At 40.5% G+C, this 65705-nt stretch overlaps 1 protein-coding gene and 1 long non-coding RNA gene across 2 annotated transcripts; both read left to right on the forward strand.

The window, feature by feature from the left end:
* The first annotated feature begins 9045 nt into the window (after nucleotides 1-9045).
* Nucleotides 9046-48639, forward strand: LOC149437844 (uromodulin-like). Its single transcript, XM_089660545.1, has 13 exons — nucleotides 9046-9114; nucleotides 9193-9318; nucleotides 15867-16044; nucleotides 18003-18200; nucleotides 23647-23661; nucleotides 24927-25760; nucleotides 25910-26023; nucleotides 30170-30372; nucleotides 31518-31672; nucleotides 34247-34492; nucleotides 37044-37206; nucleotides 46600-46678; nucleotides 48392-48639. Exons 1-13 carry the CDS (start codon nucleotides 9046-9048, stop codon nucleotides 48637-48639), a joined length of 2628 nt encoding a protein of 875 aa, XP_089516671.1.
* A 1367-nt stretch (nucleotides 48640-50006) lies between these two features.
* On the forward strand, nucleotides 50007-55706 carry LOC149437845 (uncharacterized). Its single transcript, XR_016307995.1, has 3 exons — nucleotides 50007-50020; nucleotides 51348-51368; nucleotides 55101-55706. It is a non-coding gene; the product is annotated as an uncharacterized LOC149437845 (long non-coding RNA).
* Nucleotides 55707-65705: the final 9999 nt, after the last annotated feature.

Raw genomic sequence — 65705 nt, forward strand, 5'->3', positions numbered from 1 at the left:
TGTCTGTCCCTGAGTATGAATTCTGTGGCCCTGAGTAACAATTCTGTGTCTGTGCGAGTAACAATTCTGTGTCTGTGCAAGTAACAATTTTGTGTCTGTGCGAGTAACAAATCTCTGGCACTCAGTAACAATTCTGTCTGTCCCTGAGTAACAATTCTCTGGCACTCAGTAACAATTCTGTCTGTCCCTGAGTAACAATTCTCTGGCACTCAGTAACAATTCTGTCTGTCCCTGAGTATGAATTCTGTGGCCCTGAGTAACAATTCTGTGTCTGTGCGAGTAACAATTCTGTGTCTGTGCAAGTAACAATTTTGTGTCTGTGCGAGTAACAATTCTCTGGCACTCAGTAACAATTCTGTCTGTCCCTGAGTAACAATTCTCTGGCACTCTAACAATTCTGTCTGTCCCTGAGTAACAATTCTCTGGCACTCAGTAACAATTCTGTCTGTCCCTGAGTAACAATTCTCTGGCACTCAGTAACAATTCTGTCTGTCCCTGAGTAACAATTCTCTGGCACTCAGTAACAATTCTGTCTGTCCCTGAGTAACAATTCTCTGGCACTCAGTAACAATTCTGTCTGTCCCTGAGTATGAATTCTGTGGCCCTGAGTAACAATTCTGTGTCTGTGCGAGTAACAATTCTGTGTCTGTGCAAGTAACAATTTTGTGTCTGTGCGAGTAACAATTCTCTGGCACTCAGTAACAATTCTGTCTGTCCCTGAGTAACAATTCTCTGGCACTCAGTAACAATTCTGTCTGTCCCTGAGTAACAATTCTCTGGCACTCAGTAACAATTCTGTCTGTCCCTGAGTATGAATTCTGTGGCCCTGAGTAACAATTCTGTGTCTGTGCGAGTAACAATTCTGTGTCTGTGCAAGTAACAATTTTGTGTCTGTGCGAGTAACAATTCTCTGGCACTCAGTAACAATTCTGTCTGTCCCTGAGTAACAATTCTCTGGCACTCAGTAACAATTCTGTCTGTCCCTGAGTAACAATTCTCTGGCACTCAGTAACAATTCTGTCTGTCCCTGAGTAACAATTCTCTGGCACTCAGTAACAATTCTGTCTGTCCCTGAGTAACAATTCTCTGGCACTCAGTAACAATTCTGTCTGTCCCTGAGTATGAATTCTGTGGCCCTGAGTAACAATTCTGTGTCTGTGCGAGTAACAATTCTGTGTCTGTGCAAGTAACAATTTTGTGTCTGTGCGAGTAACAAATCTCTGGCACTCAGTAACAATTCTGTCTGTCCCTGAGTATCAATTCTCTGGCACTCAGTAACAATTCTGTCTGTCCCTGAGTAACAATTCTCTGGCACTCAGTAACAATTCTGTCTGTCCCTGAGTATGAATTCTGTGGCCCTGAGTAACAATTCTGTGTCTGTGCGAGTAACAATTCTGTGTCTGTGCAAGTAACAATTTTGTGTCTGTGCGAGTAACAATTCTCTGGCACTCAGTAACAATTCTGTCTGTCCCTGAGTAACAATTCTCTGGCACTCTAACAATTCTGTCTGTCCCTGAGTAACAATTCTCTGGCACTCAGTAACAATTCTGTCTGTCCCTGAGTAACAATTCTCTGGCACTCAGTAACAATTCTGTCTGTCCCTGAGTAACAATTCTCTGGCACTCAGTAACAATTCTGTCTGTCCCTGAGTATGAATTCTGTGGCCCTGAGTAACAATTCTGTGTCTGTGCGAGTAACAATTCTGTGTCTGTGCAAGTAACAATTTTGTGTCTGTGCGAGTAACAATTCTCTGGCACTCAGTAACAATTCTGTCTGTCCCTGAGTAACAATTCTCTGGCACTCAGTAACAATTCTGTCTGTCCCTGAGTAACAATTCTCTGGCACTCAGTAACAATTCTGTCTGTCCCTGAGTATGAATTCTGTGGCCCTGAGTAACAATTCTGTGTCTGTGCGAGTAACAATTCTGTGTCTGTGCAAGTAACAATTTTGTGTCTGTGCGAGTAACAATTCTCTGGCACTCAGTAACAATTCTGTCTGTCCCTGAGTAACAATTCTCTGGCACTCAGTAACAATTCTGTCTGTCCCTGAGTAACAATTCTCTGGCACTCAGTAACAATTCTGTCTATCCCTGAGTATGAATTCTGTGGCCCTGAGTAACAATTCTGTGTCTGTGCGAGTAACAATTCTGTGTCTGTGCAAGTAACAATTTTGTGTCTGTGCGAGTAACAATTCTCTGGCACTCAGTAACAATTCTGTCTGTCCCTGAGTAACAATTCTCTGGCACTCAGTAACAATTCTGTCTGTCCCTGAGTAACAATTCTCTGGCACTCAGTAACAATTCTGTCTGTCCCTGAGTATGAATTCTGTGGCCCTGAGTAACAATTCTGTGTCTGTGCGAGTAACAATTCTGTGTCTGTGCAAGTAACAATTTTGTGTCTGTGCGAGTAACAATTCTCTGGCACTCAGTAACAATTCTGTCTGTCCCTGAGTAACAATTCTCTGGCACTCAGTAACAATTCTGTCTGTCCCTGAGTAACAATTCTCTGGCACTCAGTAACAATTCTGTCTATCCCTGAGTATGAATTCTGTGGCCCTGAGTAACAATTCTGTGTCTGTGCGAGTAACAATTCTGTGTCTGTGCAAGTAACAATTTTGTGTCTGTGCGAGTAACAATTCTCTGGCACTCAGTAACAATTCTGTCTGTCCCTGAGTAACAATTCTCTGGCACTCAGTAACAATTCTGTCTGTCCCTGAGTAACAATTCTCTGGCACTCAGTAACAATTCTGTCTGTCCCTGAGTAACAATTCTCTGGCACTCAGTAACAATTCTGTCTGTCCCTGAGTAACAATTCTCTGGCACTCAGTAACAATTCTGTCTGTCCCTGAGTAACAATTCTGTCTGTCCCTGAGAATGAATTCTGTGGCCCTAAGAATTCTCTGGCACTCAGTAACAATTCTGTCTGTCCCTGAGTAACAATTCTCTGGCACTCAGTAACAATTCTGTCTGTCCCTGAGTAAAAATTCTGTGGCCCTAATAACGTTTCTGTGGCCCTAAGTAACAATTCTCTGGCACTGAGTAACAATTCTGTCTGTCCCTGAGTATGAATTCTGTGGCCCTAACTAGCGTTTCTTTGTCCCTAAATAACGATTCTGTGGCCCTCATTAACAAGTCTGTGTCCCTGAGTAATGGTTCTCTGTCCCTAAGTAACTTCTCTCTGTCCCCAATTCTCGTTTCTGTGGCCCTAACTCTGTCCCTGTCCCTAGTACAGAGCGGTCTGCCTCTGTTCAATGACTGCAGGCAAATGAAGATTTCCAAAATGGCCGCTATATATACCTCGACCATTACACAGTGCTGGCTGGCTGGCTGCTGATTGGCTGATGCGATCACATGTCGTTGAGGAATGCATTATGGGGCAGCGCGCCTTGTCTGCGCGCCTTCCCCGACATCCCCGCTCCGTCGCCGCACATGTCAGCCGCCATTTTCGGAAAAATTTCGATTCGCGCGTCCGAATTAGGCTGTTTTTCGGATTCGGCACGAATCGAAATTTTTCCGATATTCGACTCGAATTCCACTTCGGATGCTTCGATTCGCTCATCTCTAATTATTTTAATAAAAAAGAAACTAAAGTTTTACAATCACTTTAACAGGTTAAACAAAAGACATTTTGGTTAGAAGTATATAATACGTATCACTATCTACAGAGTGCAGAAGTCAGGGGTATGTAATATGTAGCACATCCTACAGAGTGCAGAGGTCAGGGATATGTAATGCATAGCACATCCTACAGAGTGCAGAGGTCAGGGGTATGTAATATGTAGCACATCCCACAGAGTGCAGAGGTCAGGGGTATGTAATATGTAGCACATCCCACAGAGTGCAGAGGTCAGGGGTATGTAATATGTAGCACATCCCGCAGAGTGCAGAGGTCAGGGGTATGTAATATGTAGCACATCCCACAGAGTGCAGAGGTCAGGGGTATGTAATATGTAGCACATCCCACAGAGTGCAGAGGTCAGGGGTATGTAATATGTAGCGTATCCTGCAGAGTTCAGAGGTCAGGGGTATGTGATGCACAGCACATCCTACAGAGTGCAAAGGTCAGGGGTATATAATGCATATAACATTCTACAGAGTTCAAAGGTCAGGGGTACGTAATACGTAGCACATCCTACAGAGTGCAGAGGTCAGGGGTATGTAATACACAGCACATCCTACAGAGTGCAGAGGTCAGGGGTATGTAATACATAGCACATCCTACAGAGTGCAGAGGTCAGGGGTATGTAATGCACAGCACATCCTACAGAGTGCAGAGGTCAGGGGTATGTAATGCACAGCACAGCCTACAGAGCAAAACATGTCTCCTTTGGTTTATGGTGCTGTGGTTTCACACCCTTCATGAGCCTGTTGTGGAAGATCTGGTGATGCGGAGCGCTGTCTCTTTACCATTTGTTACACATGCTGCCTCTGCCGCTTTGAGCTTTTCTGCTGAACTGTTACCTATCTGGGGGGCTGTGAGAGGTAATTGTTTGCATAAACACTGTGACCAGCCCCCCCCCCCCCCCTCCACTTACAGGATTGTGTGCTCAGTATAGGACTGCTGCTACTACATTACCAGCCCTCCTGAATTAATAAATATCTGATTGATTTATAGTCATAGTGAGTTATGTTCTTTACACTCGGTGATCCTGTAATGCTTCTTGTTAACCCCTCACCTTCCAGAGTACCCCCCCCTTTCCTGACCAGGCCATTTTTGCATTACGTCACTGCGTTACTTTAACTGACAATTGCACTCTCATGCAACGCTGCACCCAAATGACATTTACAGCCTTTTTTTCCCACAAATAGATATTTCTTTAGGTGGTATTTGGTGGCCGGTGCATTTTTTTACTTTATGCACTATAAATAAAAAAAGACCGACAATTTTTAGAAAAAAAAAAAATATTTTTGACTTTTTGCTATAAAATATGTCCAGTAAAATAATGAATGTACGTGTGACGTCTAGATGTACTATTTGCTACTAAGGCAATGTTGTCTTGTTTTTTATGGTGGTGGAAGATTATTATTTTTTACAGTTTTTTTGTAAAGATTTTGGTAAACTTAATAAAGATGTTTTCTAATTGTCTATTATTATTGAGTATCATTGATGAACCTGTCAATTTATGCCCCGGAGGCTCAGTTATACGGCCCTTTTGGTGGATTGTTCTGTATCTGCCTCTTTTTTCTTTATGCTGTACCTTGGCCATAGAGACTCACTGTATATATTTTTACTTCAGTGAGTGGGCAGTTGACCGAGGGTGCACATTTGGTATCCAGCTTATGGAGTGCCCCTCTTTTTAACTTCGTTTTTTTGGATTTATCAAAACTTGTAATGAGCAGCACAGTTTATAGGGTGCAGTGATCAGGACTATGTAACATACAGCATGGAGTGCAGCAGTCATGAGTACAACATAAAGCACGGCATACAGAGTAAAGCAGTCATGAGTACAACATAAAGCACGGCATACAGAGTAAAGCAGTCATGAGTACAACATAAAGCACAGCATACAGAGTACAGCAGTCACGAGTACAACATAAAGCACAGCATACAGAGTACAGCAATCACGAGTACAACATAAAGCACAGCATACAGAGTACAGCAGTCACGAGTACAACATAAAGCACAGCATACAGAGTACAGCAGTCACGAGTACAACATAAAGCACGGCATACATAGTACAGCAGTCACGAGTACAACATAAAGCACGGCATACAGAGTACAGCAGTCACGAGTACAACATAAAGCACAGCATACAGAGTACAGCAGTCACGAGTACAACATAAAGCACGGCATACAGAGTACAGCAGTCACGAGTACAACATAAAGCACAGCATACAGAGTACAGCAGTCACGAGTACAACATAAAGCAAAGCATACAGAGTACAGCAGTCATGAGTACAACATAAAGCACAGCATAGAGTACAGCAGTCACGAGTACAACATAAAGCACGGCATACAGAGTACAGCAGTCACGAGTACAACATAAAGCACAGCATACAGAGTATAGCAGTCACGAGTACAACATAAAGCACAGCATACAGAGTACAGCAGTCACGAGTACAACATAAAGCACAGCATACAGAGTACAGCAGTCACGTGTACAACATAAAGCACGGCATACAGAGTACAGCAGTCACGAGTACAACATAAAGCACAGCATACAGAGTACAGCAGTCACGTGTACAACATAAAGCACGGCATACAGAGTACAGCAGTCACGAGTACAACATAAAGCACAGCATACAGAGTACAGCAGTCACGAGTACAACATAAAGCACAGCATACAGAGTACAGCAGTCATGAGTACAACATAAAGCACAGCATACAGAGTACAGCAGTCACGAGTACAACATAAAGCACAGCATACAGAGTACAGCAGTCATTAGTACAACATAAAGCACAGCATAGAGTACAGCAGTCATGAGTACAACATAAAGCACAGTATAGAGTACAGCAGTCACGAGTACAACATAAAGCACAGCATACAGAGTACAGCAGTCACGAGTACAACATAAAGCACGGCATACAGAGTACAGCAGTCACGAGTACAACATAAAGCACGGCATACAGAGTACAGCAGTCACGAGTACAACATAAAGCACAGCATACAGAGTACAGCAGTCACGACTACAACACAAAGCACGGCATACAGAGTACAGCAGTCACGAGTACAACATAAAGCACGGCATACAGAGTACAGCAGTCATGAGTACAACATAAAGCACAGCATACAGAGTACAGCAGTCACGACTACAACACAAAGCACGGCATACAGAGTACAGCAGTCACGAGTACAACATAAAGCACGGCATACAGAGCACAGCAGTCACGAGTACAACATAAAGCACAGCATACAGAGTACAGCAGTCACGAGTACAACATAAAGCACAGCATACAGAGTACAGCAGTCACGAGTACAACATAAAGCACGGCATACAGAGCACAGCAGTCACGAGTACAACATAAAGCACAGCACACAGAGTACAGCAGTCACGAGTACAACATAAAGCACGGCACACAGAGTACAGCAGTCACGAGTACAACATAAAGCACGGCATACAGAGTACAGCAGTCACGAGTACAACATAAAGCACGGCACACAGAGTACAGCAGTCACGAGTACAACATAAAGCACAGCATACAGAGTACAGCAGTCACGAGTACAACATAAAGCACGGCATACAGAGCACAGCAGTCACGAGTACAACATAAAGCACAGCACACAGAGTACAGCAGTCACGAGTACAACATAAAGCACAGCATAGAGTACAGCAGTCACGAGTACAACATAAAGCACAGCATAGAGTACAGCAGTCACGAGTACAACATAAAGCACAGCATACAGAGTACAGCAGTCACGAGTACAACATAAAGCACGGCACACAGAGTACAGCAGTCACGAGTACAACATAAAGCACGGCATACAGAGTACAGCAGTCACGAGTACAACATAAAGCACGGCACACAGAGTACAGCAGTCACGAGTACAACATAAAGCACGGCACACAGAGTACAGCAGTCACGAGTACAACATAAAGCACAGCATACAGAGTACAGCAGTCACGAGTACAACATAAAGCACGGCATACAGAGCACAGCAGTCACGAGTACAACATAAAGCACAGCACACAGAGTACAGCAGTCACGAGTACAACATAAAGCACAGCATAGAGTACAGCAGTCACGAGTACAACATAAAGCACAGCATAGAGTACAGCAGTCACGAGTACAACATAAAGCACAGCATACAGAGTACAGCAGTCACGAGTACAACATAAAGCACGGCACACAGAGTACAGCAGTCACGAGTACAACATAAAGCACGGCATACAGAGTACAGCAGTCACGAGTACAACATAAAGCACGGCACACAGAGTACAGCAGTCACGAGTACAACATAAAGCACGGCATACAGAGTACAGCAATCACGAGTACAACATAAAGCACGGCATACAGAGTACAGCAGTCACGAGTACAACATAAAGCACGGCATACAGAGTACAGCAATCACGAGTACAACATAAAGCACAGCATACAGAGTACAGCAGTCACGAGTACAACATAAAGCACAGCATACAGAGTACAGCAGTCACGAGTACAACATAAAGCACGGCATACAGAGTACAGCAGTCACGAGTACAACATAAAGCACGGCATACAGAGTACAGCAGTCACGAGTACAACATAAAGCACAGCATACAGAGTACAGCAGTCACGAGTACAACATAAAGCACGGCATACAGAGTACAGCAGTCACGAGTACAACATAAAGCACAGCATAGAGTACAGCAGTCACGAGTACAACATAAAGCACGGCATACAGAGTACAGCAGTCACGAGTACAACATAAAGCACAGCATACAGAGCACAGCAGTCACGAGTACAACATAAAGCACAGCATACAGAGTACAGCAGTCATGAGTACAACATAAAGCACAGCATACAGAGTACAGCAGTCACGAGTACAACATAAAGCACAGCATACAGAGTACAGCAGTCATGAGTACAACATAAAGCACGGCATACAGAGTACAGCAGTCACGAGTACAACATAAAGCACGGCATACAGAGTACAACATAAAGCACAGCATACAGAGTGCAGCAATAAGGCGCAGGGTATGAACTGCTGGCTAAGAATATGATATGTACAACATTCCACTCCTTGTTTGGGCCAATCAGATCACTCGGTGATATTTGGAAGTCAGGGAAAAGTGATCTAGCCTGAAAATAGGTATAATTGGGCTCTGTATATGTTTGTTTTTTTTCTGAGCAGAGCTGATTTTAACTAACTGACATTGCTAAGCTGAGAATATCAGGACTTTGGTAGGCAGTTTTGTTCTCTTACTATGTCTTATGTTACCATTAGTCTACTTCTACTTTTCAATAAAATATTATTTTTTTCTTTCAGAAACCAATGAAACTATCACCGATGACAAGAGTGTTTTTTTACAAAGTATAACAAGAAACTATTGGGATGACACTGCTAATAATTACTTTTACCATCACCCCCGCTGAGTCCATCATTTGGGTTCATACAACTGGCTCCATGGCAGATTACAATGATGCTCAGCTCCTGTCTGAGGTTCATACATTGCTGGAGGAAAAGAAGTCCCAAGTAAGAGTCTTCCATGTAAAGTCATACATCGTCTACGTATCTCTGATCCATAGATAAACATTTTATTTCTCTCTACAGGTTTATTTTCTTTGGTACCCATGGTGGTATTGTATGAAGAGTGCTTCCCAGGTTGATGTATTTCATGACATTTCATCTCGTAGTTATGGAGAATGGATTAATATGGGTTTTACTGATATTTATAAGGTAAGAATCATATTAGTATCATAGGAAAGATACAGTACAGAAGGCAAATACATTTTTGTGGTGGACACTTTATGTATGAGATTCAATTCCAAATATACTGTATACTATACATCTGTAGATCACAATGATCTGAACTGCCATGGGTTCAGTTCAGCAGGGATTCGGTGAACTTTAAAGAAGTTTACATGCTGAACCTGAACCCCATTGAAATTAATGGAAGCAGAATCTGTCAAATTAAAAATGCCCATTTTATGGACTAATAGGCAATAATAGCATTGGGGTGGCACTGCCATTGTGAACATGTGCCAATGTGAAAAAAAAAAAATTTTAAAAATTAATTTGGTGGGCAGCAGTGATTTTTTAAATGCTTGAAATGAAACTGTAAAAATGTTTTTAATAACATGCTGGGGGGTGTCCTAATCCTGCCTGTAAGGGGGCGTCTCTGTGATGTATAGAAAGCACTGCAGCAGTACTGACATTTACAAAGGAAAAAGGTTTCAAAATTATTGGTAGATTTTATAATTTACAGATATTTTGTTTAGAAAAACACACAGACCCCTCCGAGGTTCTCCTATGCATTTTGGGGGTCCTTAAGAGAGGTTTGTGTACTTTTTTTTACCTGTCATTTTACTGTCATTTTTGCTGTAGTACATCCTTCAGCAAGAATGAAAAAAATACCATAGAGCCCTCAAAATACGTATCAGACCCTTTGAGGGAGCACCTCACACAAAAAAAAAAAACAAAGCTCAGGCTATTGTTTGCTCTCATTGACACTATGCTGACAAGTCTGGGTCCATTGCTAGGAAATGTGTCCTTTCTTGGCCAATAGTTTACATGTCACATATACCACAACAGCATGTATTTTATTCTGTATTAGAGGACAGTGAAACTAGTAATTGTCTAATTTACCAATAGACATTTTAATGTGGTTGTAAACCCTCCCATATACCCAGTGAAGTGACTGGCCTCAGGTGATACACAGAGATTAAACAGATTCTACTACATATGTTGTACCTGATTATCTGCAGTCTTCTCTTATCTATATCTGTTCAAAGTGCTGAATTTTACAGATTGTCTGAGAGTTCAGAAAACAGGGGGTGGAGATATGAAATCACACACTGCAGAGCTCAGTGAGGAAAGGTCTGAGAGCTGATTGGTGAGAAGAGACACACACCCCTCCACACAGAACACAGAAACAGAGCTGAGGGTGTCAATCTGCCAGAGCTCCCTCCCCTGTCATCATTTTTCTCCTGGTGTTAGGAAAACTTGTCAGAAGTTTTCTGATAGCAGAGGAACAAAGCAGCAGACAGAAATGACACTCGGTGCTCTTAATTGAGACAACTACACACTATAGAGGGATATGCTTTGTTCATATTTCATGTCTGAGGTTCTTTCACAGAACAGGCAATCACCTGAGTGACCAGACACGGAGTAATTGCAACTTGTAAAATAGGTGTAAAGGGGTAAGCTTGCAAATTTAATCAAAGGTTAAGTGCCAGATCCAAACACAACTGAAGCCAATAGGAGTCAACAATATTGGTCGTTTTCAAACTAATAGGCAAGAAATGCTTAATAAAATTACATGTGTGTGTGTGTGGGGGGGGGGGGGGGGGCATCATGGCCTTTTGGAACATGTACCAAAGTAAAGAGGGATTCTACAAAATTGAATCTGGTGGATAGCAGCAATTTTAATGTGCCTTAGGGATAACATTAAAAATGCAAAATTCCTCTAAATATCATGCCTGGTGGGTGTCCTTAGCCTGCCTGTGAGGTGATATTTATGTATTATGTATACAACCTTCTATAGAAAAATTGACTGTCAGGAATGGACTTGCCAATAGTGGTGGGACTCACCTGCCTTGTGGGCTGCAGTACCAGGGCTGGCCAGCGGGTGCTCTCAACAACCAGAGGTTCACTTCGGCAATTAGCCATCACCTGGGGCTGATTGCAGGTGTATTTAAGGGATGGCCAGACCTGCAGTCTGTGCCTTGGTATGTGTTTTTCCATGGGCCCCTGTATCTTGTAACCTGCATTCCTGTTCCTGTTTCTGCCTGACTTGTTGCCGACCCTGCCTGATCCTGACCTCTGCTGACTTCTCCTCTTTGATATATTATTTATCATATCTGAAGCCTACGTTTCCCTGTGTCAGTCCACACACTTCTGGTCACACCCGCATCCCTGACATTGACATTTACAAAAAAAAAGCCATCAAATTGCCCCTAAATGACTGCTTCTGACTACTTTATTTGCAAAAATGTGGCCCGGAACTCCCTTCATCTATCAAAGGGTCTTAATCAGATTGTGGGGATGATCCTTTTTTTGTTTTTATTTTACTTATACTGTATTCCCCCTTAAAATCCCTGCCAGGTCTGGTATGAATTTTGGGAGGGGGACTCACCACAGTTTTTTCACTCTTTCCTCGCCCCTTTGTTCACATGATGTCAGCTGGGAATCCCAAGCTGACAGCTGAATGGACCAGGTGGAGATACATCACTGGTTGTGCAGAGGTATTACTAAATGTACTGCTTTTCTCTGCATCCGGAGGTTCAACATGACCGAACATTCATTTCACTCAGCTGTTTGCTGAACCTTCCGAACAGCCAGAATTCAGTGTGAATCGGAGTTTAAACTGAACCAGAAGCTCATCCCAAGTTGGAAACAATAATGCAAACCAGAGTCAGGATGTAAAACGCATGAATACACTTCAGACTAATACAAAACATACTAACCGTATGCCTACCTGGCACTGTCACCCCCTTCCTCCCTCCCAGGCACTTCTACCCCCTTCCTGCCTACCGGGCACTTCTACCCCCTTCCTGCCTACCGAGCACTTCTACCCCCTCCCTGCCTACCGGGCACTTCTACCCCCTTCCTGCCTACCGGGCACTTCTACCCCCTTCCTGCCTACAGGGAACTTCTACCCCCTTCCTGCCTACCGGGCACTTCTACCCCCTTCCTGCCTACAGGGCACTTCTACCCCCTTCCTGCCTACAGGGAACTTCTACCCCCTTCCTGCCTACAGGGAACTTCTACCCCCTTCCTGCCTACAGGGCACTTCTACCCCCTTCCTGCCTACAGGGAACTTCTACCCCCTTCCTGCCTACCGGGCACTTCTCCCCCCTTCCTGCCTACAGGACACTTCTACCCCCTTCCTGCCTACCGGACACTTCTACCCCCTTCCTGCCTACAGGACACTTCTACCCCTTTCCTGCCTACAGGACACTTCTACCCCCTTCCTGCCTACCGGGCACTTCTACCCCCTTCCTGCCTACAGGACACTTCTACCCCCTTCCTGCCTACCGGACACTTCTACCCCCTTCCTGCCTACTGGGCACTGTCACCCCCTTCCTGCCTCCCGGGCACTGTCACCCCCTTCCTGCCCAGGCCAATTTGGATTGACAATTGTGCGGTCATGCAACACTGTACACATATGATATTTTTATTATTTCTCACACAAATACTATAGAGCCTTCTTTTTGGTGGTATTTAATCACCACTGGGTGTTTTATTTTTTGCTAAACATGTGAAAAAAGACCAAATATGTTGGAAAAAAGGTTTTTCATTTTTTTTATTATAACATTTTGCTAACAGATAATATTCCTTGTTCACTGATAGGTACTGATAGGCAGCACTGATGGGCACTGATGAGGAGGCACTGATAGGTAGCACTTATGGGTACTGATAGGCTGCACTGATGAGGCAGCACTGGTGGACATTGTTGAGAAGGTGCTGATGAGGCTGCACTGATATGTGGCACTGATGGGCACTAATAGGCAGCACTGGAGGGCACTGATAGGCTGCATTGACTGGCGGCACCGACTGATGGCACTAATAGGTGACATTGACTGGCAGCAATGACTGGCGGCACTGACAGGCACAGATTGGCAGCACTGCTGGGTGCTGATGGAAACTTTTGGGGTTGCAGTAATAACCAGTGCCCTGATTATCAGTGTAGATTAACCCTTTTACAGTTGCTGGGTATCGGCAGTACTTTCCTCACGCTGTAACAGTGTGAGGAAAGTACTGCAAATAATCGGCAAGTGCATTTACATGGTGATCAGCTTTGATTGGACACAGCTGATCACATAGTAAAAGGCTGCTGTAATTGGTCCTTCACCATGTCACATAATCAGCTGTGTCCAGAGAGCACTGGGTTTTCACCGCTGGATGCGTCCGGGAGGGGGGGGGGGGGGTCAGGCGTGTTCTGGGAGGATGTCATATGGCGCCCTCCCAGAACTGGACGACCATGATGTAGCCATAATTCAGCTATAGTGCAGTCAAGAAGTGGTTAAAAAAGCTACCCATACATGGATTCTTCACAGAAATGTCTCTGTGGCTCAATCAAGGTAATATGAGGCTGCATAGACCAGTAACAAAGGGCCACCCCACTGGAACTTGAGTGCATTGGTAGCAATGGGGGAAGGGCTGCCCATGATAGCTGAGTTTTCTGAAGAAGCTGTGAGCTATGAGACTTCTCCCCTGCCGCCCTCACACCCATTCTGAGGGCCTTTTACCCGGCTGCAGATCACTTGCTTAGCTACTACTGCCCCATCATGTGTGGCCTCTCTGAGCTGCCATTGGAGGACATCAGAGAAACTTATCATTATTGGGCATGTCCAGGAACCCAGAGAGTTGTGGGAAATAGAAGTAAAGGGGCCGGTGTCTGCATCTGGTTATGGAGAGCAACAGTGATCTAAACATGAGGAATTGTAGATGAAAATACTGACTGGAATTCTGATAAATGTGCAATAGAAGCCAATAGTCCTGCATGAGGGGACCCCTGAAAATCTGTGTTGATTTTGATTTTCAAAACACTGAATTTTACAAAGTAAAAGGTGCCAACAAATGTAACACCGGCCATATAATAAATTCAACAGATCTTACAGAAGCCGGCATTTTAGAGGGAGTGATCCTGATGTTTTTCTCTCAAACAATAAGAGACAAGGCTGGAGAACTGATACACTATATTGCCAAAAGTATTGGCCCCACCCTCCAAATCATGTAATTCAGGTGATCCAATCCCCTCCATGGACACAGGTGTATACAATCAAGCCCCTAGGCATGCAGACTGCTTCTACAAACATTGGTGAAATAATGGGTCGCTCTCAGGAGCTCAGTGAATTCAAGTGTGGTCCTGTGATAGGTGGCATTAAGTCCATCCGTGACATTGCCTTACTACTAAATATTCCACGCTCAACTGTTAGTAGTAATATAACAAAGTGGAAGCAACTGGGAACAACAGCCACTCAGCCACCAAGTGGTAGGCCACATCACATGACAGGGCGGGATCAGCGCATGCTGAAGCGCACAGTGCACAGAAGTCGCCAACTGTTTGCAGAGTCAATAGCTAAAGACCTCCAAACTTTGTGTGGCCTTCAGATGAGCCCAACAACAGTGCGTAGAGAGCTTCATGGAATGGGTTTCCATGGGCGAGCAGCTGTATCCAAGCCTTCCATCACCAAGTGCAATGCAAAGCGTTGGATGCCGTTGTGTAAAGCACGCCGCCACTGGACTCTAGAGCAGTGGAGACATGCTCTCTGGAGTAACCAATCACACTTCTCTGTCTGGCAATCTGATGGACATGTCTGGGTTTGGCGGTGGCCAGAAGAACGGTACTTACCTGACTGCATTGTGCCAAGTGTAAAGTTTGGTGGATGGGGATCATGGTGTGGGGTTGTTTTTCAGCTGTTGGACTTGGTCCCTTTTAGTTCCAGTGAAGGGAACTCTTAAGGTGTCAGCATAGCAAGAGATTTTGGAAAATTTCATGCTCCCAACTTTATGGGAAGACTTTGTGGATGGTCCCTTCCTGTTCCAACATGATTGTGCACCAGTGAGTCCTGACCTCAACCCGATAGAACACCTTTAGAATGAATTTGAGCTGAGACTGCGAGCCAGACCTTCTTGTCCAACATCAGTGCCTGAGCTCACAAATGCACTTCTGGAAGAATGGTCAAACATTCCCATAGACACCCTCCTAAACCTTGTTGACAGCCTTCCCAGAAGAGTTGAAGCTGTTATAGCTACAGAGGGCGGGGCCAACTCAATATTGAACCCTACGGACTAAGACTGGGACGACATTAAAGTTCATGTGCTTGGAAAGGCAGGCGACCCAATACTTTTGGCAATATAGTGTATGTTCTTATCTATATGATCTCAGTCCCTCAAAGTTCTGTGGGAGTCTCATAGTGCCGCATTGTGGGATTTAGAGATTGTCCATGTCACACAACATCCAGATTGTGGGGACGCCCAACCCAAGACTCTTTGGTGGTTCCCAGGTCAGTATATGGACCAATAAGGCTGGGCCTAACCAAGAGCCATTTCAATAATGATCACTGGACAAATTCTTGTACGACAAATCACCAATTATCATAGCTCAATGGTATCGTTAGCCCTTGATGCACAAAGGTAGTCTTCCACATCTGGGTGTATATGGGAAATAAATGGAGGTTTCAACTGTAGCAAAGGGTTTTTGTCCATAAATGTATTCCTTGATACATTTTTTGTGTTTTTTTAAATAATATGTTTTCTTTCTCTCTTATTTTTGACAGTTGTTTCGCTCATTGGAACTATGGTTGTCTAAACCTCTAAATTCATCTGTGCGCATCCTGAACGTCAACAAAAATGTCACTAAGAAATATACTGACACGTTTGATGTTACAACTTCCTTAACACATTTAATGATCATAGGAGAGGAAGCATTCACTCTTAGTTTCACTGATCCGAATGGTACGTTCATGACTGTAAGAATGTCTGAATGTATATATTGCATCATTTAACTGATGTCCACCATTTCTACAAAAAAAGTATAGTCAATTCTTACTGCCAAAATTCAGACAAAGTGTCCTGGGAGTCATCGGGTTTCATATTGTTTAAAAAGTCCAACCCAAACTTAGTATACAGGAATTCTTTTCTTCTTGGATCACCAGAACCTGAGATGGGAATAGAGTTAATGCATTAGTGACTCTGAATCCAGTTCATCCTAATGGCGTTTGTTGCATTTGATCTGGATCTGACCTTCTTCTGACTTACATTTGATCTGCTTTAAGCAGGTTTTGCATTATGGCAGACTTCTACAGCGATGCAAACCCCATCGAAGGTGAACACAAGCTCACTGAAATAGATGCCTGTAGACTCAAGGAAGATTCTACACGTTCCTCTACATGCTTTTGTGCCAAATCCTTCCTACTGGCTGTGTGCCTGGCAGGATGGATATGAATTTCATGCACATTGGGTACCATAGTTGCAGTAATTGTTTATGTAGTTGTTAGTTTTAAACCATGACATCATAATAATGCCTATTATTATTATTATTCAGGACTTATATAGTGCCAATAGTTTGTGCAGCACTTTATAATATAAAGGAAGACATTACAGTTACAAGACAATAAAATATAAGAGCGTTAAGAGGATCCTGCTCATAAGAGCTTACAATCTAAAAGGGTGGGGCTTGTGGAACAAAATATAGTAACTGTGGGGGATGAGCTGATGGAAGATTTAAAAGTTCAGTTATTAAGTGGAAGCAGGATAGGCTTCCTTGAAGATAAGAGTTTTCAGGGATCATCTAAAGGCAGCCAGAGTAGGAGATAAAGTAGCTTTACAGACAAAGGTAGAGTGTTCCAGAGGATGAGAGAGGCTATGGAGAAGTCCTGGAGAAGAGCATTGGAGGAGGAAACAAGAGAGCATGAGAGCAGGAGGTCTTAGTAGGAGTAAAGAGGATGGTTGGGAGATATTTGGAGACAAGATTGGGAATGTAGCTCAGGGCAGAGTTGTAGATGGCTTTGTAAGTTGTTGTTAGTATTTTGAGTTTAATTCACTGGGCAACAGAAAGCTAGTGGAGGGACTGGCAGAGGGAGGTAGCAGAAATGGAGTGGTTGATAAGGTAGATGATTCTAGCATAAGCATTCATGATAGACTGAAGAGGGGATAGCCTAAGGAGAGGCAGGCCTATGAGGAGGGAGTTCCTATAGTCAAGGCGAGAGATAACAAGGGAGTGATTGAGTAGCTGGTGGTTTCAGTAGTTTCAAAAGGGGCAAATTTTAGAGATGGTGGAGGTGAAGTCTACAAGCTTTTGACAGCGACTGGATTTGAGCCAAAAGGACAGGTCAGAGTCTAGGATTACACCTAGTACCCTGGTGTAAGGGATGGGACTGATAGTTGTATTATTTATCTTGATAGAAAAGTCATCGAGGAGGACAACTAGAGGGGGGGAGAGATTAAGTCGTGTGACATCCAAGCTGATATGTCAGTTAGTAAGTTAGTAATGCGAGAGGAGACTGAAGGAGTGACGTGAGGAATAGTGAGATAGTGGAGATGTGGAGAATATGTGGAGACTGTCTCCATTAAGAGTGTTGGGGTCACACTCAGTGCTCATCAGGGTTTTCAAGAGATACCCACATTGTGCTAGGCTGAAACCAGATCCAGTGAACAATGGTGAAGGGGATGAGGCCCCAAAAATATAACTAAATTTTGTTCAGCAGACGTGCCCATTAAATAAAAAGATGTTTCTAAATCGATTCTTCAAGAACATCAGTATCTATTGATCATATGAACAGGTTGAAACGCACCGTTAATGTTGTTTGAATATTACTCTTATGAATGTTTGACAACAAAATGCATTTATTAGACTCTATTTCAATGTATAAATGTATTTAAGTTGTATCTACTTATATCTTTTATTATTTCAGGAAACACATTTACATTTGAAAAAAATCCATATTATAATTACTACTACGACAAATACTACTATTACTACTACTACTATTATTACTACTTTGATCTTGGTTATATAAATGCCCATTTGGTAAAAAGTCCGGCTGCAGGATCCTGGACTCTGAATGCTCAGGGAAGATTTTCACTTTCTGTTCAAATATTGGGATTTACTGGTAAGTTCTATCATCTCAGTGTATATGAATAATTCTGTATATGAATAATTCTGACTCTGGCAGTTCCCCTCCTATGACTTGTCTAGTAGAGTCATTCCTAAAATTTGAATATTGTTAAATTCAGGTAAATATGAATCCATATTTTGGTGTGTTTTTTGGCAGTTCAGATTCCCAGACGTCTTCTAGGAGACATGTGACCTCCATTGAGCCAATATTTTTGCTGTGATGCTGCAAAATGTTCTTTCCATTCTGGTATGAAAGGAAGCCCCTCCCAGAGTTCATCTCTCCCCATTGTTGTGGAGGGAGAAGGGGGTGTATGGAGACATTGTTGTGGCGGGATAGAATAGAGGATAGAAAAACAGCCATTTAAAGTAGGTGACTACAATGAGGGCAGCACGGGCCAATGTTAATGTTTCTTTTTTTAAATTGTTTTATAAAAAGGAACAGTTTTTTGCAGTGCTATACTCTAAAAGGCACTTGCATCTTGTCATTCTGCACCTTTGGCTACTGGCAGTCAGTTTGGACTGTTGTAGTCTACTGGCTTACTAATTGTCATCTGGTACAATTTGTGGAATTGATGCCTCACACTATTTATGCACCTATGCCTATTGCTGTTGTTATCTATCCATCCCAAGGCTCCTGACACCTGCCTAGCCCACTCACCTAGTAATATCTAAGTATCCTTGGCATCATTTTTGGAGTAAAAGGTTGACACTGTGTCTTACACCTACACTGATTCTGACTGTTGTCTGAGACCACCAAAGCTCCCCTCCCCCAAACCCATTGGAATACTTTGTTAATGTATATAAGACTCCCAGGGTTGATAGGAGTTCCTGTTTTTTTTTTTTTGTACTCATCCCAATTTTTTTGGACCCACTATCTCATTATGCAGAACTGCAGGAATTTCAGAAACAATTTTGACAAGGTGATGAAGGGCGTCCTACCAATTTTGTATTGCTTTTCTCTATAATCAAGTATTATACAACTCTCTATAAAGTGTGTTTATCCAGTACCTTTGGAGGCTATATTTAGTAAGTAGCAAGATGTGGAATTATTAATTTGCAATAAGTGAAAATGTTGACATTTGTTTTCTAAATGTATTGTAGGCACATAAAAAAGAGACATTAAAGTGGTTCTGGTTGGTACAATCACTGGATTAGGTTAAAAAAAAACTTTCTATATGCAGCTCCCCCCCCAGGCCATACTTACCTGAACCACTACAAAAGGGCAGCGACTCTCTCCTCTTGCTCCCTCCTCAATGGACAGAGTCATCAGTGAGAGCTATTGGCTCCTGCTGATTTCAATTACATCCTGTGAGGAGAAAGTGGGCAGTAGAGCTCAGCTGCACTTTATGTATGAAAGGACACACAGAGCACGGCTCGGAAGAGAGCCTGCACAAATGCACCGATAGCAAGTGGCTGACTATGGGGGAACTGAACAGGAAGAAGCCAGGAGCTCCAGCGGGGGACTTAAGAAGAGCAGAAATGTACTCAGCTCCTACAGCACAGGTGGTTGCTGCAGGACGCACATCTACCCCTATTAAACTGCATAAAGGAACAAGACAAGGGTGCCCCTTATCCCCCTTGCTCTTCAATTTGGCCCTAGAACCCTTGGCCCGCTTCCTTCTGTTCCACTCACAGCTGCACGGAGTCCAAATAGCTCAACAAGATCTACGTTTAGCCTTGTTTGCTGATGACATTTTAATTTTCACTGCCAACCCAACTCATGACCTGCCTTATATTCAGGATATTTTCACAGCCTTCAGGCACTGTTCGGGTCTTCGTATTAACTTCACGAAAAGCGAAGTCCTTCCCTTATTCCATGCACGCACTCCCTCATGGGCTAATAATTCTCATTTCAAAATTGCCCCTCATCATATTACATACTTAGGAATCAAAATTGGAAAACTTGCCTCTTCTCTCTACTCGCTCAATTTTTCACCAACAATTCAAAAAATTATAGGCGAACTAGAGGTATGAAAAGAGTTACCACTGTCACTTGTAGGGAGAGCCCACCTCTTCAAGATGGTGAGCTTCCCGAAATTGTTATACCCTCTTCACACCATCCCTCTACTACTTAAGCATACGGACATTCTTAGACTAAACAAAGCGCTCTCTACATTTATTTGGAAAGGACGTCGGTCACGCATTGCCCTGCATAAGCTATATCTGCCTAGATGTGAGGGGGGAGTTGGTCTTCCAAATATCAGAGTATATAATCTCTCATGCATCTTACGGGTGTGTATAGATTGGCTGACCAAATCCTCCAACTATTCTAATCTGCAAATAGAATCTGCCATGGCCCATCCTTTCGATCTTGCAGCCCTTTTACATTCAAACCCTAACTCACTCCCACCACACTTAAAATATAATCCACTCATCCGTGATACCCTTATCACATGGAGGGAGATCAGACGTAAATAAGGCGTATCCCCATGGGTTTCCCGTTTCCTCCCCATACATCATAATCCTGCTTTTTCTGTCCCTCAACAACACGCAGCTTATGATCTATGGTTGGAAAGGGACCTCAAACTAGTTAGCCAATTATACGATACGGCCTCTGGCTTTCCTTTATCTTTTTCTCAGATTTCAACTTCTTTCACTCTACCTCCTCATCATTTTCTGTATGTTTTGCAAGTTTGTAATTATGTGAACAAGATAACATTGGTTAAATCTAGTCGCTTCCGTTCCTCGTTCATAGATATCTTAGTTAGAAATCGTAAATACAAGATATCCCACATTTATGGACCATTAAACCTACACTATGCGCACCCTCTAGAGGCCTCCACTCCTACTTCTCCTTGGATCAGAGACTTTGACAATACACTCTCAATGGATCAAATCCTCACTGGTTTCAACAATACCTGTGCCTTCAACTCCAATGAGTTCTGGCGGGAGCAACAATTAAAGTTAATGCACCATGCCTATATGCCATGCCTATATGTCCGTGGGAATCCCTCGGTCTCTACTTGCCCTTTGTGTGGACATTATAAACCTTCGCTAAAACACAGATTTTGGGATTGCCAACTAATATCTACTTTTTGGTCCCAACTACTCAGCTATATCGCCTTCATCACTTCTTTACAACTACCAAGGGACCCTTTACCTCTTCTCTTCGGCAACTTGGAATCAGTCTCCACAGGGGCTCATCCACTTCAGCTTGCCATTCTCCGAGCCACAAAACCGTGGCTATCCTCTTGCCTGATGGTCGCGAGGAGAGCCATATTGAAAAAGTGGGTCTCCAACAGTCCTCCTAATATCTCGGATGTCAAGTCAGCTCTTAATGCACTTCTTCGTCTGGACCAGCTTAACTTCCTCACCTCATCCCTCCAGCACAGTGAGGATCAATATAATCGAAAATGGAGACTCTATGTTCAAAAATCCTTTCCAACCACAGAGCTTCAGTTTTTCCTTCATGGCTCTTCTGTGATGCCCCAATCTGGAAACATGATCCAGTAAACCCGGACTTATTGTCTTGATTTATGAGGATTTAAGGTGTGCATGACTATATCTAAAACATTTACAATACTCGTTTGTTGCTGCTCTCACACTGCTTCTAGCCAACCTAGGCAACCAAGCCACATTTCCTTTCATCTACTTCCTTTACCATTTTCTTTATACTTCATCTTCATCGCACATTCTTTTATAACTTCTCCCCCCACCCTTAATCAGCGAGGACTCACAACACGTATATCACTTTTTAATACAGGGAGTCGCCTCTAGCTCTATTTTTTTTTCTCAAACCACAGCGCTTGGCTCATTACCAAATATTCTTAACGACTTCTTGGGAGGGGATCCTCTGGCCCGTTCCAACATCATTTTCCCACCTCTTTCTTTTTTTTTCTTTTTCTCCATCTTTTTCTCCATCTTTTCTCCATACTAGCTTCCTTCTCAACTTTTTTCTCCTTCTGAATAGATCTACCTATCTCCCTGATCCTTCTTCTTTGATTATCTCCTCTACATACGCTTCTCTCCTACTTCAATATTCACGTCTTACACATGACAACTGACATACTCTAAGCACCCCAGTTCTCATTCAAAGTTCAGTGGTATGTCCTGACCTTCTTATCTTTGGATATATATCATAGCTCACCATTACACTTTCCCTACACTCTATACTGACTTACAATGCCTCCCCTCTTTTGTCTCATTTGCCTTCAGAGTTTCTGTTCAGAGGTTCTAACTGCTGACATATCGTGAATCTTTCTGATCAGTTTTCTATGCAAAATTTTGTATTGCTCATCTTGGTCAATCTATCAGTACTGTTGAAAAAAAAAAATAAGTTACTTTGTTGCCAAGAAGCATCCTTGGAGTGTTTCATCCGCTGAGTTTATGTAAATTGAAAAATTCAAATAAAGCTTTGTTTAAAAAAAAAAAAGAAGAGGAGAATTGAAGCTGATCTGTGCAAAGCCATTGAACAGAGACATTGTGTTATTAATCTCTTATGCCAGCAGTTTGCATATATATGGCCTCTTAACACCGAGAGGTCGCATTTATGTGTACCAAAATGTAAGCAATGCAGGTAACAGAAAGGTCACGATCACTACTTGTGATTGGGAGCTTTATGATCGTGTGACCACTGTGACAGCCAATCACAGGGGTCACATAACTGAAATTCCTGCCTCCACCTCTCAGTGTCTGAGACCTCCTAAAGGGCCTAGAGGTGCCGGTGCTAAGGGGTTAAAAAAATAGAACTACAATTACTTATTGGTTTTTAAGGGTGCAATGGCTCCTGAGAGTTACAGAAGCTTCTTTTAACTATCCTGGACCTGTTCTTCTGCCAAAAAGGTTAAAACAAACCAAAACATTATCCCCAAAGGTGACCCTAAGGTAGCTGAAACTTTATTTATACCCAGAGCCATGTGATCACCAAGAAAGTGCTGTGAGGGCAACCACAATCCCATGTACTGTCTGTATCTACATTGCTAAGACGGCTAAACAAAATAGTTAAAACAAGAAGGATCTGTGACTAAGGATCCTAATGATTTCTGCTGTGAGCTCTTCTAGACTGTAAACTTCACATTTTAATTTACCTCAACAGCCTCGCTAATGAGGCCCCTTCTAACCCCAAAGCCCCTTAGCACCTGCTCAGGCTGCTATGGCTATAGTTTTTACACTGTTGGTAATGTTCAAAGTCCTCAAATTCCACTGTAACTTACCTACATATTATTTTCTATCCTATGAAAGGGAATCCTCGTGGATTAATATGTCAATCTCTGAATATAGGTTTTTAAAGTAATCCTTCCTGAATGAATGCAATGCTAACAGCACATAGTTCAGCATCATGTAGAGTGGAATGTGAGCAATATTTTGTTGGTAAAGTGTAAGTTATTACTTTATAATTATTGATGTCACAAAATACCACTTTATCTGATGATTTGCTATTTCCAAGAGATGCATGCCAAGAAACAAAATCTAATGCTCTTATTTATTTTACATTTTTGTAGGGTTGGACAAATCAGGTAAGTCCAACATACAACCATTTTGTGATTTCCTTATATGTAAACATTCCAGTTCTATTATCTGTCTGTTATGTGTGAAGATCATCTGTCTATAGATGCCATTCAACATGGTCATCACCCCAGGTATACAAGGCAAAACTTCTGCATTTACCTTTGTTTCCTACAAGTGATACTTTTTCAGGTTTAGATGTTTCATGTACACCCAAAAGAAAAATGAATTCAAGGTCATTTTTAAGCAAGTTAGTGATAAATATCAATACAAATCAGGCATTGTGTCAGTTAGCAAAGTCTGTGCAACAGTCTGTATCTGTATGTGTGACCCTTGCAGAAAAATCCAAAAGATTGATGAATTCTGTAGGTCACTAAGTCTGAGACAAGTTTACCACTGGAGGTGAGACAGGTTTCACATAAAACAGACAAGTAGTCAGTGGCCAAGTTCATTCTGTCCTAGTACTATTTGTTTTAATTTCAACTAGTATTTATTTGTTTTGTAAAAGTAACAATCATTGGTGAAGGAACAAGAACTATTACATATAAAACTGAAAGGAACAAAGGTGCAAGAACACATGAGGTTTGATAGTCCAAGTGTTATGCTTACGATATCAAATCATACATCAATGTGAGAGACAGCAAAACCAATTTGAAGTTATTATGGTTATTTCTAAGGTTTCAAATCCAGATGGAGGGTTTATTCCAAAGCATTTAATGATCTCATTGAGTTGTGGGGATTCAGCCCACTCCCCTTCATCAGGGCTTAGGAAAATGGATTTTGGCGAATTCGAGATGGAAATTGTATCAGGATAATTGTGTACTGAAAGTCTTGAGTCTCCTTCAGCACTTTCAGCAGCTGATGAATGTAGCAAGGAGATCAATATATTTGGAACACAATTATCCTGATCCTATTTCATGCTCAAGTCCTCCAAAAGCCATTCTCTCAAGTCCTGATGATGGGGGTGGGCTGAGGCCCCAGAAACACATTGGCTGTTGAGTTCATTACATGTTTTTGATTTTAGCATTTTAGTATTTATGGGTAAATTTGATCCAGGGTATGTCTGATTTCCTATTGGGGGATGACAAAGACATTTTTCCCCGCTGAAGCAAATTGAATCATGCTTTTTTGGGTTTTTTTTGCCTTTCTCTGTTTCAACAGTGGATGTAGGATTATGTATATATACCATTACATATATTTTTTTTGTTTATTTGTTTTATTTTTTATTTTGTATAAACCCACCTACCCAAGAAAACACTTTTTTTCACTTTTCTAGGAACTTGTTCTGATTCTGATTGCCACCCAGATGCCACTTGTTCGGAATTTGGAGGATACGGGGAGTGCACATGTAAAGAGGGATTTGCTGGAGATGGAACATCTTGTAATGATATAGATGAATGTCAGGATTATTACACCCACACTTGTTATTATTATGGTTCCTGTGTGAACACTGCCGGATCTTACACCTGTAACTGTTACTCTGGATTTCAGTATAAAGAAGAATTTGGCTGTGTAGATATTGATGAGTGTGCGGACAGATCTCTGAATGACTGTGATCCAGTAGCTATATGTACAAATGATTATTATGGACCTTACTACACCTGTGCTTGTTCCTATGGATATTATGGAGATGGAAGACACTGTGAAGTCAATGAATGCCAACAAGGATCACCATGTGGCTCTCATGAAGACTGTGTTAAGTACAGTGGATCATATTCCTGTATTGACCCTTGCTCCAGCTACACCGAACTTAATGACCCCTGGCGCAGCACTTCTAATACATATGATTATAGTAATAACGGGGATTACTGGTATGGCTGGTATCATTGTGACAATGGCCTGTCTGGCTGGTATCGGTTTAAAGGAGAATATGACCAGCAAATCCCTGAGCACTGCATACCACAATTTAGCTGTGGTACTGTTGTCCCCATTTGGATGAACGGCTCCCACCCTACAAGCAGTGACGGCATTGTTAATCGTGTAGCTTGTTCCAGCACGTATGATGGATGCTGTACAAAACATTTCAATATTTCTGTGAAAATGTGTCCGGGAGGATTTTATGTGTATAAGCTACAGAGTCCACCGAGCTGCAACTTTGCCTATTGTACAGGTAAGTACTGACACAAAGCATCATTCAGTGTGTTGTCTTCATGTGTAAAACAATATATCTATCTATATATACAGTATGTGTATGTATGATACTTATGTGCTGTCTTTTCTTCAGTTTATAAAACATTCTTTGTGTTCCTTCTCTTCTAGAATCCAAATATAGCTGCTCAGGGGTGGACTGCGCTCCGGATGAGGAATGTAGAATTGTGGACGGAGTTCCTGGCTGTTACTGTAAAGATGGAATACAACAAGGAAATCTAGAAGGTACTGTAGCTTTTGAAACATGAGGATTTCTATTTAAAGGAAAGAAAGAAAGGAGCTCACCAGATATTAAGCTGCAGTTATCCATGCAGCCAATCACACATATACAGAGATGATGACTTCACTCTTCCAAAGTAGACAAAACACAATCTCCCTCCACAGTAGGGATCACCCCAAGCATGCTAAGGTACTATGTGGAAATCCCCTGAGGATGTTCCTTCACACGGAACACATTGGGACAGAACTATGTGCCGACGTCATGCCACTGCTTTTGCTTCTGGAACTGACAGACATCTTTGTAAATGTTTGTTGAGCAATTTTTATTGTTTGATTGCTACTGGAGCAAAACTATTGTAGTTTTATCACTGCTGAATTGGAATATTGTGTGATTTAGATTAGTTTTTATTTAAAGTGAGCTTTATTGCCCTTTTATTGTAAAATACTACACTATACGAGCTTTCTCTTTGTGGTTATGAGTAGCTCTTCACATGTAGTGCCTTAGAATGCTTGGAGTAATCCCTACTGTGGAGGAAGATTGCATTTTGGTTACTTTGGAGGAGTGAAGTCCTCATCTGTATATATGTGTGATTAGCTGTATGGATAACTGCAGCTTAATATCTGGTGAGTTCCTAGTGGTGCTGGTTAAAGGACACTTGTGGTGTTGCACATGATCTTGGTGGTGGATTTAAAGGATCGAGACACCATTGTTCTTTCAAGTGAAGAATTCACTTAAGATTGTTTCACTGTGTACTTTTTTTATTCACTATTTTAATCATTGCTTCATGATGTTTGATATAGCAATGATTACATTTTTTTCTGAACACTTTAAGTTTACATTCTTTTTGAATCACTTATATTGATACGTGATAAATTTTATTTAGAAATAGGTTATCATTCAACTTTAAAGGATCACCTTTTTAGACAAAAATATTAAACGCACATTTTTTGCAGGTAAAAAAAATGTGCATTTATTATTTTTGTCTACAAGAGCCTGGAAAGCATTGTACCAGTGATCAGTAGATCGCTTATGCAATGCAGGTCTCCTGCAGACCTGTCAGAATATCTGCTTGGCTGTACAGGATGTACGGGCTGTATGGGGTGTATGGGATGTATAGGATGTATGGGGTGTATGGGATGTACGGGGTGTACGGGGTGTATGGGATGTATAGGATGTACGGGGTGTATGGGATGTACGGGCTGTATGGGGTGTATGAGATGTATAGGATGTACGGGGTGTATGGGATGTACGGGGTGTATGGGATGTACGGGCTGTATGGGGTGTATGAGGTGTATGGGATGTACGGGGTGTATGGGATGTACGGGCTGTATGGGGTGTATGAGATGTATAGGATGTACGGGGTGTATGGGATGTACGGGCTGTATGGGGTGTATGAGATGTATAGGATGTACGGGCTGTATGGGATGTGTGGGATGTACAGGATGTACGGGGTGTATGGGATGTACAAAGTGTATGGGGTGTATGGGGTATACGGGATGTACGGGATCTATGGGATGTAAGAGATGTATGGGATGTATGGGGTGTATGGGATGTATGGGGTGAATGGGATGTACAGGGTGTATGGGATGTATGGGGTATACAGGATGTACGGGGTGCATGGGATGTACGGGGTGTATGGGATGTATGGGGTATATGGGATGTACGGGGTGCATGGGATGTATGGGGTGCATGGGATGTACGAGATATATGGGATGTATGGGATGTATGGGATGTATGGGATGTACGGGGTGTATGGGATGTATGGGGTGTACGGGTTTACATGATGTAAGGGGTGTATAGAGTGTATGGGGTGTACAGAATGTACAGGATCTAGGGGGTGTACGGGGAGTACAGGATTACGGGGTGTATGGGGTGTATGGGGTGTATGGGATGTATGGGGTGTATGGGATGTACGGGATGTATGGGGTGTATGAGGTATATGGGGTGTATGGGTTTACATGATGTATGGGGTGTACGGGTTTACATGATGTAAGGGGTGTATAGGGTGTATGGGGTGTACAGAATGTACAGGGTGTATGGGATGTATGGGGTGTATGGGATGTACGGGGTGTATGGGGTGTATGGGGTATACGGGATGTACGGGGTGTATGGGATGTATGAGATGTATGGGGTGTATGGGGTGTACGGGTTTACATGATGTATAGGGTGTATGGGGTGTACAGAATGTACAGGATGTAGGGGGTATACGGGGAGTACAGGATTACGGGGTGTAAGGGATGTACGGGGTGCGCGGGGTGTACACAGTGTATGGGATGTATGAACAAGAAGATATACTGACAGGACAAATCAATGAACTACCATAGAGCTCCACAGCACCGTGGTCGTTCAGTGAGCACTACAAGCACACAGCCACTAAAGCTGTTGGGACTTGTAGTTCATTCATTCATGGACGTCTGTGGATGAATGACGTGTGGGCAGAGCCCCACATCCCCACTTTGTTCTCAAATCTGAGAGATAGTATGGGGGAACGTCTCCCCGTATTATCTGTTGAAGGGAGGGGGGCGGTGGGCAGCGGCTGTGGCTATGGGAACAATAGCTGGTGGAACATGAAATACGTTCCCAAAGGTGAACATATCCTTTAAAGATACTGCTATTTGATAAGTGCAATAAAATTGAAGAGATTATGGAAGAAAACTACATAGTAGCCTGTACTAGTCTGGTGTCTTTGGTAGGATGATTAGACACACTTCCTGATTTTGACAAATAACTTTAAAAATGCTGTTTTAAAATAAACATGTTCTGACTTATAATGATCTAATATTGTTAAAGTTCCATCTCCTTTCTTCTATCAGTTTCTGTGTCTTTGGTGAGCCCATTAGATTCCAGGTTCAGGCTGTACTGAGAACATCGCTTTCTGTCCAAATCTGCACTGATTCATGTCCCTTCTTTGTTCTAAGCCACTCCCCCGGCCATTCTTCTTCTAAATGCCAAATTCTTATTAGCCAATAAAGTCTGTGTCCTTTTAAACTTGAATAATAAGGGGCGGGGCATAGTATTAGGAGGGGTCGGAGCTTAGTGGTGGCTTGGGCAGATCCTCCATAAATCCAGGGTGTTGAGTCCAGTTTGAGGTATAACACATGTTCTTCCATGTCCTCTGCCTGCACTCTAGCAGCATTGTTACCAGGTTCAGTTTAATTTAAAAACTTGATGTTTCCATTTTTCAGATTGATAGAGTTAAGAATTAAAAATTGGGAATGTGCATGTCCCCTCTACCCAAAGATAGCGGCTACTATGGCCATGGCTGAATAGCCCTGCCTGCATGTCTTTCAGCTCTGAGAAGGTTCTTCTAGAGGAAATCTTCATATAAAGTAGCCATCTCCTTTTAAAAACAAAGCAGTTTTTGTGTTATTGGAGACCATTTGCAGTACTGGTATCCTAGGAGGACATGATGGATTTGCAAAAAGGTGTTCCACATGTTACTTTCCTGCTAGAATAGGGGAGTTAATACGTTTCTGCCCTTCACTTCAGTGTACAGTCAAAGGGTCTTTTTAAAGAAATACAAACCCAACACTCCATTCATTCAGTTACTAAATGTAGTCAACACATTTGCAGGTAAAAAACATGTACATGTATTTTTTTTTCACATTTCAGCCTGTAAGGCATTGCAACCGTGATCAACAAATTGTGGGTGCAATGCCTGGATCCTGCAGACTCTCCCACTATACTGTCTGCCCATACATCATACTGGCAGACTGTTCCTGAATGACAGGAAGGATCAATGAACTACCTAGAGTGCTCACCAGCTCCAGAGTAGTTCATTGAGAATTACAAGCCGTCAGGCATAACAGTTGACAGTAGTTGTAGTTCTTCCACTCACAGAACTCTATGAATGAATGAAGCGGCTTGGTGGGTGGAGCTCCACATGGCTGTGTTATTTTTTTTTTCAAATGGTGACAGCGAGTGCGGGGACAAGATCTTGGCTTGCTGTCACAGGGAGGGTGTGGAACAGGGAGAGGCCGCAGGAGTGGGAACTTGTTCCACCATCAAAACATGTTCCTAAAGGTGAACTTATGCTTTAAGCAATCCATTGTGAGTGAAGCAGATGAGTCAGGTGGATGACAAAGACCTTCCAGTATATTATATTTACAATATCCTGTATATCAATATGGGTTTTCATTCTACATTTGTAGATGATCGTAAACCACAAGTCACCTGTGGCCTGGAGAACATAGAAGTGAGGTTCAGCAAATGTCTCCTGGAGCAGCGGGGATACAACACCTCAGCCTTTCATCTGAACGACAATTACTGTCGAGGAATCATTGAAAGAAGTGATAAAAGTTACATCACTCTCATCACACGGCCATCAGATGGTAGATGTGGGGGATTCATTGGGGTATGTAGAATCTACTGCCATGTTATCTGATGTTGTATTCATGAAATCTTTGCATTACCATTGTCCCCATTTATTTAATCCAAGGCTTCCCGCTCCCCATTACCAGTGAATGGGCCTTTGATCTTTATAAACAAATGTCCAGTTTTGGTCATCACCATATCATTATATCACCTTCTCTAAGTGCATTCAATAAGTTGTGTTCAATGTACAGATCATTCATACAGAAGTCAGTTCATATTTTTTTTTTCACTGGACTTCTTTACCAATGGACTTGAGAAAGTGACATGAGGACATGGAATGGACCTGTTACTATTCACACTAAGTACATGAATGGGTATGCTACTTTTATGTTACTTTTATGTTAGCCTCATGATTATGAATGATGTAATTAAATCATTTTAATGTATTGGATATGGAATCATACATTATCTTATCTGTATTTCACGTGACAATATGAACAGAATTTAATAAAAGTAAAGGATGTACCTGATATATTTCAAATATACAGCAGACTTCCTGTAGTGATCTGACAGCAGAAAACCACTAAGGGGGGATATAGATAAAGCAAGTAAACCCCGGGATATTCACCTACCCATCATCCCTTCTTCCCATTCTCTGTCCAATCAAAGGCTACATACCGGTGAATACTAATGTCAAGTAAAAATCCTCAATTGATGGATCTGAATATGCGGTGAGAAGGTTTGATGCTGAGTATCTTCTAGCAGACTTGCCGGCTTTCCAATCAGAATCAATAAAATGATTTGTAAATCACAAATGTTTAGAACAGATCGGGGTCAGCAGCTGTAACTATGTAACTGAACCCTGGATTCCCCCTTGAAGAACAGGAGGCCCGAATGAGCAGTAAAAGGTGACTCAGTCCAGGTTTTGGATGATCTCTATGGTGGAGGATACAACAGGGACAGACAGAGAGCGATCAGTAAACCAATCATTGGTCACTTTATTGGTTTTTTGACTCATTTTGTTGCCTTGCTTTGATTAAAATGGCAGCTCACAGCGTGCGTCAGACTTCAGAGGAAATGAGCCGGAAACGTAACTACATGACAATAACATACAATAAGTCATATATATTTTTGCCTGGAATTGTTGTTTAATTCTTTAATTTTTACTGTAAATGTTATTTTCAGAACGATGGAACTGATATCACATATACAAACACTGTATACCTAACACCAAAATCTGACGGAGTGATTGTAAGAGATGAGTACCCCATTGACTTCCATTGCTCTTATCCATCAGACATGGAGATCAACCTTCTAACCGCTATCAGCAGCTACGTAGCGTGAGTCACTTTCCTTGGTACCTTTCCTAGATACAGGTGTAGTGCTGAATGGAGAAAATGGAAGTCCGGCACCAACACAGTTTGGAGTAAAACAGTTACAGACTTTATTTGATATCCATCAAGTCAATAAAAAATCCATAATATAAAAAGATTAACGTGTTTCTGCCCCTTCCGGGCATTCGTCATAATAATTATTACAACTAAGGCACAGAAGGGGCAGAAACAGGTTATTCTTTTTATATTTTGGATTCTTTTATTGACTTGATAGATAAAAATTAAAGTCTGTAACTATTTTATTCCAAAGTGTGTCGGTGACGGACTTCCATTTTCTCCATGCTTATCTATGACAAGCACAGTGTATGTCCTGGCATGGACCAAGTACCCTGCTGAACTAATTGGTGTCCAGTCCTGTATAAATGTATTTCTTTGATGATTTATACATCAGGTTCTATTTTATACATCAAATATGCTTTTAAATGGTTTGCCTTTAATCCTCTATGTATAAATTATAAATTATTTGTTCAACTTTAAGCCCTGACTATTAAACGTTCAATAACTGCCTAACCTTGTCCTCTTCTGATACAGACCATATTCATTTCCTTCTGGTTTATCCTCCACAGTCATGTGAAAGAGGAGCTGAGGAATGAAGGGGCTCTACAAAGTCCTATAATGTTCAGCATACACACTATATTGCCAAAACTATTTGGACATGACTTTCCACGCACATAAACTTTAATGGCCCCCCAGTCTTAGTCCGTAGGGTTCAATATTGAGTTGGCCCCGCCCTTTGCAGCTATAACAGCTTCAACTCTTCTGGGAAGGCCGTCCACAAGGTTTAGGAGGGTGTCTATGGGAAGGTTGGACCATTCTTCCAGAAGCACATTTGTCAGGTCAGGCACTGATGTCGGGGGAGGAGGCCTGGCTCACAGTCTCCGCTCTAATCCATCCCAAAGGTGTTCTATGGGGTTGAGATCAGGACTCTGTGCAGGACAGTCAAGTTCCTCCACCCCAAACTGGCTCCTCCATGTCTTTATGGACCTTGTTTTATGCACTGGTACACAGTCATGTTGGAACAGGAAGGGGACATCCCCAAACTCTTCCCACAAAGTTGGGAGCATGAAATTGTCCAAAATGTCTTGGTACGCTGACGCCTTAAGAGTTCCCTTCATTGGAACTAGGGGGCCAAGCTCAACCCCTGAAAATCAACCCCACACCATAATCCCCCTCGACTAAACTACACTTGTCACAATGCAGTCAGGCAAGTACTGTTCTCCTGGCAACCGCCAAATCCAGACATGTCCATCGGATTGCCAGAGAAATGTGATTGTCACTCCATAGAACACGTCTCAACTGCTCTAGAGTCCAGTGGCGGTATACTTTACACCACGGCATCTGACGCTTTGCATTGCACTTGGTGATGGAAGGCTTGGATGCAGCTGCTCAGCCATGGAAACCCATTCCATGAAGCTCTCTATGCACTGTTGTTGGGCTCATCTGAAGGCCACACCAAGTTTGGAGGTCTTTAGCTATTGACTCTGCAGACAGTTGGCGACTTCTGCGCACTGTGCGCTTCAGCATGCGCTGACCCCGCCCTGTCATGTGACGTGGCCTACCACTTGGTGACTGAGTGGCTGTTGTTCCCAGTTGCTTCCACTTTGTTATAATCCCACTAACAGTTGAGCGTGGAATATTTAGTAGCCAGGAAATGTCACGGATGGACATATTGCACAGGTGGCCACCTATCACGGGACCACGCTTGGAGTCACTGAACTCCTGAGAGCGACCCATTCTTTCACCAATGTTTGTAGAAGCAGTCTGCATGCCTAGGGGCTTGATTGTATACACCTTTGTCCATGGAGGGGATTGGAAAACCTGAATCACATGATTGGGAGGGGATTGGAAAACCTGAATCACATGATATGGAGGGGATTGGAACACCTGAATCACATGATATGGAGGGGATGGGAACACCTGAATCACATGATTGGGAGGGCTGGCCCAATACTTTTGGCAATATAGTGTATATGGTCTTATACGTAACCTGGGTGGTAGGCTGCTCTGGTCATGACCCAAGACCCTTACCAGCTAGATATGATATTGTATACAAAGATACACAAATAATTGTAGCCCAAACAGCCCCCTGTGTAAACATTTACGTTCGCTAGTACTGTGCATATATTAATATTTTATGAAAATGTATCCAATTATGTGAAAAAACTAAAAAGGGATTTTGATTTTCACATAATTAAATAATAGAAGTGAATATTCACACAATTTGTTGTGTGAGATATCTCAACTCCTTTAGTAAATCAGCCTCAATATCTTCATTATGAGCATTCTCCTTATAGAATAACGGCAGTCTGGCTACAAATCTGAAAGTGGGATGTGATTTTATTTATCTATTTAGTTATTTTTTTATTACATAGTGGAATACATGTTTGTCTAATGTTGCTGTTATATACAAAAGTTACTTTAGAAATCCTACAACAAAGAAACTTTTTCTATCTGAGACTAAAAATGAACACATCATGTTTTTGTATTTTTTGCTTCTTGTTATTTTAATAATGACTATAGGGATCCTATCAACATCGCTGGAACAGCAAATTTCACAATTACGATGGGTCTATTCCAGGATTCCAGCTACACCACCACATATACTGACTCCGAGGTGTGGCTGGACTCCTCCTCCATTCTATATGTTGGTGTCATTGTAACCGGAGCCACGGCTTCATCGCCATTTGTGCTCGTCATGAAAAACTGCTACGCCTCTCCAACAGCTGACAGCTCCTACGGCCCCCGATATGATATCCTGATAAACCAGTAAGTTCATTACATGTGTTGTATATTATTGGTATCAAGCTATAGTAAGCTTTGAGGGGTGACAATATACAGAGGAACAGTTGGTTTTCCTATTGGATAGATGAAGTGTTGAAGAATGACAGTGAAGGAACAGTGGAGTGTAGGTACGGGTGGGAAATGTTACCAAACTTTACTTATGAAAGTAGTAGTTTCAGTCTGACTGGAGTTTGCAAAATGTGTTCTTTAGATTTGACTCGCGGCACTACAAGGCAAAGTCTAATCAAAGATTATGAGGAATATAAAGCTGCCTGGATAAGCCGGAAGATTTAAAAGGAACTGATGTGGGTAGTGGGGAGACCTATTTTAAAAAAGCTCTGTAGATTTTTAAGAATTTTTATGATAATCTTAGCAAGGGACTGGCATGCTTACCCACCCTTCACCCATGGGGGGTACAGAGCTGAATGCCGGGGGTGCTGGGCTTCTATATGTTGTGTGTGAGTTTGGAGGAGGACACATTGTTGAAAAGAAAGAAACTCACAAACAACAGATACAAACCAAGAACAGAAGACATTCAGCTTTGTACCCCCCATGGGTGATGGGTGGGGAAGCATGCCAATCCCTTCCTAAGATGATAATCAAAATCCTTACAATCTAAAGTACTTTAATGTTCAATAGGTTTTTATTAAGAGTTTTAAGATACATACATCACAAATACAAAGGATCCACAATTGGAGCAAGTGATGGTAACACACATAGGCTGGTAATAGGATCTGTAATACACTTGTACAAGAAAGGAGCATTGAGGCACCTTAACCACTTAAGGATCACCCTATAGCAGATAAACTGCTACAGAGCAGCCCTCCTGTGCAAAACCACATACATATACATGATTCCACACGTCTGCCTAGGGGGCGCACACGAGTGCCGCCGGTGTACCACTTTGGCTGTGAGTACTCACAGAAGAAACTGATCTGTGAGTTCTGTACAGCGAATGTCCACTGGCACCAGCCAACTATTGGGCGGAGAAATAGATCAGAGCTCTGCCAATGTAAACAAGGCAGAGCTCTGTTCTGACTGAGGGGAAGTGATGGATCCTGTGTCTTTGCAAAGCAGGGAATAGAATCAATCACATCCCTTAGTAAAAGCAGCACACAGTTTACACTAAAACACTAGCTAGGCACACAGTTAACTCTTTGATCGCCTTAGAAGTTTAGCACCTTCCTCACCGGTGTCACTACTACAGTGTCAGTCTATCTTTTCAGCACTGATCACTGTATCCGTGTCACTGGTTCCCACAAGGTGTCAGTTAGTGTCCGATTGTCTGATGCAATATTGCAGTCCTTCTATAAGTCACTGATCACTCCCATTATAAAAAAAAATGTAAAATAAACATTCCAGTCTATATCCCATAGTTTGTAGACATAACTTTTGTGCAAACCAATCAATATACGCTTATTGGCATTTTTTTACCACAATTATGTAGCAGAATACATTCTGGCCTAAATTTATGAAGAAATTTGATTTCTTAAATGTTTTTATTGGATATGTTTTATAGCAGAAATTTAAAAAAATATATATTTTTAAACTGTCTTTTCTTGTTTATAATGCAAAAAAATGCAGTGGTGATCAAAGAATACCAAAAGAAAGCTCTACTTGTGGGCAAAATGACTTCAATTTTATTTGGGTATAGCTTTGCATGACCGCGCAATTGTCATGTAAAGTAACACAGTGCTGTATATAAAAAATGGCCGGGTCATAAATCTTTCAGAGGGCAAGTGGTTAACACTGGCTGCCATTACTTGTATGAAAAAAAAAAATTTAAATTCCAGTCTATATCCCATAGTTTGTAGACATTATAAGTTTTGTGCAAACCAATCAATATACGCTTGTTCACATTTTTTTACCACAATTATGCAGCAGAATATATTCTGGCCTAAATTTATTAAGAACAATGTTTTTATGAGATATGTTTTATAGCAGAAATTTTAAAAATATATTTTTTTTTAAACTGTGTTTTTTTTTAATTATAACTCAAAAACAACAACAAAATAAAAAGCGCAGTGGTGATCAAAGAATACCAAAAGAAAGCTCTACTTGTGGGCAAAATGACATCAATTTTATTTGGGTATAGCTTTGCATGACCGCGCAATTGTCTTGTAAAGTAACGCAGTGCCGCATATAAAAAAATGGCCGGGTCATAAATCTTTCGGAGGGCAAGCGGTTAACACTGGCTGCATGATTTTGTTAAAGTCTTGTTACTTTTTTCAAGTTGTTTTTTTGTATTTGTGTCTAAAACTCAAGGTAATAAAAAAGGGAAAGGACAGGTTGGAAATGATTTGATATTTTTTACATAATGAATGGGCCTCCTGTTTGCTCACCAAACTGATTCTAGAATTTACCTGTCAGGCATTGGTGTCAGAATCTAATCAATGGTGGAAAAAAACCCAAAATGACCTTTCAGATCAGGAAAACTGCTACAGGAAAGAGAATATTAATGAATGGAAATAACTCACCTTTATAGCTTGATATTGCTGAAAATATTCTGATCCTTGTCTGATGATATCACTTTTAGATGTCCCAACAAGAATGACCCAACACTCTCCATGGCGGAAAATGGAGTGTCCCTTAAAGGTCGCTTTTCACTTCAAGTGTTTAAATTCCTGGCAGGATTCAGTCAGATTTACTTACACTGTCAGGTCGGCTTGTGTGACACCTCCAACTCCTACTGCGCAGCTGTGAGTATTGATTGGTAATGTACATTTCTGTGTTCTAAGGTTGGGAATTCAGGAAAACAGATGAATTCCAAGTCAGAACTGATACATGTGAAATGTTTCTCTTGGAAAGGAATTTTGTTTTGTTTTTTTAATTTAAATATTTATTGATTTTTCACATTATTACAAAAATTCCATAAAAAGAGACACAATACATAAAAATATCACTACATTTCTACTCTGTCCCTTCTATTTACCTCTTTTCTTTCCCTTCCCTCCCCACCCATCATTTCCCCCCTTCCCCCCCCTCCCTCCCCTCTGCAAGATCTCCAATCCCTCTGGGCCCAGTAACTTCGAATAACTTCCTAATTTAGAGTTTTCTATATTTTTCTTTCAATCCCGATTTTTCCCATTTTTCCCATCGTAAATAGTATATTTTCATCCTATCTTCCTGAATATGATAAGATTTTTCCATTCTGCTAATCTGGTTTACCCTATTGATCCAATCCTCCTCCGTTGGTACCTCTATCCTCCGCCAAAACTTGGGGATCAACCCTTTTGCAGCACTTAAGTAGTACCATACACCTGATTCTTTATATTTATTTACTGTTGTCTCAACACTATGTAGGAGACACATGGTTGGGTCTAATCCTATGTCATTTCCAGTTATGATTTCTATTAATTTGACTATTGTCTTCCAGAAAACCTGAATTTTTGGACATTGCCACCATATGTGAAACACCGTGCCCTCTTCCCCACATCCTCTCCAACACATTTTTGAATTCTCCCCCCTCATCCTGTGCTCAGTGCTCGGTGTAATATGCCATCGTGTCAAACATTTATAGTTAATCTCAATATCTCTCATACTAACACTCTCGTGAATTAGTCTAAATATCTTATTCTGTTGATCTTCATCTATCACCACCTCCATATCTCTTTCCCAATTTGTTATAAAAATTAACTTTGTGTCTGTGTCTAGTTCTGTAAGTATTATATACATTTTTGTAACACCGTGTTTCCCATCTCGCCGTGTTTCTAATAGCCTTTCAAACATATTCCACTCCTTTTTTAATCTCAAGGGTTTTGGGAGAGTTCCTATAAAACATTTCAATTGATGATATTTCCACTCATCTATTTTAGTAAACATATCTCCTCCCATCTCTTTTAATTCTTTAAATGTTCTCAATTCCCCCTCTACCAATACGTCTCTCAATTGGATATCTTCCTTTTTAAACCATCTCCCTGATATCTCATCTTTTCCTGGGGGGAAAAATTCCGTGTTTGCAAGAGGCATTAATATAGAGTTGAATTCCCATTTCATGTGTTTATGTAGATTATCCCATATCCTTAAGACAATTAAAGTGTAAGTGCTTGTGCCCTCTTTAATTCTTCTATAATGTGCTGGAACCCATATCATCTTACTCAAATTAATCCCACTCAGATCATTCTCTATTTTTACCCAACTTTTCCCCTTGTGATTAAAAGTCCAGTCATAGATTCTTGCTAACATTACTGCTTTGTAATATCTCTTGACATCAGGTAGTCCCATCCCCCCTTTCTCTTTAGTCCTACTTAGTGTTTCATATGATACTCTTGGCTTTTTATTCCTCCATATATATCTTGTTAACATTTTTCTCATTATCTTAAAAAACGCCTCTGGGAGTTTGATTGGGATCATTTGAAATCTATAGAGTATTTTAGGTATAATTACCATTTTAATTAGGTTTATACGTCCTAACCATGATGGATTTCCTCCTTCTAATCTTTTTAGTTCGTCCTTAATCTCATTTATCAGAGAAATATAGTTTAATCTATACAGTTGTTTATATGAGGTAGCAAGTTTTATTCCTAGGTATTTTATATCTTTTTCTCTCCATATAAAGGGGAATTCTTTTTGTAATTTTTCTTTTTCGCTCTTTGGTATATTAATGTTCAAAATCTCAGTTTTTGTTGGATTAATTCTTAGATTAGATAGTTCACCATATTCCTTCAGGGTCTTCATTATATTTGGTAGAGTTATTCGGGGGTTGCCTACATAAAACAGTAAGTCATCCGCAAAGGCCGCTACTTTGTGTTCTATATTTTCTATCTGGATTCCCTTTACCGCTCCACTATTCCTTATTATTGATAGCAGGGGTTCCAATGTCAATACATACAGCAAGGGGGACAATGGGCATCCTTGCCTTGTTCCATTGGACATCCCAATGGATTCCGACCTCTCCCCATTTACCGTGATGATTGCGGTGGGCTCCTTATATAGTTTACCTATCCATTCACGCATTCTCTCTCCAATCCCCAACACTTCCAAGTTGTCCATCATAAAGCCCCAGTCCACGCTATCAAACGCCTTTTCGGCATCAATTGACAAAAGCACCACCGGGGCTTTCCCTTTTCTACTTTTCTGGATAAGCATCAGAGTTCTCAAACCATTATCTCTACCCTCTCTCCCCTGGACAAAGCCCACCTGGTCTCCATGGATCCATTCGGGCATTAGATCTTTCAGCCTGTTTGCTAGGACCTTTGCGTACAACTTAGTATCAGTGTTTAATAATGAAATTGGTCTGTAACTAGAGCACTGAGAGGGATCTTTTCCCTCCTTGTGTATGAGAACAACATGGGCCTGAAGGGATTCCCTCCTCCCCTCCATCCCACCTCCCAAGTCATTCATATATTTCTTTAACTTTGGTAACAGTACTTCACTAAATTTTTTATAGTACTTAACAGTATAACCATCCGGGCCTGGGCTTTTCCCTCCCCCTGTACTTCTTAATGCTGCTTCTATTTCTTCCTGAGAAATTTCTGCATCCAAGGAGTTCAGTTGTGTTTCACTAAGCTTTGGCAATCCCGCATTTTTTAAATATATCCTCCTTTTTTCATTAATACCTTCTCTAATTTCTTTTGATGTTCCTAGGTGGCTGATGTTATACAACTTTCTATAATACTCCGTGAATACTTTAATGATTTCTTTAGTTGAGTGGACCATCTCCCCCTTAGGGCTTTTTATCTTTTCTATATAATTCCTGTTCTTCTTCTTATTCAGGGCTCTCATTAAGTATTTTCCTGGTCTATCACCCCATCTATATCTTTCACTTAATACTTTATTATATACTCTTCTCCTCTCCTCTTCCACCAATCTCTCTAATTCGTCTTTTTTATCCCTTAACTTCTGTCTTGTTTCTATTGTTATTTTTTTCTTATGTATCTGCTCCAATTCCAGGATTTCCTTTAAGAGTCCACTAACCCTCTCTCTTCTTTCTCTTTTCTTCCTTGCTCCCATCGCAATCAGGATTCCTCTTATATATACCTTATGACTTTCCCATATTGTAGCTGTCGATACTTCCTCTGTCTCATTCTCCTGGAAATATACCTTAATCTCTTCACTGATCTTCTGCACAATATCCTCATCCAAGAGAAGAGCCTCATTTAATCTCCATCCTAAACCTCCCGTCCACCTTTTTCCCCATCCCATTTTCATTACGACTGGGGCATGGTCCGAAAAAGTTCTTGTCTCTATTTCTATTTTAACCAGCATTTCAATAAGTTGATGATCTATTAGAATGTAATCCAGTCTCGAGTATATCTCATGTGCATTAGAGAAGAAGGTATAGTCTCTGTCCTTCATATGCATTATTCTCCAGGTGTCCACCAGCTGGTACTCGTGGATCACCTTCCTCAATGCTCTCAAGGACCTACCCCCTTCTCTCTGCACAAGGGAGGTTGCATCCATTTGTGGGTCCATACAGAGATTCAAATCTCCTGCTATTATCAAACGCCCTTTTTTAAAATCTATCAGTTTTTTTAGCAAACCCTTCAGAAAGATCTCAGGTTTCTTGTTGGGGCAATATATATTGGCTAGTGTGCATTCAATTCCCTGTAGTTTACCTTTCAAAAACAGGAATCTCCCTTCCGGATCAGTCCTTCTATCTTCCAACTCAAATCTCATATTTTTTGCCAATCCTATTGCCACCCCCTTTGCTCTTTTAATTGGAGAGTCAGCGTAATACCATGTAGGATAATATTTGGATTTCAGTTTCACATTAGATTCTATCTCAAAATGTGTCTCCTGCAAAAATACCACTGACGTTGCCCTATGATGTAACTCTTTAAACAACTTAAATCTTTTCCCAGGGCAATTCAACCCATTCACAATATATGTTATAAACTGTATTTCTTCCATCCTTCTTGATTTTATTTATCTCTCTTCTAATTTGTCTCCTCCTATTAGGCCCGAATGACTTGCAGAATATTAGCCCCACTCCCCCTGTCCACCTATTAGGACCGGATATCTTGCAGAATATTAGCCCCACCCCCCTCCCCCCCTTCCCCCCACCTACCACCCCTCACACCCTCTCTTTTTTTTCCCCTACCCATTTTTAGGCGTATAAACTGCCTACAAATCATTTGTGGATCCATTTCCACCATAGATTAAAATTTAGGGCGTAAGCTCCACCCATGTACGGCTCACCTCTTCTCCGACCCCCCCGATTCCCTCTCTCTATAGTCTAGTCTCAGCGAGAGTCTTTACTCTTTACCTCCCACCCTTAACCGTAGCCTCCAAGTGGGTCTCGACCTCCGGAGGAGGAAGACCAGAGGCGAGAGAGTGAAGTAAGAGAGAAAAAAAAAAAATACTCATTCTCTACTTAATTCTCCCTCTCTTCCCCAGGGCCTCCCTCCCCCCTCCCCCCGACGTGCTGCCAGTCCTCTTTTCTTGCATTAGTTATATTTCCTTTGTCTTCTTTTTCTTCTTCCCACCCAGCTATCTCCATTCTATGCAAGTCCAGTCTATCACAAAAATCTCTTAAATCCTCCGGAAATCGCAAATACGCTGTGACCCCATTTTTCCAGCCAATTAGAAATACTGAGGTAGCCCATCTATACTGCACATTCTGTTTTCTCATTTGCTCCAACAGGGGTTTCAGGGATCTCCTTCTCCTTAGGGTCTCTACTGTTAAGTCCGCATAGATTTGTATAGTCAAGTCTCCAAACTTAATTAATGATCTTCCCTTAGTCTTCTTCCAAATCTCATCTTTGACCACAAAATTTTGGAACTGGACAATTATGTCCCTCGGTCTTTCCTTCTCAATATCCTGATTGAGCTTTCCTATTCTAAACACTCCATCTAACTTGATCCCGTCTGTTTCAGGTCTATCTCTTATGGAGTTTAGGATTTTTTTAACTAGTTCGTATAATATTTCCCCTTTAGCAGTCTCTGGGATTCCTCGTATTCTAAGGTTACACCTTCTTTCTTTATTTTCTTGAACTTCCATCCTATAGATCATTTTTTTCTGGTTATTTTCTAATTGGCTTATTTTTTCCCTTAGATTATCTATATTCTGGGCCTGGGTTTTAACTTTCTCCTCCGTTTCTTCCACTCTTGATAGCAGATGTCCTAAATCGTTTCGAATAGCTGTCATTTCATGTTTTATCGTTTTTTCCAAATTTTGAAACATTTCAGCCATCTCCTTCTTATTTGGTATCTGTAGTTCACCTTCAGATCCTTTCCTTCCCAGGTCATCCACTATTTGGTGGCTACTGCTGCTATTCAAGCCCAATGATAATCTAGGACTACTTCCTGAACTAGTGTCCATTTCCCCCTTTGCACCTTGGGCCCTTTCTGGCATAGTATTTCCATATGATGTATATTTCTTTATTGTTCCTGTTTGGGACCCTTTGGGCCCTGCTCCCTTGGGACCTTTATTCTTCATATCCTCTAAATATCTTGGTAGACTTGCAATTTTTCCTATATCCTTTACTCTCCTAAGACACCTGGGCCTCCTCTCTTCTTATCTTCTAACCCCTGGGAATCCTCCCCTTCTTCACCCCTTAGTAGCCTATGTCACTCAAGGGTTCACCACACAATAAGCTCCCAGCATTTTTCACTCACCCTTCCCTTCTCAGGACGGTGACTCCATACTTGTGTGGGGGGTCTTCACTGCTGCTCAGTCCTGGGGGGGGATTCCTCAGGGTTTCCGATACTGTATTTCTTTCTTTCCTCCTCCTTTCTCTTTCCTTTCTTGATCCTTAGAAGTCGCCTCAGGGAAGGAAAATGGATCTTCTGATATTTATGGGTCTCCCTGACCCAGGATCAAACAGCCGGCCAGGGGGTATAGGCAGCTATACGCCAGCAGCACCCTGTCACATCAGGGCGCCAGCCAGCATCCACTTTCTCTCAAGGGTCCTCCGTAGCTGGCGCCTTACTCCTGCAGCCTCTCTCCTCCTCTATCCTCACGGGTTTCTATTCATGTGGTGCCAGGGGAGCCGATTTGTCACTGCCGCTCAACGAGGGAACCGGCCGGCGTTTCTACTTCCCAGTCGTCCTTTGCGGTGAGCAGCGTGCTCACACCGCCCTGCTTCGTTTCCCCGGCAACCCGACAGCTGCACTGGGATCTCCACCGCAAGTTCACCTCCCGGAGGTCCGTGTAAGCTCCGCTCTCCCCTCTCCACGCCCGCCTCTCCCTCCACCAGGACCCTCCACACTCAGGTAGGGCTTCACTCCATGAGGGTCTCGGGATGGTCAGATTTGAGGTTATCGGAGAGCACTCACATCGTGCTCTCCGACGCCGCCATGTTTAGGCTCCACCCCCAGACCATGGGGACTTGGAAAGGAATTTTGTGAATCTGTTTTGGCTAATCTTGTGGTTTAGGAACCCCTGCCACACTGCACAGCCAGAAATATAACTCCACTGTTTCCTGTTTCAGTAACTTTCTTTGTCACCTGCCTGCTAATTGGACAATGAGTTATCATAGAGATGATGATGGTTGATTATCTAATGAGCAGGCTAGAGATAGAGATGGGAGCAGGAGCCTGAAATCTGAAGAAGAAAGTAGGACCGGCACCCTCTGTAGGTGTAGTGTGGTAGAAGGGTGGGAATCACAAATCACAAAATGTTATTTTGGCAGGTTAAAGATTTTACTATACTGATAGGCTAACTGGGCTCCACTTAAAGCAGAACTCTACTTACCTGTTCTCCAGTGTTGTGTTCCCCCAGAGCTCCCCACTGGGCACTGACATCATCAGTCTGGTGGTCTTTGGGTATCAATCCAGGGATGATGTAATTGGCTGGCCCAAGATGATGTGACTCCCACACACAATGGGAGTTCAGTAATCCGGCTTTTTGCATTTCTGCAGTGAGCAGCGCATGCACAGCTCCGTGTATAGAGAGGACAGGCAGGCAAGGGAAGTGTAATGCAGAGACATTGTATCTATATTCTGCATGAAAGATCCTGCCCGTCCTCAATGGTTTATTTGTGAAATTTAGATTGTAATGGTTCACATATTAACAAAGTATATAAATAACAAACAAATCATACTTACCTGCCCTGTGCAATGGTTGTGCACAGAGCAGCCCTGATTCCCCTCTTCTCGGGTCCCCCACCAGTGCTTCTGGCCCCTGCCTGCCCTGGAGGCATTCAAGCATTCATGCTCGCTCCCGCTCCACCTCTGTGTGCCTATAAGACACAGGGAGCGTGTCTCTGCCCCGCCTCCCACTCTCTCCTCACTGGCTAAGATTGAAAGAAGCGGGAGCCAATGTCTCCTGCTGCTGTGTCTCAGCCAATGAAGAGGGAGAGACCTAGGAGATCTGATGCTCTCATGCACAGTGCTGGATCACAATAGGGGGGAGGGGAAGACTTAAGGTTTTTTACCTTCATGCCTATAATGCATGAAGGTAAAAAACTTTCTGCCTTTACAACACTTTAAGTTCCCTTTTAAACTGTCAGTGTTGTATGGCTATATGAGGCAGGAATATTAGAGTGCAAGCTCCTCCGGTGCAGGGGATTGGCTCAGAGCTCCTTGTCCAGCATTAAAGAATGTGTAATGGCTTTATGAAATAATATTAATATTAAAATACTACCACTACTACTATCACTACTACTACTACCACTACTACTACTACTACCACTACCACTACTACTACCAATACTACTACCAATACTACTACTACTACTACCACTACCACTACTACTACCAATACTACTACCAATACTACTACTACTACTACCACTACTACTACCAATACTACTACCAATACTACTACTACTACTACCACTACTACTACCACTACTACTACTACCACTACTACTTCTACCACTACTACTACTACCACTACTACTACTACCACTACTACCACTACTACTACCATTACTACTACTACCACTACTACTACTAATACCACTACTACTACTACCACTACTACTACTACCACTACTACTACCACTACTACTACTACCACTACTACTACCACGACTACTACTACCACGACTACTACTACTACTACTACTACTACTACTACTACTACTACCACTACTACTACCACGACTACTACTACTACTACTACTACCACTACCAATACTACTACTACCACTGCTATTCTCACTGCTATTACCACTACTACTACTACTACTAACACTACTACTACTACTACTACTACTACTACTACTACTACCACTACTACTACCACGACTACTACTACTACTACTACTACTACCACTACCAATACTACTACTACCACTGCTATTCTCACTGCTATTACCACTACTACTACTACTACTAACACTACTACTACTACTACTACTACTAATACTACCACTACTACCATTACTATTACCACTACTACTACTACTTCTACCAACACTACTACTACTACTAAAACTGCTGCTACTACTACTACTACCAACACTACTACTACTACTACTACTACCACCACCACTAGTACTGCTACTACTATAATAATAATAATAATAATAATAATAATAATAATAATAATGTGTGACTGTGGTTGGTCAGTTGGATTAAGTTCTTCTGTTGGTTTGTCTATATGTGGCAAATATTATAAGTTTCTTTGATAAACTAATTAAAAAAAATGTTAGGAAAGGGAAATCTCAACTGAAAATTCAATTAAAATTAATATTTATTAAATATATATATATATATATATATATATATATATATATATATATATATATATATAAGACAATGGCACATACATTTACAATTAATTTGAAATTTCTTGGAATGTTTATTACATGACAGTTTGATCATTTTGTTATCATATAATAGTTCATGTCTTCATAATAAGTCGGCATGTTATGTATTTATTACAATTGAAAGTATTTCCTATTTGTAAACATGAATTGATAATAATGATATTTATTGCATTCATTTGTTCCCCTTAAAAATATTCTTGAACAATATACATAACTAACTGATATTTCCAATAAGATGAGGAGTTTTATTTGCAGTATAAACATGTTGTCATTTATATAACACCCGGGGCTCTTTGGGAAGATCTGATAATACATTAAGAATTGTTCTCATTCCTGGGATGTAGAAACCCTCAGAATTTGACAATACATGTTTGTGACATCTCTATTATTGTTTCTGGGTTAGAATTTGATGACTCTTTTTTGGGGTTTTAGAGTTGTCCGGCTATGAGATCTTCTTCGGTTGGCAATGATAATGTGAAAAATATAACTATTGGACCTATATACCAGAAAGGTGAGATTTATTTTTATAAAGACTGTTTTTGGAAATATGTGATGTCTCCTATACTGTACATGTGACTGTCAATATCTACTTCTAGTTCACAAAACATTTGTATAACAATGCTTAGCATGGGAAGGTGTTAGTCGTATGGTACAGGACACGGGATCTTTAGTTGTTGCACTGGGTATTATGCATCTGCCTTCAGGTGATTGGACGCTGGTAAAAAAGAGAAGTCTACAGGGACATCCCCCTATATAAGACCTCCCACTCCCAGAGAGCCTCAGTTGTTTGCTAGTGTTAGCTTAGCGAAGTTTCCTTTTCCTATGAAGCTTTTCTTACTCTGTTGATTCCGATTATATTCATTGCGGAACCGTAGTCACTGCGACTCTTGTGCAGCAAGGGCGGTTGGATCTTCTTGCTGTTGTCCAGCAGCTCCTCTGCACACATCACTTTACAGTTGGAAACAGGGGCGGACTGACAACTCATGGGGCCCCCGGGCAATAGGGTATCATAGGGCCCCTGTGTCCTTGCCCAAACTCAAAAAAGCCTATGAAAAAGGTACCAGGGGCATCTCATGGGGCCCCCTACTGACCCCGGGCCCTGGGGCAGTGTCTGAGTTTTCAAATGGTCAGTCCACCCCTGGTTGGAAACCAAATGGAGGAATTTTTCTCATTCTGGATCTAAAGACTCTCAATGCGTTCAGAGGTTCTGCATGGGTTCTGCCAGGCCAGTAATTGCCTCCTTGTTTCTGATTTTTTTACTTCAGTAGACATTTGGGAAGCCTATTTGTACATCTCCATCTATCCTCCACATCAATGCTATCTGAGTTCTGCAATGGACGATCAGCATCACCCCTTTGTCTCTCATCACTTTGGCTTCTCCTTGGTACCTCTGGGTTTTCACAAAGGCGCTTGCCCCAGTCTGAGCTCTGCTCTGTGTTCTGGGGATTTATGTTATGGGATTCCTGGATGATCTCCCAGTAAAGGATCAGTCCTCCCTATCCCTGTCAGCTAACATCCAGTGGATGATGCAGATTCTGCAAAGCTTTGGTTTAATCCTCAGCCTATGTAAGTCATTGATGGAACCTTCTCACAAACTAGAGTGCTTTGACCTGTTATACATGACCCAGTCCAGGATTTTACTACCCTGGGGCAAAGTCATGTGGCTGCACGATTTTTTGGGGGTGGAAGGATTGCCTCTTTGAAGCAGTGCCATACGTCTACTTTCTCTCCAGTCTGTTGCATCTCACCATTTTGTCAGCATCAGACCCCAAGGCCAGACTCTCACTGGCGTTTGGGGTTTCCAACTCAGTACTGGAGTCAAGGAAGTAATTTCACTCCAAAGATGTGGAATGGGAAGCATACATGATTTTCTCATGGATAGAACTGTATATTCTGGCCCTATACACATCCATATCCCTGGAGTGGAAAGCTGGCAAGTGAACATGCTCAGTCTTCATGAAATTCTATCTTGCTTGGTGCAAGTTAAGGAAATTTCTCCTTAGAAATACTCCAGGGAACTCATCCTGCCCTTCTGCCAGTCTGGTCTGCATCAGCACATGGCTTTGAGTACTAAAGTGGCAAAATATCAGCCTTGGCTGTATTGTTTCATATGTCATTGGCTTCTCATTCACTATTTAAGGCTTTTGTATAAGTTGTCTCACACATCTTTCACTTTGCACACTCCACTGTTTGTCCATGGGGTCTTCATCTGTTTTATTTTTAGCTTTTGAGAAGCTGCCCTTTGAACCTGTTGGGGATATTCCCTTGTTTGACCTCATTTACAAGGTGGCCATTCTTGTTACTATCACCTCTACGTGGAGGGTCTCTGAGATAGCAGCCTTAGCCTGTGAGGAGCCCTTCCAACTGTTGCACAAGGACAAGGTTATCCTAAAGCCTCCTTCCTCCTTGAGGTGGTTTCTTCGCTACACCTCCTCCGGTACATTGTCATTTCTAGCTTATGACCAGCACTGACATAATATTTGCTATGAAAATTTACCTCTTAGTTGGTGCCTCTTTTATGCAATTGGATCCCCTTTTTGTGCTTCCTGAGGGTTCCCAAAGAGGAATTTCTACTTCAGATTCCACCATTACTAAGCGGATTAGACACGTCATCACCTGAGTTCATGATCTAAACAATAGATTTCCTCACTTCCCTTTTAACTCTACCAAACCTGTTAGTGCTTCATGGACTTTTCAGCATCGGCCGTTTGGTCTTCCATTCACATGTTTGTAAAGATTTACCAGGTGGACATTAAGGCCTCCTCTAATGGTGATTTCAGCCATAGGTGCTACAAGCAGCTCTCTGACTTTGTGGATAAAATAAAAGATGTGGCACTCCCAAACCCACAAAAATAAATGTTGCAAATGGAGAAAGGAAGACTGAAAAGGATATAATAATGAAGTGTATATAAAAAATTAAATAAACATCCACAGAGCTGGAGGACCTGACTTGTACATTATGGACCAAGAAGAAATTGAAAAAAATCTGGTCTCTTGATTGCTTGCTACAAAACTGAAACTATCTTGGAGTGGGAGGAGTTACAAAGGAGGATGACACTGCATACACCCCTTTTTTGTCCAATCACCTGAAAGTAGCTGCATAATACTCAATGTAATTAATAGGGATCCTATATTTCAAATTTCACACCAAGAAAAAGATTTTACTGGTATGTCAAAAATATTATGAATTTCCCTCCTCTTGTAATTTTGAGAAGCAGAATATTCTGGCATTTTTCTCACTTTACAACACTTCTTTAAAAGAGTTTTCAAAAGCAAAAAGCAGCGGTTTTGCTAATAGTTCAATGGAGAAGCTGCTGAAATGCATGGTAGAGTGTTTTTGACACTTTTCGCCACGTTTTGCATTTTTATTCTGCCCAGCAACAAAAAAAATTCCACTTTAACAAAAAAAAAATAGCTGAACAAAATGCAAAACGCATCAAAAACACATAAAAAATGTGTGTAGAAAAACGCAAACCAAACTGCGAAAAGCACTGAAAAATGGATAACAAGCAAACTGCATAGGTGTGAACTCAGACTAAAAGTTGAAAATAACTTGTTAAAAACTGATGTAGAAGTAATGATGCGCTATTCTGTTTTTTTTCTTTTATATCTATTTCTTTATTTGTAACAAATTGGATATAATACCCAGGCTTCATTTCAGTAGCTGATATCTCATAAAGTAATTGATACAAAAATATATATTTTAGAAGTACAATAAACCTTTTCTAAAAATCGATGAAAAGTTAAGGTAAGAATGTTAATAATACAAAATTAAATTAAGTTAATAATACAAATTACATTAATAATATTTGTATCTTAATTTTACTTTCAGCTGCTGGGGTGTCTGTTGGAGGTGAGCTTGAGTTTTTTTTATAATCAGCTGCAATTTTATCAAGTGCATTATACATATAAAAGAAGTATAGAATTAAGTAGAAGTCTTATCACTGGTGGCTGGTAAACGTATTTGGCTGGATAGGAGTTAATTCTTTCCATGTGGAGAGCACCTGTGCTCATTTTTGGTATCCAATCAGAATAAAGGGGATTGGAGAAACATTGAAATTAAAAAATATAGAAACATAGAAAGGTGATGGCAGAAAAAGACTAAGTGGTCCATCGAGTCTGTCTGTTTTGTGTGTGTGTGTTGTGTTTTTTTTTGGGGGGGTGTTTTTTTTTTTTTAGGCGGTAGAGTGTTTTTTTTGTTTTATTTTGTTTTGTTTTATTTTTTTTTGGGGGGGGGTGCTTTATTCTTGTTTTGTCTTTTTGTTAATGTTTCCTAAATATGATTGTTTAATAGAAGTTAATTTGAAGTTGCCTTGATGTTAATAATTCCCAGCACAGCTGATTTGAGAGCCAATTACGGCTCCACTGAGAGCCAGTTACAGCTCCACTGTATATATATATGGGCAGCACAGTGGCTAAATGGTTAGCACTTCTGCCTGGCAGTACTCAGGTCATTGGTTCGAATCCCAACCATGGCACCACCTGCCTGGAGTTTGCATGTTCTCCCTGTGCCTGCGTGGGTTTCCTCCGGGTACTCCGGTTTCCTCCCACACTCCAAAGACATGCTGGGAGGTGAATTGGCTCCTGTCTAAATTGTCCCTAGTATGTGTATGTATGAATGTGAGTTAGGGACCTTAGATTGTACGCCCCTTGAGGGTTAGGGACTGATGTGAATGTACAATATATATGTAAAGTGCTGCGTAAATTGACTGCGCTATATAAGTACCTGAAATAAATAAATAATTATATTGGGGCAGCACAGTGGCTAAATGGTTAGCACTTCCGCCTGGCAGTACTCGGGTCATTGGTTCGAATCCCAACCATGGCACCACCTGCCTGGAGTTTGCATGTTCTCCCTGTGCTTGCGTGGGTTTCCTCCGGGTACTCCGGTTTCCTCCCACACTCCAAAGACATGCTGGTAGGTTAATTGGATCCTGTCTAAATTGGCCCTACTATATGAATGTGAGTTAGGAACCTTAGATTGTACACCCCTTGAGGGTTAGGGACTGATGTGAATGTACAATATATATATATATATATATGTAAAGTGCTGCGTAAATTGACAGCGCTCATATAAGTACCTGAAATAAATAAATAAATATATATGAACAAATGTGATAAGTAACATAGTTTTGTTATAAAAAAAACATCTGATTTGTGTTTATATCTTTTATTTCCAGCTGCTCTGTCTTCTGATGGAGGTAAGAGAGGAAATTATATATTATAATCAATTGCCTTTAGTCATAGTGGATCACATTTGGTTGGCTGGTGGAGTAACTCATTGGGATAAAATGTCTAAATAAGTCATCTGAGTCCCTATTCCAGGGAAGGTGTGTTCCCTTCCTCCATTCAGTGAAGTTAGGTGGGATTTCAGAAATGTGGAGGTCTTCCTCTGTATAGAGGGATCGGGGTTGTCCATCCTATGAGACAAAGTAAGAGTCTTAGAACTATTCTCATATAAACTCCGCACCTATGGAAAATACAATGTGCTGATTGGTAAGTACTGATACTGGACATCTTTTTCTTTCCTGATAAGGAAGGTGGAGATACTACAGAGATATTCCAGAGGTGGAGCGCTGTTTGCTCTAAACAAATATACTCTCAGTAAAAAATAATAAATGTAAATCCACACTGGTGAAAAATGATTATTTGAGTAACAAATAAATAGCTTGTTCTCACAGTATAAATAATTACACAAATCCTCTTCATTATCGTATTATAAAATATGTGCCTCAAAACATTCATGAGCAAATGTACTACCTGTAGAGATGCGCACAACAAAAAAATCTGTTTATTTCGGATTAATTTGGTAAGTTTAAAAATTAATTTTGTCATCATCGTTATGTTAGAATGATTAATTTTCTGAATTAATTTTGTATACTCAGATTCCTTTCATATACTCGGATTTGTTTCACATATTTGGAGTTTGTTTTGTATATCCAGATTAGTTTTGGATATTCAGATTAGTTTCATATTTTCAAATTCGGCTAGTCCAACCCACAAAGCGAAATGGAGCGAGCTGATTGGAAGAATTACAAAAAAAAAACAAATGGACCAAAATTAATTTTGGATTCATTTGTTATGTTTATTCATTATAAAAAGAAATGGAATGAGCTGATTGGACGATATCCAAGAAAACAATGGGACTAAATTGATTTCAGATTCATTTGTTATGTTCATTTGTTACAAAGAAAAAAGCAATGAGCTGATTGGACAATATCCAAAAAAACAATGAAACTAAGTTGATTTCAGATTCATTTGTTATGTTCATTTGTTACAAAGAGAAATGGAATGAGCTAACTGGATGATTTAAAAAAAAAAAAAAAAAATGAAACAAAATTTATTTGGATTCATTCACTATGTTCATTCATAATAAAGAAAATTGGAATGAGCTGATTGGACGATATCCAAAAGAACGAATGGAACTAAATGTTATATTAATTTGTTATGTTATGATTTAGAGATTCTGATGGATTCACCTCCATCCAACCCAACCACAATACATGGGAATCATCATCTTACTTCATCTTTCCTTGCTGTATTTATTGCAATATGTTTCCATTTCATATATGATGCATTTTTTATAATAATGAAAAATGGTAAATTGAAATGGAACCGGAGGAACGTATGGAACAAAGTAAATTCTGGATCCATTAGTTATGTCGTTACATTATTTCGGATGCTTCAAACAATAATAAAATGCCCAAACTATAGTGTCATATCATTAGAATGAAACAAATGAATACAAATTAATTCATTGTTTTGGTATAATTTGATGCAGATTTGTTGAAATTCATTCCTATTGTGATTCAGAAATTAGTATACATCCAAATCTCTGAATAACAAAATTTTTTTCCCCGAAATATGATAAGAATCACACGTGTCTAGCTATCACATTAAAGGTGCAAACCAATAAAGTTCTCATTAATATAATGCTCTTAATAAAATGTCTGTGTACACATTGAAATCTTCAGTGCCAAGTCTGTAATATTTCACAGTTCTTTGTGCTTCAACAAGAATCCAATGACCACAGTGATCAGTGCCCAACCACATACAACTTGTGGAAAACTCACTCACTGGGTCTCCCATGACCCCTAAGGTCTCCGTGCTTTTTTTCTGTTTCTGCTGTTCTGCTTTAATATCTCCTCCTTTTCCCTACTTTCGTCCAATTCCCTGCCTTAGACAGTTTCCTCCACTCTCCATCCACGCCAAGCAAAATAAGGGAAACACAGATAATATAACGCCGTTTTATTTAATAAACCCCACAACATACACACATTGCATACTTACATACTGTATAGATATGTAGGCCTTATACATATAAACTGCACTGCTGGCCCCAAGATGGCTGTGTGCTCCACAGACTGGAATCCTGGGATCTCCATCCCTGAAGACATTCTTTAGATGAAATGCGTTGGGTGGGGCTATGTCCAAGACGTCACTTAAGGTCTGTGGAGCACACGACTATCTTGGATTGGGGCCAGTAGAGGAGGCATACATATCTATGTAGAATTTAAGGTCACAATTTGTGTATATTGTGGTTTATGAAATAAAAGGGTGTTATATTATCTGTGTTTCCCTTGTTTTACATGGCGGTGACATGGAGAGTGGAGGGAACTGTCTCTAGGGTGTTATTTACACCGCTGATATAGCCCGGTTGTTTAGATAGGTATATGACAACCAACAACCAAGCAATGAAAAACATACAGGAACAGCTCTTCTTGTAACAAGATCACATGTATCCCTATACAAAGATTCTCTAAGCGCCCATTGGGTAGGAATACCTGAGTAGCAGTGAGTCCATAGTCCTTTAAAAGCAATAGTCCATTAAAGTGATTCTAAAGGTTCATTTTGTTTGTAAACTAATAAACATGTCATACTTACCTGCTGTGTTTAATGGTTTTGCACAGAGCAGCCCGGATCCTCCCCTTTTTGGGTCCCCCACTGGCTCCTCCTGTCTGTTGGGTGACCCCACAGAAAGAAGCTTGCTATGGGGCACCCGCTGCTCTGTGTGTCCATTCACACACCGAGCCATGGCTTTGCCCCGCCCCTCTCTCTCCTCATTGACTGACTGGTTGTAATTGACAGCAGCAAGAGTCAATGGTTCCTGCTTGCTGTCTCAGCCAATGAGGAGGTAGAGACTCAGAACAACCAAGGCTGTCATTCACTCCGCTCAATCACAATGAGGCTCAAATAAGTTCTGAGGGGGCTGGGGGGGCTGCTGCACACAGAAGGTTTTTTTTACCTTCATGCAGAGAATTCATGAAGATAAAAAACCTTGATCCTTTAGAACCACGTTAAGGCAAAGAAACCACAAGTGGAAGCAAGAATCCTTAAAGTCCGTGTCTGGCAATAATCCATAAAGGCACAAAGTTCATAGCTGGCAGTTAAGAGTTCATAAAGTCTTCAGGTTTCCATCCCCTCAGGGAATCCCTACTGCCCCCCCCCCCCCATCCCCTGGAGGGGGACACAGTCCAGCAGGGTAACAGCGTGCATCTTGGCAGTGACTTAGGAAGAGCTCTCAGGGGCACAGAAGAGACTCTATTTATACGGGTTGACCTGCAGGTGTGGTGGATCTCAGAATTTTGGTGGGAAGACCTGGCCAGCCACATTAACCCTTTCCTCTGAGATCCATTCACCCAGCAGGCCCCCCCAGGGACACAGTGCTCACATAAACATCGTAATAGTTGTAACTGAAAATTTGACCCAGATAACTGCAGAAAAGTCGGCACAGAAAAATAAAACATTAACCATTTGTACACACCTGCACTTTCATTTGAACAGTTGTATTTGGTATACACAGACAGCTGGGGGTCACTGCAGAGTTCCCCGATACTGTCTTGCTGGGGGAAAAATGAGTGTACAGATTGGATGACTGATATCATGTTTAGGGATATTTTTTGAAATGATCGTTTTTGTTTTTTGTCTTCCAGGCACTGCTGTACCAATGGCAAAGCTTTTCATCTCCGCCATTGTTTTCCTGTTCCTATTGTACTAGCATTAGTGAGACTCATCCATGTGAATTGGTGTCAGATTTGTAGATCAGTGACACCATACACATTGTGGAAGGGTTTTATAAACACTCAGAGCAAAGCATGATCCTCTACTGCAGACAAAGTCTTGCCAAGATGGTAAATATCGGGAGAACCACAACCATCACACTTCCTGGCATATCGATTAAATCTGATATGGCTTAAAACATGAACGCATTAATAAATGTGTGAGAATATTTTGCTGACCAGCATAGCCAGAAGAAAATAAAAAATTAGAAAGTCAGGTCAAACATTTGGAAACATCTACAAGACTCAAAAAGTGTCCAAAGTGGGACATTTCTGCAAGGAATGATTTGTATCTGGGATAAATAGGAGATATATACACATATATGGGTTGAGGGGAATCTTTTAAATGGTATTTCATGTGATCATTTTCTATACATGATTACCAAAACTAAACACTATTAGCTTGAAAAAAAAATGAATATTATGGAAATGATTTTCAATAAGTATAATACAGATATAATAAATGGCATCTAAAATGTTTTGTGATGGATTGTCTTTTTTTTGACAAAGGAATACCATGGGATCCTCCCAGATAACTGATGTATACTGTCTGCCAGTATAATATATAAAAAATCAAAAATTAAAACCATATGGGACTTTTATGGGGTAATTAAAAGAAAGCTGAGAAGGTATAATTAAAACAATGTTTTTATTTCACAAAAAATGCATTATTAAAAGGAGTAAACCATACTGACATATAATTATATAGGAAAATGCAGCATATACACTATTATCATCATTTTAATATTCCAAACTGGACTACCATCAATCAGACCCTTATGAAAAATTAATTATCATATACAAATAAATCTGAAGTATTCTAATACCAATACTGGGGGGGGGGGGGGGGGGTACGGCTTAGAGCACAATGGCTGCTTGCTGAAAGAGCTCCACTCTCCTTCTCACTCTCTGAAGCTCCACAGCTGTTCAAGGAGCATTGCCTTCAATGTCCAGCATCTGGGACCCTTCCAGCCATGCCCAAAAGGCAGAATACCCGATCAGCTCTACCAAAGCTGACTGCTCTCAATCCCCCAATTGCAGATTTTGGCTTGATGGTGGGGAAGCTGCTTTCAGAGACACACAGCACTCATACTCATTGGCTGAGGACACCAGCTCAGTCTTCTTCTGCAACCCACAGCCGGCCTTGGGCAGCCCACCTGACAGCCCTTCTACTAGAAGTCCTGCTAAAACAAAGAAACCCAAGCAGGGAAATGAGCCTCTTTCTTCACATAGCTTGTCCCTTCCAATGCTGCTGCTTCCTTTATTGGAGGATATCCCTGCATCTTCACAAACTGCTACTGTTACAGATCCCAAGGACATGTTCATTTCTTTGAGGAATGAAACAAAAGGTGGTGTTTCAAAGTACACTTGGGGACTGGTAATCAAGTAATTCTGTTTTATTCAATTCTATTCTTTTCGAAATGTGAATTTAAATGACGGCTATATTTATTCTATTCTATTCTTTTATTTTCTATTCTTTTCTTTTGTATTCTATTTTTTTATTTTGTATTCTGTTCTGTTTTATTCTATTCTTTTACAAAATTGAATTTCAGAAGGCAGCTATCATTTTATTAAACAGAGTAGTGTTCCCCCTGCGCCTAATATGAATAAATCTATACTAAGCAGCTAGCACCTCAAACCTTTTACTTAGAGGTGAATAAACAAACTAAACAATAATATGGTGCAGCGCTATATATGCATAAATAAATTAAACCACATAAGTGAAATGATACTCATAGGACCTACATAAAATGTGCAAAACAGTGAACAATATTGCATAAACACACAAGGTCCTAAACTTGGACCCAGTAAGTGAACTAATAAAATAAATAGTGCATGAACTCATATACTGAACCCACTCCCTAACAAGGGATCAATACCATACACCAGTTGTGTACACAGTGAATCCAAATGTGGGATAATAAATGTAAAAAGAAATATGTAAGTGGGTTCAGTTATCATTTTATTTAGCTATCATTTAGCTATCGTTTTATTCTATTCTATTCTATGCCTATACTTTCTATTCTAGTCCATTATTTTATTTTCTATTCTATTATTTTATATTCTATTTGAAAGACCGCTATATTTTAATGCTAATACACATAGGGGTTTATTTACCAAAGCTGGTTCCCTCGGAATCTGGTGCAGCCGTGCATGGCAGCCAATCAGCTTCTAACCTCAGTTGGTTCAATTAAGCTTCAGCAATAAAACCTGGAAGCTGGTTGGTTTCCATGCAGAACTGCACGAGATTCTGAGTGAACCAGCTTTAGTAAATAAACCCCATAGTCTTTGAAGGAAATCAGCAATAATCAGCAATATGTTCATACTTAAAATTTGTTCTCAAATTCAATTTTCAAATTCAATTTGAATTTTGGACAAAATTTAATTTCATTATTTCGGATTCATTACTGTTGTAATTTGGATACATCCAAATCTCTGAATAAAGGAAAATCTGTCCGAATTTCTATTCAGAATAACAGAGGATGGAACTCTGAAATAAATATTCCAGCAACCCCCAATACTGGCCTTCAGACAACCCCCCAATACTGGCCTTCAGACAACCCCCAATACTGGCCTTCAGACAACCCCCCAATACTGGCCTTCAGACAACCCCCCAATACTGGCCTTCAGGCAACCCCCCAACCTCAGAAATAAACTAATCAGTAGGAAACTTCCTTCTGATTATGATGTCACAAATAATGGAAGCAAACCCTGCAATAAGAAACGCTGCAAGCTGTGCAACCAAATCAATCCATCAAAAAGTGTCAGACACTCAAAAGGATCTTCAATATCTCTGGATCATACAGCTGCACCTCCAGTAATGTGGTGTACCTTATCCAGTGCAGAAAATGCAGCAAAGGATGTTATGTTGGTGAAACAGGACAGAAGGTGCAAACAAGGATGAATCTGCACAGACATACCATCAAGGAACATAAAGAAGATGACCTCTGCACACCTGTGGGACACCATTTCACACAACCAGACCACACAATGGGAGACCTCAATATTTTAGTTCTTAAAGGTAATTTCAAATCCATTCAGGAAAGCACAACTTTTGAACTAAGAATGATAATTCTATTTGACACAAGAGATAACGGCCTGAATTTGGACCTGGGATCCCTCAATCATTATCCAACAGTTTTATGACTATCAGCTCAAGAATGACTGCCTCTGCTAGTGTCCCCCCCCCCCCCCCATACTTTGCTTTTGCTGTATCTTATCTCTGTTTTTTTTTACCATCCCCTACATCTCTTCTAACATTCTACTAAATCTTTGTTTCAGTACTGCTTAGACCTGAAGAAGGGGACACTCCCCGAAAGCTTGTCCTCAAAATTGTATGTTAGTGCAAATAAAAAAGTATCACGGACAGGACTGAATTGCTCCTATTCAGAATGAAGCAATCCGCACAAGTCTAGAAATAAACAGATTATTCATTGTTTATAAACTGCATTGTCATTGTTTTCTGGACGATGTGCCAATATGTAAAACTGTGCTGGGCAAGTCCCTCACTCAACATATTGCACTTCAATCATTTTGGGGCTGGGAGCTTAGAATGTTGAGTTCCAGGTGTGGAGATCTGCAATAATAGGGGGGGATGGAATTTACATTCTTTGACCAGAAGCTGCATACAGTATATCTATCTATATCAGTCCTTGATCTGCTAAGGTGACACTGAGGGGACATGCTTGGAGATCTGTCCATACAAATGAATCCTATTGTTCTGACTCGCCTACGAGGCCATACACTTTATCTCCAGCGATGGGATCGGTGAACACAATGATGAGGAAGTGAAGCCGGCTGTCCTAGGATGGTTCAGGCGTCCTGACACATCTTTCTATGCCGAAGCTTTCCAGGCATTAGTTAAATGATTGGATAAGCGTATATATGTAGCAGGGGAGGATGTTGAAAAATAAATGTAGTTTCCACTCCTTGAAATTTGTTCTTTTATTACTGTATATAAACTCAAAAGTCCCAGTTTGACTTGAACACCCCTCATCTACTAGTAGAAATGGTGTTCTGTAGAGAATGATTGCCTACAAAGCGATAAGTGATGCAGAGGCCAGCATGGAATTAAACCATCAATGGCTCAATGTGTGGCATCCCCCATGCAATGTGACCTTGTATGTATGTAACAAAGGACCACTCCAAGTGCCAATGCTTTGGCTCGGGTACCCCACTCAAGAAGGGTGCTGGCGTATGTGCTAATCCAGTAAGAAGTAATACAAGGTAGGTGAACGTCACACACCAAATGGCTTAAAGTGCAGAGGAAGTAAAAACCAGCCTCAGCCATGACCCCTCTGATAACCATGCCCCCTGACACATTTTGCCCCACCCACAGGACTTAGTCATAGAGGTACCTCAAGCAATGTTGAAACAGCTAGCAGAGCCATCCTTAACCAGGGTCCCTCTAGAGATGGCTGGGTTTCCTGGAACTCTGGCCAACTGAGCTCCCATGTCATGGTTCCTGCATAGTTCCGGGTCCAACACCACTTGGCAGAGCCAACTGTAAGGGTGACATTCTGACCACCACTGTAAGGGGAGCATTCTTGCCACTGACCACCACCAATGTAACAGGATTTTATTTTCCAATGACCACCAATGAACTAATCATAGCAGGGGTTTCCTGAAAATGACTGCAAGGCTAAATTGACTGAACTGAAACCTTTCTGAAAGAGTAGAGGACATAACATCAAATAGAGAATCGATGTTCCATGATTAACCCCTTGATGCCGACCAACCGCAAATTAGCGGCCTCACAGAGCTGGGCTTTTTTCTGTTGGGCCGCTAATTTGTGTATCCGTCCTTCTACTAGGAGTGCACTGCACAGCACATTCCCAGCACAGAGACTGAGGTGTCACTGAGAGCCCCGTGTCCCGTTCTAACGATTGGGACCCGGAACACCCAATCCATGGTCACCTGATCACTATGATAGCCTCTGATTGACTAGCACAGCAACCAGTTAGTGTGAAGCCCACCCCCCTTGTTTTCTCACTCTGAATGGAGGAGAGAGATACATTGTATCATAACATTGTATATACATTATATAATTATATACATCATATTATACATTGTATCATTATATACATTTCATTATACATTGTATCATTATATACATCCTATTATACATTGTATCATTATATACATCATATTATACATTGTATCATTATATACATCCTATTATACATTGTATCATTATATACATCGTATTATACATTGTATCATTATATACATTCCATTATACATTGTATCATTATATACATCATATTATACATTGTATCATTATATACATCATATTATACATTGTATCTCTCTCTGTCCTTTCAGAGAGAAAAAAAAAACACAAGTATGTGTAAAAAATAAATAAAAATAATAATAATTAAAAAAAAATAAACAAAAATATCTAGGTCAAGGTTTGATCTAGGTCTGTGCCAGGGTTAGTGTTCGGATCAAGGTCAGGGCCGCTCCGTGAGGACGTCAGTGTGACGAAACGCGTAGGGCGGAGCCTATTGGATGACGTCAGGACGTTCCCGACAACTGTCGGCGAGGTGTCCGCAGTGAACGGAGTTCGTTCGTTCGTTCGTTACATGCTTTTGTGCATTTCTACCGCTTGTTATACCAGTGTCAGGTGGACACTTGCTTTGTGAGTAATATGAATTTTAAATAAATATACATAGTTTTTACGTACTGCACCATCATGCCTTTTCTTTATTTTGGAGTGATACTATCATGTGTTTGGAGGATGATCGCTGTATAAAAAGTCCTGGCCATATCGTAGAGTGGTTGCAGAGTATTGCTCCTGGTGCCTGGATTTCTAATTACAGAAGGGTGCTTCCTTGGATTTCTTCATCGCTCCCAGAGCAAATACGCTTGTGCTGATTTATAATTTGATCAGCATCTAGCTCTGGTGAGTTTATTCCATTCATCTGGTGGTGGATTGAGCACGGTGGATTTATTTGATTTAAGAAGAAATAATTTGGGATTTTGGACTTTTGTATATGGACAATTTATGTAGAGATTCACTGGGGTCTCTTTTTTACAATATATATTTATAATCTTTGCACAGTTTTGCACGATATATGATATAAGCGCATTCTGATTTTGTTGTTTTTTATTTTTCACCAATATTTTGGGTTAGAAGTTTGCAGCTTTTTATAGAATTATTTTGCTGATTGGCGCTTTCTGTTTATTATTTTTTGTATTTTAAAAATGTAAATTGTTTCTAAAATTCACTTTATCTCTCTTTTGAGTTTTTATTATTATTGATAAGAATGGTAAATGACAGATCAGAAAAATAAATAGCATCTCAGAGTTGAAATATTGCCACTAAAGTCCTGAAAACTAAATATTTCCAATCGTGTTCTTTTTTTTAGAAACAATTGAGTACTGTCCATGATACTTGTTTTATTTGCACTACCATACAATTTTCAGGACAAGCTATCCCCTTCTTCAAGGTCCAAGCAGTACTACATCTCAAAGTTTTAGCAGAATGTTAAAAGAAACAATCTCTGAGAGAAAAAAATAAATAAAAAATAAACAAAAATAAACAAAAAAATTTACACAGCAATGGTTATAAAACTAGGATTAGACTAGAGATAAGACAGTAAAAGCAAAGACTGAGATCAAGCAAGATGGAAGATACTGTTTTTTTCTTTAAATTCTTTTTTTCATTCTTTCAATGTTTATTATCTTAATATGGATAATACTTGACCATACATACAATTTTAAGTCTCAGAGCTGAAATATTGCCACTAAAGACCTGGAAACCAAAATATTTAAAATGTGATTTGCTCTTAAAATTTTCATCTCTATATTTCTTTAAATTTTTTTCATCATATTAAGGATACTAATTGAAAATCATATAAAGAAATAACATCACTGAATATTGTCACTAAAGGCCTAAAAACTAAAATATTGTAAAATTGTAAATTGATATTAAAATTCTCTTCAGTATCTTTCTTTGAATTTTTATTATTATTGTTAAGGTTGGTAATTTACAAATCAGAAAAAGAAATGACATCTCAGAGTTGAAATAATGTCACTAAAGGTCTGAAAACTAAAATATTTCCAAGTGGGGTTTGTTCCTAAAATTCTCTTCTTTTTCTTTCTTTGAATTTTTTTATCTTAATATGGATATTAATTGACAAATCATAAAAAAAATCATTTTTCAAATATCGCCAATAAAGGCCTGAAAACCAAAATCTTTAAATCTATTATTTGTCTTTAAAATTCTCTTCTCTCTATATATATATTTTTTATCTTAATAGGGATTTTGATTGGCAAATCAGAAAAAGAAATAACATCATGAGGTTGAAATATTGTCACTAAAGGCCTAAAAACTAAAATATTGTAAAATTGTAAATTGATATTAAAATTCTCTTCATTATCTTTCTTTGAATTTTTATAATTATTCTTAAGGTTGGTAATTCACAAATCAGAAAAAGAAATTACATCTCAGAGTTGAAATATTGTCACTAAAGGTCTGAAAACTAAAATATTTCCAATTGGGGGTTGTTCCTAAAATTCTCTTCTTCTTTCTTTCTTTTAATTTTTTTATCTTAATATGGATATTAATTGACAAATCATAAGAAAAAAACATTTTTCAAATATTGCCAATAAAGGCCTGAAAACCAAAATCTTTAAATCTATTATTTGTTTTTAAAATTCTCTTCTCTCTCTATATATATTTTTTTTATCTTAATAAGGATTTTAATTGACAAATCAGAAAAAGAAATAACATCATGGAGGTTGAAATATTGTCACTAAAGGCCTAAAAACTAAAATATTTTAAAAATGTAAATTGTTTCTAAATTCACTTTATCTCTCTTTGAGTTTTTATTATTATTGAATAAAAAACTATTTTTTTTTAAAATGTAGAGTGCTCTTAAAATGTTCTTCTTTATCTTTCTATGAATTTGTATTATTATTGATAGAGTTGGTACGTTACAAATCAGAAAAAACTAATAACATCTCAGAGTTGAAATACTGTCACTAAAGGCCTATTAACGAAAATAGTTTACAATCATATTGTGAAGTGAAAAAATGCTGCGCTACATGAAACAATGGCACAATCCTCATATAACAAAAACAAAAAAGTGAAAAATTAAAAAAAATAGATATATAGAAGATAAAAAAATTGAAAAAATTATTAATATTGAAATAATAATATAAAAAAATATATATATATATATATATATATATATATATATATATACATCCTCCACCATATATCTGCTCACCTCACGCAGTGTGACCGCACATTGTACAATGTTACGATCTAACGGCACTTTTGGACCCATATGGACTCAGAAGATCAGCTTGCTGAATGAAGACTCCACAGTGAGCTCCCTCCTGATGAGCGTCTTTGTATCGGCTGTATTGCTCATTAAAAAGAACTCCACATAGTGCTTTATCCTTTTAAACTTCTATTCATCAATTAAAACATATGAAATACGTTCCGGAGGTGTACTTTGCACCATGTATGATGAACATCCGGTGATGTACTGATTAGACACTAGATGGCAGTATCATCTCAGCATCAGAGTCCTGCACATGCTCAAAGCAGACACCATCCTTAATGCAAGGCAAAGCACGGGGCCACCTAATGAATGCTATTGCCTGCTGTAATGTCATATCAAGAGCCGTTAGTAGAGTACTACAAGCCGCTATCCCGATGAATGGCAACGTCATGACGTCATCCGCACACTCCTCCCCTGAGCATGTAATTTTAATAAGGATTGTAATTGACAAATCAGAAAAAGAAATAACATCATAGAGTTGAAATCACTAAAATATTTAAAAATGTAAATTATTCTTAAAATTCTCTTCTTTATCTTTCTTTGAATTGTTATTATTATTGATAAGGTTGGTAAGTTACAAATTAGAAAGAGAAATAAGATCTTAGAGTTGAAATATTGTCACTAAAGGCCTGAAAACTGAAATATTTCCATTTGTGGTGTGTAGTTAAACTTATTTTCTTTTTCTTTCTTTGAATTTTTTTATCTGGATATTATCTGAATATTAATTGACAAATCATAAAACAAAAAAAAAATCTCAGTTTTCAAATATTGCCAATAAAGGCCTGAAAACCAAAGCCTTTAAACTTGTGATTTGTTCTTCTCTCTATATATTAATATACATTCTCAGTCCTATGACATTGATCTTACATAATTCCATAGTTAGTCTGGCTGAAAAAAGACAAAAGTCCATCCAGTTCAACCATTAAAAAAAATAAAAGTTATATTCCTACACCCACAGTTGATCCAGAGGAAGGCAAAAAAACCCAGCAAAGCACGATCCAATTTGCTCCTGCTGGGAAAAAATTCCTTCCTGATCCCCTGAGAGGCAATCGGATATTCCCTGGATCACCTTTACCTATAAATGTTCTATCCAGTTATATTCTGTGTATCCAAGAAAGATTCCAGGCCTTCTATGACATCGATCTGCAATGCATCTACTTATCCTTCATACATACCCCTCCCCCAGTTAGACCTGTGTTGTTTCTGAGGGCAACTTGACCCTTACTTTCCCCTCTTCATTTCACTCTGTTAAGTTATCTAGTGTAGAACCCTGTTATTGGCTTATCACTGGAAATTGTACCTCCCCCAATACTCAGTCATCCAACCCTCCTGTTAGTTTTCCCCCTACATTCCATGCAAGAAAGGTTACCACTATGGGATTATGGGAAAATACTCTGCCTATATTCCATGTTGACTGCATTTGACTATGGTTTATCTAGACCAGTGCTTCTCAACCCTCCTAATGCCGCAACCCTTTACTACAGATCCTCATGTTGTGGTGACCCCCAAACATAAAATTATTTACTCAGTAATTAGAATTCATGAAGTGTTGTTTTACCTCCAATACTGCTGCTTTCTACACAGTAGCTGCTTTCTACACAGTAGCTGCTTTTAACAGAGTAGCTGCTTTCTACACAGTAGCTGCTCTTTACACTATGAAAATATGTGTTTTCCCGATGGTCTTAGGCGACCCCTGTGAAAGGGTCATTCGACCCCCAAAGGGGTCGCAACCCACAGGTTGCGAGCCACTGATCTAGACAGCATGATTGTACTTCTGTGACGGGAGTGACTTTTGGGGGTGGGGGGACCGCTTGGTCAGCTCATGTCCCCCTCATTATGTTTAAGGCACCCTGTGCCTGTTAAGGGTTACAGGGTGTGTATGTGAATGTCTGAGTCTTGTGTGTTGTCCTTTGTCTAGGGCACATGGCTGTCCATTGTCTGTTTACCATGTGCTACCCCCCATTGTGCTGTGTCTCTCTGTCTAGTGAACTATTATGGGATGTACTGTTTGTGTATTGGTGTGGGGGTTGGGCAATGTCCTTTGCCACATGGTTGCATCCCATTGTTCTGTGTCTGGTTGGATGGGGAGGGGTGATGAGGTGTTTCCTGTCCCTGGTTGTCTTTCCCCGCCCTCTGTATAAAACATGTTTTGTGTACAATAAAGTTAGTTGACTTCCTGTTT

This window comes from Staurois parvus, unplaced genomic scaffold, assembly GCF_062004578.1.
Source record: "Staurois parvus isolate SC_StPar_1 unplaced genomic scaffold, SC_StPar_1.0 ptg001252l, whole genome shotgun sequence".
NCBI lineage: Eukaryota > Metazoa > Chordata > Amphibia > Anura > Ranidae > Staurois > Staurois parvus.

Coding starts and splice junctions, on each gene's coding strand:
- LOC149437844 (XM_089660545.1), top strand. CDS start 9,046: ATGGCAGATTACAATGATGCTCAGCTCCTGTCTGAGGTTCATACATTG. Junction 9,319..15,866: donor GTTTTACTGATATTTATAAG/GTAAGAATCATA, acceptor TATTTTTGACAG/TTGTTTCGCTCATTGGAACT. Junction 37,207..46,599: donor CCAACTCCTACTGCGCAGCT/GTGAGTATTGAT, acceptor TTGGGGTTTTAG/AGTTGTCCGGCTATGAGATC.